The sequence below is a fragment of the Vanessa cardui genome, chromosome 6 (assembly GCF_905220365.1).
Source record: "Vanessa cardui chromosome 6, ilVanCard2.1, whole genome shotgun sequence".
Taxonomy (NCBI): Eukaryota; Metazoa; Arthropoda; class Insecta; order Lepidoptera; family Nymphalidae; genus Vanessa; species Vanessa cardui.
The window spans coordinates 11,966,398-12,029,717 of NC_061128.1; the positions used below are offsets into that span (position 1 = coordinate 11,966,398).

Genomic DNA, 63,320 nt, shown 5'->3' on the forward strand with positions numbered 1-63,320 from the left:
TATTATAAAATATATACTTCAAGAGTAATTTGGTGAAAGTTTGGTAAGGTTCTGAGCACAGGATCCATGACAAAGTAACGGAACGGAAGGGAACGGAACAATTCTGAGGAGCACGTTAGCGATACTCAGTCGAATCTTTTATTTATAGGTTATTTGGATATTTGAGTCACCTTCCGTAATGTGGTTTTTTGGCCAATAAAACCCTACAGTATATCTATCAAAAAACAATACGAGAATTCTTTAACAAATATGTTTTTTACAAATTACCTTTTACACAATAATATACTGGATCAATCAAGGGGCTCGTATCGCTTCTTTCTTTTGATTGTTGGCAAGGGCACCGTGGCTGACACCGGCTCCAAATATACCAATAATTATAACTACATGATATAATCGTTAATCGACTTTTAAGTAGTCTAATATTTTTCATTTCATTTAGCTTAGGAAGACTCTAAAAATTATGTTGAATACGCAATTATTTTTATTACTTTTTCGTGCATATTCATTTGTTTTAAAATAGTGTTTAGTTTGAAGTCGGTTTTTCTTTTTGTTAAAATTTTTATTTATTTACTCTAGCAACAAATTTTGGTCACAACCTAGCCGAGTAAATTATTTATTTTTTTAATTAATCAACTAATAGCAGATGTTTCTATTGGTAATTACCATATGACAGTGATTTTCTAATCTAATCACTAAATTAGACTACAAAGGCAACTGACGACATTGTTGATGTTTTTAAGAATTACATATTGTTAGACGAGTAAAAATTAATGCCTATTTTTAAAATCGCTAATTAAATAAGTTGTACCACCTACTTATCGCTAAAAGATCTTTATAATTTAAGATTTTCAATTAACGAACTTTAATTAACAAAGGATTTATTATCTTAAACCTATAAATATATTACTTCGGTAGAATTTGTTAATTTTTTATTATAACGTTAACCTAATACAACGGTAACGAGTTCCAACACACGCAGCTATTTCGTGAAAGCCGTTACCAAAAAGGGTTCGAGTATAATCTGGTGCTTTTTATTCTTTGTAGACAATATCAATTAATAACACATGCTTTGGATTTTAAGGTATATCGTACGAGTCATTACTATTAGTTATTACAAAACATACATACAGATACTAAAGACATTTGAAAATCGGAAATGTCTTTCGACAAATATAAAAAATAATTTTAATTAAATACAATAGTTCTTCATAAGGATTTCTGATAGGTTTGAATAAGGCGTGCCTTGTTTAGTCTGCTTGTTTTTAAAACACAGTATAGTTCATCTAACAACTCATTTTCATAATCAAATGACAGATTAGAGCATATAATTCTTATACCGTATTTCGTACAAAATGCACCGTATTGAAGTCATTATCATCACATTTTGTTACATTAACAAATGCATCCTTATGAATATAGCCGAAGTCCTCTTAATTCAAAGAAAATGCAGACCAATTTCAATATTTGATAACGGAAAATATTCCTTGACTTATCACTTCATTTCACTCTAGTTCCAAAAGTAACAGGTTAAAAGTGGCTTATTAAAGCGGTCTCTTTAAAATATGTCACGTTAGGGCGGTGAATAAATAATGTCGGTAGCCGCTGGGGCGCTATGAGCCCGGGCGGTCTCGGCATGGGCATACACAAAGAAAATAAAGTGGATAAGACTTAAGAAACTATCTTCCACAAAGACGATCTCAAAAGAGTAGAACATTATTATAACAGCGATCCTTTTAATTATGAAATAATAAAATCAGCGTTTATAGAAACTGAAGCAACAGTTGGAAAACTAAAAAAAATCTTAAAAAAGAATATTGTGCGGTGCAATGAAACGTTAGAATTAGTTATTAATTTATTTAAAAAAACTGTTATTTTTTCTAGAATACGCTAATTTAAGTGCAATACGCTTTTATTCAACTAATCATAACATAAGATAAAACAAAGTTAACTTCTCTGTCCCTATATCCCTATGTATGATAGATAGAGTAATTCGAGAGGAAGCTTTTTGTATATAATGCATGGACAATATAGTAAAGAAACACTGATTGTTTTATAAGTTAGTAATGTGATGTTGTAAATAAAAAAAAATTAGTATATTTAGTATCAGTATAGCACCAGTGCGAAGCAGGGGCGAGTTTCTAGTAATAAGTAAGATAGCAAGACTAATCATAGTTAAAAGGTAAAAACGGAGGAGAAAGCAAAAATTCATGAAGACCGCCTTTCCTCCATCCCCATAACCAAGCGAAATACCTGTAGCAAAAGTAATATTACGTGTATTCATCCAATCTTAACCCTGATCCTTTTTATCGCTTTATGAATATTTCAAAAGGTTCCAGACGCAGGTTTCCGAGGGAGCCTCTAATGATCGACTGCCTAAGCCTCTGATGTTAGTTTTGACTTATAAATATGTATGCGAATCTTCTCTACAAATATGATTTCCCGATAGACAGGAGAATAGAACAGACCAAGTGTTTTTGTAAATAATTGAAAAAATCCACAAGAATTTGTATGAAATGTTATATAAGTAATATATTTTTATTGCACCTTTTTTATATTATAAATTACTTTTATTTTCATCATTAATAGATCTCTTTATGGTTTTTTTTTTTTATATCATCTCTGTCACGAACTACCTTTTTATAATATGTACATACTTCGGGAATAACTTTTATCCATATGTAAACACCTAACAAATAACGAATTTTCATTTACTTCAAAATTGCCTCGTCCCATCTGCAAATTGGGGAATATTAGCAAAGTTTTGTAAAGGATCCACACTAAGCCATAGTCCCTTACTGGCACCAGTGCTAGCAATGGCCTCCATCGTCCACACTGTGGAATTTACATCGTGTCCCATATACTATACACGGTCGCACATTAAATTCGATCCCTCGAATTATGAGAATAGAGTCCTCAAACTTTATGTCCCACTAACCGTCGTCTGGTTTTCGCAGAATTTAAATAAGCTTTTTAAATTAAATTTTTAAAACTTCTGATAAAATAAATATATGCGTACTTAAAAATATATTCCAAACTTTTGTTTATCTAATTTAGAGTTTCCATATTTAAAATGAATATCATTAATCAGTGTCCTTCAAAGAGCGAATATGAAAAGTAAAATTTAATTACAATTACTATAACTACTGTTGTATTCTTTTTTTTTTTCTTTATATACATACAATAAAATAGTAAGTAATATTAAATATACTGAAGATAGTTTATTTGTTCTTTATATATATGTTTTTCATTTACGTGTTTAGGAGTATAGGAAAATGAGATAGGTAGTTTCTAATACCCCTCAAAAGCATGCGACACTACGAATAGAAACTAGTTTTTAATAAATTAAACCTGTTAGTCTTAGTCAAGCTGAAAAAGCAAGAATAAAAATAATTTGTTAATAATAATGTTAGCAATGATGATAATAACCAAACTATAAATTATAATTAGGATAAGATTTGAAATTTAGATAGATTGTGATAACGATGTACGAAGATACTTCAAAAACATCACAAAGTATCCAATTTAAAGAAGACATTCGGCAAAATGACTTGGATAATATAAACATTACAGGGAAGAGGTCCGGCGCTATTTCCTGCTCGTCCTTTGTGGCGAATTGTGCACACTAAAGAACTGTTTATGTGCTGAAGTAAAAAAGTTTAACTTTGTTGGTGGACAGCCGCACTGCTGTGTGCATCAGACTGAAATGTGGGACGACTGACTCTGTCCGCCGACTAACAGGGTTGCTCAATACCTTACCATACATAAACTCAACAATTTTGAACCTTTATACAGCAATACTGCAAATTCGAACAATGTAGTCAAAGCTTTTAAACTACATGGTTAACGATATAAGACAAGGAATAATATTTTTTAATAATTTTGTAGACTAGCCTGTGGCTTTGCCTGTGTGAAAGTTAGCTGTAAATTAACAGGCTAATTAAAAATAATACGTTAATTTCATTGTAAAACACATTTGTGGTTCAACTTTCGTGGACACTTGATAGAATTGATCAAAATCTTTTCTTAGTGGATGCCTACGTCAAAACAGCTACCTGCATGCCAAATTTCAGCCCGATCCATCCAGTGGTTTGGGCTGTATATATAGATCACTATGTCAGTCAGTCAGTTTGAGTTATATATATCCAGATAGACAGATAGAAGAAGATTAGGCTAGGAGACATTGATGCTATACTAAATATTGACCATTCCTAGCATCACCGTGTATGCTCCAGCCTTTATGTACAGTCGGGTAAGAAAACGTTCGTCACCTTAAGATCTTTTTCGTGAGCTAAGTATGAGCGATCATCTGCTTTACCGATCGAGAATGACATGTTGTGTCGCAATGATTTGATGTTTAGATTCAAAAGGTACTAAGAGGTTAAGAATTGATAAACGAATAAATTTGAAAACTGACGAAGGTTTTCTTACTCTGACTGTACATTAAAATTATTAAAAATAAAAATAAATTTATGTTTAATAAAATTTTAATGTTAGGAATAGACGATACAGATGTTTTTTAAATAACAAAAGAGTGATAAAAAACATACACACGCTAGAGAGGCAGGTATTGCTAAAAGAATGAACATTTTAGTTTCGTATCAACCCTATCTAAAAGGTGGTTTAAGTGTACAACAGCCGGCCGTATCTCCACGACGATTCACTAGACTGTCTTTCCCGACGAAAGAATACTGAAAACTAATACACAACAAAAATAAACCTTATTTTCCAGTAAAAAGAATCTACTTTACCATTAAATCCAAAAAACAAGGTGAGTCACACAAAACTTGAAGGTGTGAGATGCAAAAATAGATCTTAAAAACTGTAATGTTAAGAAAAAGAAGTTTAATTTCCTGTGTACATAAAGAGCGAGGCATCCAGTTGTTAATTGAAGGAGCCTGGTGGTTTGGATTATGTCGAGTTTTTGCCTCGTTCCGGTATAATTACTTTGAGTGTTTCGACTAAGTCTGGGAAGTTAAGGCCAGTATTTTATAGAGGGTCGTTAAAATTCTATAGAGTGGTATTTCTTATACGCGTGAAGTTTGTCTTTGAAATATAGTGAAAACTTCGCTGATATATAATTAGGTAGGTACGAATCGAGATTGACTTTTATAGATATAAAAATAAATAGACAGTACCTACTTTATGCGAATAAATGGACTGCATTTTTGGTGTTAATATTTATTATATTTCTAGAAACTGCCACGATAGTTATAATAATAAATTAGAGGAATTTCGAATAATACGTATATTTATTAAGAGCTTACATACAGCTACAATAGCTTACACAAAATAAAACATAATATTTTTATAACAAATTTAAGTCAATAAATTAATGCTATACAGTAAATGATTACTATTTTAATAATAAATAATATAAGTACAAGAAAGAACCTAAATTGTCGTTAAATTAAAATCATAAAAATGATATGCGATTACCAATATGAAGAAATTAACATTGTAATAAATATTGCATTATTTATATTAAACATTGAGCATTGATGATGAATCTGTTTAATGTATAACACTGCTAAAATTGGGAGTCACTCTTAGCGGTAGTACTTACATTGAGATGGCAACCTACCATCATTAGTTTGTTTCGTAACATACATTATTTGAATATTTTCAGTTAATGGTAGTGAAAAAGTATATTTTACAATTAATTATTAAAGTGAGTTTTTTAATTTCTCGTTCTTGTGAAAAATTACATTTATATCATGAACAAATTATAATGTATAAACATAAAATATTCTAAAGACATATTCTTAATTAAATTGTTAGCTTATTTCTTTTTTTTATTTGTCGTGACTTCAGGCACGACTACCACAGGCTCTTCCTCTGGTTCTGGAGTTGGTGGTAGCTTCCTATCTGGCCACAGTCGTTCGATCATTTCCACTACACCTATAATATAATATATAATATCAACATAAAGTTATAAGACAACTTTAGTTTGGTAAGCTACTTTATTTCACTGCGTAGTTTAGGATTTTTTCAGCTGGGTGTTATGGTGTTGGCAAATTAGCTCATAAAGTTCTTGACGCTGACAATTCATCGGATATCTCTATTCTTAGCGAAATATTTTATATTGATGAAATTGAATTTCAAGTGTTCTCTCCTTATTTTAATGCACATAATCATTCACTATTATGTCTCCTGAATTTACTCGTCTAAAATTGACGACAGTAGTTGAAACCATTACTGAATGATTTCAGCTACTGTCATCAAATTTAGACATAGTACTGACAACCACCAAAGATATTTTTATTATATTTATTGTTTATGGTCCAGTTTAATCTATGAACTACAAGAGACTAACATCTTAGTTTCCGAGAATTATAACAGATTGACGATGCAAGGAAAAGTTAATATTTCATAGAATACCAATATCTTTGGGCGTCTGCCTTCCTATTTCAAAAAGATGTTCTATATTTAAAAAAAATAACATTATTTTTAATGCATTTCTTGAGCCAGAAGTTGCAAGACTTCTCAGAGAAGGTACTTATAAAATAAACAAGCGTAAATTTTATTTTCTTCGAAACTATAATCACACGACATCGACATTATGCCTTTGTCATGAATGAATAAACCCGAAACCCGATAATAATTAACTATTAAAAGCGTACGATTAGCAGAAACCATAGAACAATGGTCATGAAATACCATATTGACGTACCGAACACAATAATGAAAATTAGTACCATTGAATGAGGATCGTTTAAACCTGAAATGTAATGGCAGATGAATTATAAAAATGCCCTCAGGGTATTATTGGCTTTGTAATATCATTCACGTCAATAGTGTACAAAATTTGGTGAAAAAAATGTATTGTGTTCCGGCTTGAAGGGTGAATGCGCAACAGCCTGTAAATTTCCCACTGCTGGGCTAAGGTCTCCTTTCCCGTTGAGGAGAAAATTTGGAACTGCAGACACGAGACACATAACATCTTAGTTCCCAAGGTTGGTGGCGCCTTTGTGATGTAAGGAATGGCTGTGTCTATGAGCGGTAGTGACCATATACCATCTGGTTTATATATATGTATATTAAATCAATTTCAAAAACAGCTGACAGTGTATAAATAAAAATTATATTTGAAAGAATATGAAGGAGCTAAAACGAATTATGTCACGATTTCATTATTTATTTGCTTCTGGAAACTTCTACCACATATCCTTGCAATATATTTATTAAGAGCTTACATTAATCTTAAATGTATACTTAATCTCAAATACCTTATTGTGAATTAAATAAGTAAATTAGTTCTACAAAATAATTATAAAATAACTCTAAGACTATAAAAGTGAAACTTTGACCTCATAAAATAAGATCATAAAATTTCTGTTTTTATTACCAAAACGAAAAAATTACAGTTGTGATAAAATTTACATTCTATTTATTAAGATATATAAACGTATAACTTCTAATTATATCGCTACCCTTTTTATTTTCATTTTTTGTTTACCCGTATTTTAAGACTCTTGTTTCTTCTTATTTCAGAGTAGTTGTGGAGTTTAGTTCAACTACGTATAAATATATATCATCATATAAAATGCTGAGCTGAAATGGCCCAGTGGTTAGAACGCGTGCATCTTAACCGAAAATTTCGGGTTCAAGCCCAGGCAAGCACCACTATATATATGTGCTAAAATTGTGTTTATAATTCATCTCGTACTCGGCAGTGAAGGAAAACATCGTGAGGAAACCTGCATGTTTCTAATTTCATAGAAATTATGCCACATGTGTATTCCACCGACGCGCATTGGAACAGCGTGGTGGAATATGTTCCAAAATCCTTAATGGAAGAGGAGGCTTTATCCCAGCAGTGGGAAATTTACAGGCTGTTACTTTACTTTTTTATATAATGCATATTATTGTGATTTAGTTTTTTCCTGCTGATTGCGGAACTCAATACAAAACTCAAGTACAAAGTCGAATAATTTTTAAGCAGCGAGTTAGGAAGTTGATGAACTTCGGTGGTCTTACACAAAGGACGTAAAGATTTTAGTGCAGACTCAAAATATCTTCAATTATGATTCTGACGTGTATGTGATTTAGTAAAACATCTTAATACTCACACTTAATATATCTTTATTATTCATATCCGTAAATATATCCTTTTTAGGTACAATATTTTTCATTCATACTTTCAATTACCACATATGTATGCATTGATTGATTCCCGATAAAAACTTCCAACACCCTTTTTTACCAGACACAAAATACTTCATACCAAGTTTCATAAGAGTTCAGCGGTTTAAGCATGAAGAAACAGGAGTTGTCATCAAAAAGAAACAACATACATGACAAATATAATACTTTATACACGTAACGATTTAAGAATCTGGTAGCTCAAGTTGAGCTTAGAGAAAAACATTTCTTACACATCTCTTAAGGGTATAGCAGTAAGTGGCTAGAACTTCTCATCCTGATCAAAATATTGCAATACAAGGCATTAGGCGAGGCGCCGTCTTCATATTTATAATTTTTTATGGAAGTGAGCGGGACAGCATGCTTATTTCGTTTAAGTGTGACGAGGATGCAAAACAAGGTGACTTGACGTAAATACTAATGTCAATACGCTGATGAATGTCAATTTCACGAATATAATAATTAGCCTAAGTGGTCTATGGTTTTATTCATTATGGTTCTTGGACTTTTGAATTATAGAATTATCAAGGTGTTCTCGGTCTAATTCGAAAACAGTTACGTTTAATTTATTAATTATTATCAAAAAAATATCAGCTATGACATTTTTGTCTAGAATGTATATGTTATACCAGGAGTACTATTATGATATTTTTAATAAAACTCCTACAAAACATTATCACTTAGTTAATGAGTAAACAAATGAAGACCAAATCTTTAAACGGCTTACCGGCTAGATTTAAAGTTTTGCCACCCTTATCTATTTTTGGTCCTGGGAAAATGTCCATGAGCCCATCGACAAGATCTTCATCTAACGGCCTGCCTGCTAATTTCATGTCTCGTAAAATTTCTCTAGGCTGTAGATTGTCGTAGTACTTTATCTTCTGGAGAAAATACAACCTGAACAAACAAATAAATGAAATTTTATCTCTGTAATTTAGTTCGGTTTTTGACAAATATTATTATTGTAAATTGTTCGTAAGAATTGTGAATACTTTTTTCTGTCATCATAAATATCAATACACAGCCAAAACAATGGTCTTCAAAAGTCAAATTTGAAACATGGATTTATTTTGTTTTGTAAAAATTTAGTTAGAAACATATTGCACGTAAGTAAACGAATTCATTTCCAAGGAATGTACTAAATATACCAATTAATGTAAAGTTACTATAACACATTGCATCATATGTCATGACAAATCAGAACATTCATGAAACAAAAGAATATCGTCATAACCATAACCAATCAGAGTGGAGCTTAGGCCTAGAGCGGACTTGAGGCGCCATCTTAACATTTTTGGCGGGAACACCGTAGTGGTTATAGTCTGTGACTGGAATTTTTGACAGTGATACAGGCGGAAAACTTCGTTGGATCGTTGTAAAAGTAAATATTAAATAATAATGTTATTGATTATAACGAACTCGCTTCTCTATTATAATTGTTTGATTAATTTTTTTAAATATAATAATGGTACTGTAAAACTTCAATTAAATTGTACAATACAGTTAATACTTTGTTATGTGCTCCCATTCAACCCCGATGACGCCCACGAGACTTATAACCACTTATGATGAAATCAAGGAGGATAACGCAATCTTTCTCCGACATATATTTATTTCTACTACAATAAAACTCGCATAAGGGTCCTTAAGTATACGTACTTTTTTTAAGTATAGGAATACCTTCGCTAAGAGGTCTCGCTCTTCATAACAAGTGCAAAATAAATGTTAGAGTAATTACTTTATACTCTTACATATGAATGGAACCAATTTGGAGTTTTGGGTATAATGTAAAAATTTAAATACGTGGGTACATATATACATATAACATGTGTGTTTGTGTGTTTTAACACTCACATGTTACTTTTGATTTGGTTTTCCTAAATGAAAAAAACTGAGTGATCGAGATTGTGGCACGGATACGCTTTTCAGATTAATTAATGATTTGTTTTTAGGTTTTTATAATAACTGCCCTTTTCGTCGTTCTTTTCGAGTCGTTCTCTTATATTTTTTTTTATAGGTTTTTATTTAAATGTTTATCTACACGTTATTTAAACGTTTATTAACATGATATTCTACCCGTTTTCAATAACTAATCTATCCCTTATTTCAGTAAGTAAAGATATCCAAATCTGAAACTCATACTTTCTTTTCAATAACCTATAGACGGTTAGCATTTCCTATCGGAACTAGACATCTGTCATCGGGAGGATGGATAGCTTAATAGAGATAGGAACGCTCATACAAAAACCTTTTAAAACACAACACATTTGACAAGGATACACCGCCACCGAAAAAGAACATAACCACCCCCCCCCCCCCCACACTCCTCCTTGCCTCTCAAATGCAGTCAATCCTCGGGCGGCAACTATTATAAACAATATAAATGTGGTAATATTTTAAACTAACGCTATATCAACTCTGTTCTTCTTGGAACCGCGGCCTGCAAGGTAATCCATCCTCTTCAATATAATCTCTCTGATATCCGCATCGGAGAGAGTGTAGTCGTGTTTGATTTCACCGTGCGTTATCTTGCAATCCTTACGAAAACTCAATTTTAATACCTCTTCGCGTTCCTAGAGCAAACTCATATCTACAATAAACTGGATAAAACTAGTTACAAAAAAAAAACAGTCAGACCTTTTAATATATAAAACTACTGTAAACACTCATAATATCATATTTTAAAGAAGAAAATTGTTTAATGTAAAACATGGACCGTATAATTAAAAGTCAGCAATAATAAATGTAAACGAATACAATGATAAAAAATATTACGAATGAATCTTATTAATTTAAAACTTTTCCATATATATGATATAATATCAAATAATCCTTTAAATATTTGATTGCATTTAAGATCTTTTCGACCTCGTGACTTTATGTTAAAAAAAAGAATACGTAATTTGTATTACTTATATACATTTTTCAAATAGTTTTTCTTGAAGCTTAAAACTTTAAGCAAATGACTCAATAATTCAATCTAAACATCAAAATCATTTTATTTAATTTCGAAATTCAAATGGGACAAAAGAATTGATATTGCAAACAATATAAACATTTCTTGTACTATCCGTGTGCTAGTCTAGGACTTGGGTTCCTTAAATTAAAACAACGAAATAAAAAACCCTGAGGCGACATAGTCTCTTCATAGAATTCCCTGAAATAAGATATTTCTAACAAAAAAACCATAACTATTAGACCACAGTAAATACAGAATTTATTGTAGTTTTTTATCAATCTTGAAACACCCGTTCTATTCCAAGGTTTGCCAACAACTAGATTTACTTGGGTTTTCATCTACCCCACCTAGGTACCACCAACATATCCAAAAACCACTACTTTATTAAAATGTTACACCTCTTGTTCCCATACACGAAACTGAACACAAAAATACTAAGTATTGCTATGATCAAGTATATGGTAGGTAATTGGTACCTACTCAGACGGACCTGCACTAAGCCCTACCACTAAGTGATACAAGTCATATTGTAGCCCTTTAAAATAACTATCATTATAATATTTCTCCATGAAATTGTTATCGTTAAATCAAATTTTCTAACGTTATTTACAACTTAAAGACTTCTCATACATCTGAAAGAGTGATAAATTTAAAAAGCACTTTTAATTGGAAACTTACCTTCATAAATTTCTTATTAACTTCAATATTATCCATAAAAAGATTAACGAGATTTATATTCTTATTCCTCAGCTTACTGACTACTAGAAAAGCATCATCTCCATAGAAAGGATTAAAAGACAAGTCCAGAGTATGAAGGCTCTTCGCCATTTTAAGGCTGTTCGCTATAGTTTTTACAGCTGTATTGTCTAATCTGAAGATTAACAAAAAAAATAACTGTTTTAAAATTTATTTTACATTTCTAACTTAAAATATACATTAAACTATTACAATAAATCACACAGTTCCAAAGAGGTGATGGAATAAAAGAGACGAATAAAAGTAATTTTTACCCGTCTCCGGTACCACCCACTCATCAGATATTCTACCGCCCAACAGCAGTAAGTACTCAGTACTGTTGAGTTCTGCTTTGAAGGGTGATTAGTGTAACTACATGCACTAGGGACATACCACCTTATTTACCGTTGTCTAAGGCCGTGGAGACCACTTACCATATTTGTATAGGTAGCCCATTTGCTCGTCCGTCTATTTTATAAAAGAAAATATAAACAGTGTGGATGGTCACCAGCTTAAATTATAAATGCCGAAATTCAAACTTAGATACCATATTTCTGTATAAAGATTCTATCGTTCCCTTATTAAATATCATATTATATTGCTTTAATAACAACATTTTTATAAATGGCAAATTCTAAATAGCTCTAAAAAACGAGAGCAAAATTCTTCTAAACGACAATGGCACCAGATGCTCATTAACAGAGAATAAAACCTTTTTTCACGTAAGGGAAATAGCTACAGTGCGCCATACGTTTCACCCTGTCACGTCACGCTGGCTCGTGACGCATATTATGTCCACTTTACATAATGGCGACTGTGGACGCCACTGTGGTCACAAACTTATAATTGTATAGACCAGATGCGTTGCACGGACGAACTTAACGTCCTAGTAGAAATTACGACACTATAAACTTGGTCACGGGAAGTTTAATTTTTATAAAACCTGTTGGAAGAATGTAAACAACGTCTAACTCGTTAATACTTCTTTTTGTCATCTCCTAACTTTTTCTAGTGCTTGTCAATTTGTTATGTCACTTGCACTTTTTTCAATAAACCGTTTTAATTGCTATACACCAATGATGTTGTAGTAAACAGATATGTCATTAACGCGCAAAAAGTGAAGACTAGAAAACGTCCTAATTGGAACGTTTGCCTTTAGTTGTTTTAATACGTTATAATACATCATAATTACGTAGTAATACGTTTTGCGTAATTAAAACATCTAGTTATCCCTTTTACTTATTGTTTTTGTCAAGCTATCCTTTTTACTTGTAACAAATGTAAAATAAACGGTCCCCGGCGCCGCACACTTTTTTCTGTTGTTAGTATGGGTATAACATATCTGTTTATTAGAATATCATTGCTATACTCTAAATCATATTATTTCTACAAAACCTAATGGCATTTCTTCTCTATATAGTCTAGCTATTATAGTATTATTCTTTAGACGTATTTATAATTTTTGGACACGCTAAAGACAGCCACAGGATCCTGTGCCCAGGCTTACCTACGAATGGCACAGAATATTAGGAATTGCTGGAGGAAGGTGGTGCGAAGCGTTCAAGAGAACCACACGCATGGTGGACACGACCACTGGAGTAATGAGAAAACGACTAAGAAGAAAGAATAATCCTAATTTCATGAAAAATATAATAAGTTGCTAGTAACCAAACGTTTGCATATATTTTCGTATCCGGATTTTGTTCAGCGATTGCGGAAAACATCAAAAATAAATGGAATGAAAAATGAAATAACCATTCTTATCCACTTTCCCTGATCAAGTAACAGGTGACAGGCGACACGATTTAACGTTTCAAATACATTTATTGTATGCTCTGAGCTAACTTAAAACCATATTTGACGGAGTAAGCACGTATCACCACAAATCGTAAATTGACAAACAAAAGCAGCATCAAATCTATTGGCATTTCAAGTAATGCCAATAGTTTTAGGCAGACCTATTAAATCAGAAACAAGAATCAGGCAGAAATCTAGCAGATACTAAGAAACGATCCATCGTTCATTGAATCAAAAATGTCTAAGCCGAATATAAAAATAAGGAGTATAATTCTCAAACTTTACCTATTATTACTTAGATTCAATACACGAAGTGTTTTAATGGATAACACCTTCTTGAGAATCTTGCTTATTACCAGATTGTTCCAGGACATATTCAGATTAACCAATACTTCACTTTCACTGAGATAGCTGAGAAATTCATTCACACCTAAAAATAAAAGTAAAGTTGTAGCCTGCGTATGTAACACGGATCAGTTAAAACCACCTCACTTCTCCTACATTTTAGGAGAAGTCTTAGGCTTATTCCATAACGTAGCTCTAACGCGATCTGTAAGAACGATCTTAAACGTCAAAGTCACATATCTTTATTCAATATGGAAGTGTTACACTTGCTTATTGGTAGTCAAAAACTTACCACTGTTTCGCAAAATAACACTTGGGACCTAAAAGAAAAATTTCATTTTCACAAGTACGAACATTATATATGTAGGTATCCTTACGAAGATCTTTATGGATTAAATGTGACACAGCTAGTTTATAAAATAATAATATAAAATACAAACAGCAATTTCTGTTTTAACATATTTTCGTACGTGAATATATTCATTTACCGAAATGCAATTATATGTAATATTTAAATACGCCAGAGAGCAAGGATTTTATAAACCACAGTATTGAATATTTTTGTGGTGTGAAATTAAGGATATTGAAATTAATGTTGTCTTAAATTTTCGCGATTACACATTGAAATAAAACTAGCTATAATGGATTTGAATCGCGTATATTAATTATTTTTAACATCCCGACGTTTCGAGCACTTTACAGCGTTCGTGGTCACGGGTAGACAGTCTACCCTGTCTAGTCTTAATATACGCGATTCAAATCCGTTATAGCTAGTTTTATTTCGATATTGAAATTGCTGATAATGTTCTTATATTCGTTTCAACGATTTTGAAACTTGTTGAACTAAATTAATGTCCGAACAAACATTTTTTTCTAGATTTTTTTGAGAATAGAAAAATACATGAAACTATAAACTAAATAATTGTTCTTTATTAAAAATGAGTAATTTTTATTTGTTCAAAATCTGCAGATTCCGTGGAATAACTCATCTCAAATCGTATGTCATAAAAAATGTATTGATAAATTTTTGTTCAGCGCACCGTCGATCGAGTACGAAAGCGCCTCATACACACATACCGGCACGGGGAACAATTCCAATCCATCAGCGAAAGGATTCCCATAGAGAATTTGAGTCAGGCAGATGGCCGGACATTCAAATCTGCTAAATCCATTTTTCGTGCAATAAACTCATTCCGTTGACCCGACACAATTGGGATAAAGGCAAACGAATAATAAAGGTGATTATGATTGAAAAATAGTAAGAATACGTAATCAAGAAAATAGATGTAGAAGATTCATTCATTTCTATCACAGCAGATTTGAAACATGATGCTTGAGTAAAAAGCGCTTGGTCGAAACCCTTCAGTAACAATCCAGAAATTGTATTTGTTCGTTTGTCGAGCCATTGTCAGCGCTGATCTGTGACCTGCCGGGTCGGTTTGACGTTCCATCCAAATACATTTTTTTTTATGTTATAGGGGGCAAACGAGCAGGAGGCTAATGGAAAGTGATTGCCACCGCCCATGGAGATCTGCATCACCGGGGGTTTGAAGGTGCATTGCCTTTAAGGAAGGAGTACGCTCTATTCTTGAAGATTCTCAAGTTGTATCGAATATATATCATCGTTTATAAATGAAAGTGAGGGAATATTAATTGTACCTAATACTAGCACACATAAGCATACACATAAATACACATCATCGTCACTACAACATTGTCTACGAAGTCAGCTGTATCTCTTAGGAATGTCTAACATCATATTACACTACAAAACGATGTGTATTGATAACGTTACTCTTATTTTTAGAACCGCGCCGATTTATATTCGAATCAATCGATATAAAACCATTGACAATTTATTTATACCTATTAAATAAACTTTATACGATGAAGAGCAAAACGGAATACCTTACAAATACTTTAAATTAAATGTCCTTTCGCAATGCGCCAAACTTTTATAACTAGCAAACTTCGTGCCCTATCTGAATCGCTCAGGAAGGTGGATAAACGCATTTAGTTTGTTAATGAGTTCCACTTGCCTTTGAGCGAGGACATTTTGTTCCACGAGAGGTCCAGGTGAGTTGTCGTGTTGTTGCCTTCAATAGCAGCCGCGAATGACGAAGCCGCCTCGGAACTCAAATCGTTGTAGCTCAGATTCAACCTTTTGTAAAGTTGATTCCCTTTCAATATACATCTATATACATACTAGTAGTCTCACGCGGTTTCGCTCGCTTTTAGGGTATTGATTGTCATTTGTCAGGCAAACAAATAAGCCAATATCCTTTCCTGGAGTTCAAGTTTCCTTAATACAAAATTTCATCAAATTCGGTTCAGCGGTTTGGTCGTGAAAAAGCGACAGACAGACAGACAGAACGACTTTCACATTTAATAATTAATATAGATCTAACCACAATTTTACTAAAACTGATACTTATTACTTATTTCATAGCAAAGACCGAGTGCCCATGTGAGCCAAATATCTATATTATAATAATAAAATGAACAATTGAAAGCTACTAGTGAATATGGGGATCTCTACAAAATAATATATGTTTTAGTGGATGCGATGTAATTAATTGCCTATATTAGGATATTGGATATATTCGCATCATGATGAAACAACGGCGAATAGGATTGGATCTAAATGGCTAACTTGATAATTTCGACGTTTCGACGGGAGTGCAGCCGATTTCCTAATAATTTTACGATAGGATGGAATTTCGATTACCATTGGAATGGGGCTGGCAGTAATTTCCTATTTTCAAGCAGCTTAACATAGCTCGGTTGTGTGTTGATAAATTTTCATAGGATTTGAAAGCGATAAGCTAATATTTATTTTCCTATTTATCAAATAAAAAACATATGTTTTCACCTTGCTGCTTATAAGGCGTTTTATTATATATTTTTTTTACTTAAATGTTTATGCCAGCTATATTATTTCACTTAAAATAATGCAAATATGAAATCTACTTGTTATAATTTTAGTAAAGCCTTATTAACGTTACGAGGGCTCATTTCAATTGAGATATATATAAAGTTTATTTTCTCTAAGTTGAGTACAGTAACAACGCACCTAAAGTTACGAAGAACCTTTAAATATATATCTATTTAATATTGTAGCTAATCATTTACCAACGATACCCTCATTTTTAAATATTAATGTAAGACTCAAGACATCAATAGCTGTAACGTACGTGTTAATATGTAACGTCTCACACATTCGCTAGACAAAAATGTGTTCGTTTAATGACAAAATAACAAAGAATTTAATCCGATAAACTCTCTGCGTCTACGTTATTCATTGTCATTTTCAAAAGTCTTCATTCCTGATATTTACCAAATATATTGGTTTGACAAAAAACAATTCTCTCAGCAATATGTAAGTCATAAATTGCTTTAGATTATTCTTATAACTACTTTTATTAGAAATATGTTCGCTTGATCATATAGTAATGATGCAGATATTTTTAACATATCTACCTTTTGATAACAGCTCCTTTAAAGATCTGCTGGGCGAGGTGTTCGAACCCGATGTCTCCTATTTCGTTGTAAGATAAATCCAGTTCTTCTAGAGGTCGAGAAGCAAAGAACACCACTAATCTTTTAATACCACCAGCTCTGATCCTGAAGAGTTATGTTATGTCTGATATATTATTTACATTTCCACTATAATGTTATGTATTATTTTGCAAGTTTTAATATGATACAAAAGTCATTTTGCTTCTCTGTCAGTTGTAGGCGAAGGGAAAGAGAACGACAAATGGGGCATCTATCTAGATCCACTACCATTTCCGCACAATTGTTTATATCCATAATAATTATCTTTACTAAAGTTGAATAATAAATTCTATATCAATGTTACAATTTTCGTTTTCAAAATATTACAGGAAAATTTTCAAATTTAGAATTGGAATCTTCTTTTTATTTCTACGTTATACACAAAGCCATACCTGCATCTTGATAAAATTAACTCTTGTAGGGTAGCATTATCCCCCAGTATTTGACCGAGATGATAACAAGCGTCTTCGCTTAGGTAATTAGACGTTAGATCTATGCGTCTAACATAACGATTATATGTGAGAGCTATGGACATAGCTCTGATACCATTAGGATTAACGCCATAGTACTGAAAAATAAATATTTTTTAATAAATAGGCATTAGGCTATTTGATTGGTTTTAAAATCCATTTTATACTATTTAGTAGAGGTTAAGGAGCTCAGTAAATGTTCATTTTTTTATTTCTAGTACATATTTGCCGAAAAATATCATATTAAAAATTCCATATTTAAATAGCGCGCAAAAACGTTACTTGGACAATATGGCGCTGCAATGGGGTCGGTGACGTCACTTTACTGTATTTTAATCTGTGGTACATATAAAAGAAAAGCTAGGTTTACAAGAAAGTGACTTCATTATAAGCCCGGCCAGTCAGGAGCGTTGTGTGTCACGTGACAAACATTTGAAAAAATGCATTTTTATTTATGGATTTTTGAACAAATTAAGTATTATTTTCGACTTTCGTTAGTAAATAACCATTTTAAACTCATAATATAAACTGATTACAATATTTCACAATTTATTTTTCGCATTGTCAAATAGCCTATTGTAACGTAAGATTCATATCATAATTAGTATAGAACTTATAACGTTTCTATTTTCTGATTTCAAAGACGACGTTGTATGATAATATATCTTTTCAGTTCTCCTTGACATCTTTAAAGGCATTATTCATTTTCTATGTACGAACCAGCGACCCGGTCAGGCTCCGTACGGATGCAATTTATTAATAAAGAAAATGTTACATAATATACAGTTCTGGGAGAATATACTTTTTAAACCGGTGGTAGCTTCACTTAAAATATATATTAAATGACGATTCAAAACTGCTTGTAAAAGCCTACTTGAATAAAGTATATTTTGATTTTGGGGATTACGACACCAAACAAATTTTACATCTTTATAATGCAAATATAGAGATATTTATTACTTATCCTAAAATGCTTTATTATAATGGGGCTCGGAGGAGAAGCCTCTACTCTAAAGAGTAAAAGTACTCTAAAGAGTAGAAAAAATGTCCCAAGCTATTCGATCAAAACATTCAAGTATTGGTGAGTAATCCTAACTATTTTTAGCTGAAGTAAAAAAGTTATTTTTTGTCCTATATTATAAATATTTTCGCCGACCATGATTTATCTTCTGAGGATATAAAATAGATATAAAACTTAGGAATTCGTCAGTTGTTTTCATCTAGTATCGTTGCTTTATCAGAATAACGGACGTAGAAGACCTATCAGTAGTAAGGTTTATTGTAGATGGTATAGTTTATCAGAGTCAAAAATAAAAAATACTATAAACAAAAGTTGATCTTATTGCTAAAACAGCGCATCTCTTCCAAGCATTCTTGACTGAAGTGTATGGGGCGTTGATACCGGTAAGGACATATATATAGAGACGTATATAGTATAGACGTATATAGTATAGTATATAGTTTGATGCATGCATATTTTCTCATTAAACACGCCTTAAGAAAGAAGACAGCTGTCGTATGCCGTCACGGCAAAACGGTAAGGTTAGCTAAGCCGTCACGGAACCCCTCCACAGCCGTTCTGTTATCTCTTGTGTATAAATGACGCATATATGTAGTATGCGTTATAAACTTCGTAAAAAATATTAAATGAAATATAACAGAAAGTTGAAAAGCGGGCTTGGATTAAAAGATCACAGAAGGATGTTGCCGGAAGCTCGCTATTTAGTCCTTTTAAAAGAAAACTACACAACTTGCATAGAAATTTTTAATAATCCACCAAAAATGACTAGTTACCTTTAAGGTTTAAAAAAACTAAACTTAAATTTGGACCAGTAAATAGATTTTTTTTCTTTAACAAGAATATTTCAAATAAAAAATAATGCAGATTTCTTTTTATAAACATTGAGATTACTTTTAAAAATTCTTTATAAATTAATTTTTTTTATTATTTAGATTGTATTAATTTTACACATAGTTTAAATAATAATGATGTTACGTTGTTAATATTTGATAATTGCAATATGATTGTTAATATAAATTTCAATTAACATGTTTGCATAGGCGATATTTATTAGATACATATTTTCTACCCAAATGTACCAAACGTCAATGCATGCAAATTATTCGTGATATAACCTCCTTTCTACAAAAACATCAGTAACGACGTAAACACTTTATTTCTCAGTTATGACTCCCTGGCTTATTTAAACAATATTTTGAATGTCTACTCTTACCATTTTTAACTATCTTACAACGTCGATTGTTGACTGTCAGCCGACAGCCACCCAAATTGCCGCCAATTTTAAATTTAGCGCCATATTTTTTTTTCTTAATTATCACAAAACTAGTAAGACGGTGGATATAATTTTAAATAATTATTGATATCAAATAAATAATCATAGATATTCTTTTAAATAGAAATTGGTTATATTTCGATATTCAAACATAATAATTGTTTTACATATATTATAAAAATAAGAACCAATTTTTTCAAGGAATTCTATTTTTTTATTCATTTTTTTCGTTATTTCACACCTGCCAGGGTTCCCGTGACGCCAACATTTTTTGTTTAAAATAATAAACAGTTCGGAGCATAAATGCAAATCGTACTATACTTTTCAGCCTGTATATTATAAAACAAAAAATGCTGTTTTTTCAGACAGTATATTCGTATGCAATTTTTACGGCAGAGTGTATCAGAAAGCAATAAAGATTTCTATCCTTTAAATGGTCTGACTGCTGCTTGAATTGTAAATAATGGTGCTTACTTTCAAATCAATGACTTCCCCAAGCAGCCCTCGGAGAAAACTCCTCACTGGAATCACTTTCATTTCTTCACATAAATCCAAATACAATTCTTGGCCATCGAGTGGAAAATGCTTGATGTCTTCTAAATTTTATTTTATAGAATGAAAAATGTTAATCCCTTGACTTTATTAATCTATTTTAAACTTAAAAAAAAATATTAACCTGCATTTTTTTTTTATTTAATAAAATAACTGACAATGGTCACCACCCGCCATTAGAACCTATACATTAGCATCATAAGAAATATTAACCATCCCATACATCGTCAACCAACCAGTCTATAGAACTAAGATGTTATGTCCTTGTGCCTGTAGTTAGTTACACTGGCTCACTCACCCTTCAAAATGGAACACAATAATACCGAATATCACTGTTTGATAGTATATGTGATTTGTAGTACCTAGTAAAGATAGGAGAAGAAGATAAGAAGGTACAGTATTTGGAAGTGGAGCCTCCACTACCAAATACTGTACCATTTACTCGTAATTTTATTTGTACTGTTGATTTAAAAATAAATACGAACCCGGTTCCAATAACGCATCCATTATACCAGGATCCTTAATACAAGGGTATGCGTAATAGAGATGCCTCTGTACTGTACTGTCAGACATTGGTATATACTTGGTACAAATTTCACCACTGCCCGGGTCATACAGACCCTCTTTGTACGCCGCCATTTTAGTGTTAACACTTGAAGGCATAGACATTAACGCCCAGTCTCCCATCTCATTATCGGATGATGATAATGAACGCATCGAATTTTTGTAACATACACTTATTTGTATATCTGGAGATCTTATTGAGTCGCATGACGACATTTTTAAGTTTTAAATCTTCTTAGTTTAAATTAAAAACTTATTCATATATTTATAGAATTATTTTATTTTAATTATAGTCTCGGTATGTAATGTACCGTAAAACGGTGCCTATTTTATTTTTGCAACGTTGTTTATTTTTCTTTTTATCAAAACGCCTAATTATTGACAGCATTCAAAGCTTTCAATTCTTTATTAAAAAAACTGCAAGGAGTATTTAATGCATTGCGTTAATTTATAAAATAATAATACTGAAAATTATCATAACTATTATATGCTACAATACATTTTATTCTTGAATTTTTATTTGTTTATTTATACACACATACTAACGTACACAAACGCAGAAGGTAAGTAAGTAATTAGGTAGATTTTTTTTTAATTAATCAAAAGAATCGAATTGATTATATCGAATTGTTATGGAAAATCCGAGTTCAAATGGCGCTTACTTAAAAGTAGATCCCGGAAATTATCATAATAAATCAAAAAAACTTAAACACGATAATAATAAAAAATAAACATTTTCATTGCTATAAATGTTTAGTGTTAAATCTATAGTAAACTTTAATCACAATATGTATACGATTGCAATTTAAAACGTTAGCTTTTACACGAACTCATAAATATAAGTGAAATACATAAACAAGTTGAAGCGTATAAAGGCATGGCATTTCTTTAAACGACTAGAAACGCTCTGAGCAAAAACCATCGTGCGGTGTGCAATATTGCGCCGTGTCAACATTTACTGAAGCCCGGTTTACCGATGCTATGACTTTTCAAATGGGTGTGACTAAAAAATACACGAGTAAAACTCTGACGCTTTATGAGAAATTATATGTGTTTAGCAAACTCGTATTAAAAGCACTTCGTTCACAGACATGAATTTTCTAATAAATTGACTAATTGATAAACATGAACGGTACTGCTTTTTAATATATGTTTTGTTGTAAATAAAGTATCATAAGTAGATGGATTGGATTGGAAGTAGTTTGTCTTTCGTACTTTGTTTGATGAAAACGTAAATACTATCAGTAACGAATAGACTTTATTTATTTTGATATTGGTATGACGTAAGCAATTTTTATACTATTTTTATTCATATCTATACTAAGAAGAACTGAGCGATTCTTATAGGATAGGTTCACGATTGCGTGAGTTCGACTACTAACACGACTACATATTCCAGACTATTAACATCATACTAATAGTCATGGTGTCTGTAGTTAATTTGTAATGTGAATACATATTATTATGAAATACTTATATTATTATTTTTACCAGCGAACTCCTTATATAATAACTTATATTCATTATTTATAATCGTAAGTAAACTACGCTTGCTTGGTGATAGGGCTTTGTGCAAGCCCGTCTGGGTAGGCACCACCCACTCATCAGTTATTCTACTGCTAAATAATAGTACTCAGTATTGTTGTTTTGAAGGGTGAGTGAGCCAGTGTAACTACAGGCACAAGGGACATAACACCTTAGTTGAAAGTTGAAGAATATATCTGGATTTCTTTCAATACCATATGAACTGACGATCAGGTACGGTAGGAAGTCGATTGATCAGTTCGGAACACGTCCAAGGCGGTTGGATTAGATGCACGTTTATTTCTTTCCTTATATGAGAATCCGATTAGCCGAAATAGGGACGATCCTCTTCTCTCCCCAGAGACAAAAAACTGTCCAATGCTAGTGGAACACCATATGGAGAGAGTTATGTTAAAATGATCCCGTAACCCTTTCGATCTGTAAAGAGGGCGGACATCGCGAAAGATTTTAGTGGGTAAGAATCCAAAATTACCCGCATTCTCTCCCAGGGACGTGGTACTTTTTGAAGGTTTCCCCGGCGTAATAAATAAAAAGGTTCAATTTACGGAATCCTTTCCTTGGACGCGGCTTTGACAAAATTTACATATTTAACATGTTATTATAATTTTAGTTATTTTTATTGAGAATAACGAAAACAGCCTTAGAGTAAACGGTTTATATTCTTTTAAGTTTCTTAAATTTATTGACAATGAATGAATGGCTTTATAAACTCTATCAAAGAATCACCATAGAATTGATGCCGATCGTTCTCGTTCTATTAAGATCTACCAAGCCAACTGATGGTAATTGGTCAGCACCGTCCATAGACGTTTGCGCTATAAATAATATTAACCATTTCGTCGATAGCTACCAACTTTGGAAGTCATTGGCGCTGTAAACTATATTAAGCATTCCCTAGAAAGCCAATGCGCCATCAACCATGCGAGCTAATATCCCTTGTATCTACAGTTACATTACCTTAAAATTAAATTGAATGAATGAAAAGTTTTGTTAGTAGTGGTCCATATGGGCTTAACTGTATAAATCAATACCGAAATAAAATAATATAAATGATAATTGGGGGTTCAAACCTAGGCTCAGTTTCAGTCAGCTCAGTGGTGCTTACTGAATATTTTTGTGCTTAATTTGTGTTTATAATTCATCTCATGCTCGGCGGTGAATGAAAACATCATGAGGAAACTTGTATGTGTATAATTTTTAATTCTGCCACATGTGTATTCCCCCAACCGCATTGGAACAGCGAGGTGGAATATGTTCCAAATCTCCTCAAAGGGAGAGGAGGTCTTAGCCCAGCTGTGTTGTATTAATTTAAATTATTGTATTTAACTAACTTGACTTTGTATCTTTAAAATGTTGAAAAAGAGTAACTACTGATTTTCTTGCCGGTTCTTCTCGGTAGAATCTACTTTCCGAAACGGTGGTAGCTTCACTTAATTCTAAAATGACGATTCAAAAGTGCTTGTAAATGCCTACTTGAATAAAGTTTATTTTGATTTTGTGGGAAATTTATAGGATGTTATTGTTGTTGTTATATAAAGATGCCAAAACGTAATATTTAGAATTATTTGTAAAAAAAACTCCATTATCAAAGATATGTAATGAATGATAAAGCTGTTAGCATGTTACCCAATATTCCCTAGCTGTTACGAAAATCGTTCGTTTAGGGCCACAATTATGCCTTAACAAATCTCTTTTTATCTGATATCATGGTTTTATTGCGTTTTATTAAATGTTCCTCGCTCCCTCGGTTTACAGAGGTAGGTAATAAACGTTTTTATAAGGAAATCGCTACGAAGTGATTGCTTTTTTTTCTGGTTGTAATCAAATATTACTAAATAAAACATATACACTTTTTTAAAATTGGAATGCAATCTATTTCATCACATTTTAACCAAATTTGAACACACTCAATAATGTTTAATAAATAATAACATTATCAATAACGCATATCCTAAAATTTCACGAGAGCAATTAATTTATAATAAATAATGTGATTTAAAATTAAAATTAATTATTGGCTATATATGTATCATCTTAGTCTATTATTTAAACTATAATTTCAATTTTTAATATCATTATTAGTTTCACAAATATGTACATAAATATACTCTTATTTTTTTACGATAAAAACAACTTCTAGTTGCTCTATGGCATAGAGTCTATGCAATAAAAAAATACATTTTACACGCTTAGTATTTATGACAAACTTCCAAAGGAAAGTTGAAACATATTTCATGCAAAGTTATTTTATTTATGAAAATTTTATACTCAAAAATTGTTGACTTATCATAATATATTAGATAATTAGAAGGTCAGAAAATCAAATAAAACAAAATCAGTAAATCGATTGCACCTCAAACCAATCTTTGAAACCTTATTTAGAATGTTTCAATTTATAGCTCCAAACATTCCGTCTGACTTACGCAAACCTTAGATTTATTTCAGCCCGTGAAATATATAATGACAGGGGCGTGAAAAAAATATCTTTAAAACACAGCGGCTGAATAACAAACCTTGCACAATGGAGCTCAGTTGATGGGGGCGAGAATCATAAAAACACCATTACAGTGCCGTTAACAGATCCCCTGTGTAAAGATAAATAAGCGAGAGAAATGCTAGAATACTTGGGACACCAGACAGGTGATACTTTATTTATGATTCGACTATCTACGTTTTTTTGATTTCTTTCAGTTTTTTTTAATATATAATTTTATTACTTGATAACAGGAAATTTTTTGCTTGGTGGTAGGGCTTTGTGCAAGCCCGCCTGGGTAGGTACCACCCACTCTTCAGCTATTCTACCGCCAAATAACAGTACTCAGTATTGTTGTGTTCCGGTTTTAAGGGTTCCCAAGGTTGGTGGCGCATTGACGATGTAAGGAATAGTTAATATTTGTTACAGCGTCATTGTCTATGGGTGATGGTGACCACTTACCATCAGGTGCGCCATATGCTCGTTCGCCAACCTATACCATAAAAAAAGAGCGTTTTGATTTTAGTAGTTCTACGTTTAAAAATATTTTCGGCTTTATCTGTTCCGTGTAACTCCTGAAGTACTCTCCATACTTTGACAGAATAAGTGCTAGTTTGTGATATGTCATTTTAAATCCAACATGGTGGATATATTTATGTGGCATAATGTTAACAAAAATTCGTTAAACTTAATACAAAATTAATTTTAGAGAATTCGAAAATGTGTAATTATGTTTGTATAAAAATTATAATATCAAATCAGTTTAGAGTATACAGACTAGTATTAAAAGCTATTTTGTGTAAAATATCTACATATTAAGTAAATAGTATATAAGCGAATTACTTAATCAAGTAGAGTGTAGGGGCGTACTAATTATATGAATGAAAATACATGGAGTTACAGAGGAGTATTTGTTGAATTTCAAGCAGAATGTATAAATGTAATCGTCATTTATGAACAGTAGGTAGTAGCTCTTATTTTAAAGATAAAAAAAAAATTTCATGCTTGTCATTTTACTTTTTTTTATTAAATTAATAATGCAACCGAAAACAATTGTTCATAGATAATATTTAATATTGAAGATTCAATACATCCATTTGTTATAAAAAGCAGGTTTATAGGTAAGATAACATGCATTGTTACCAGCTAATTTATCTGCTAAATCAAAAATACTCGGAAATAAAATATAAAATCTAAATAAATAGTTTATAGTAGGTATAAATCAATAATCACGGCGCAGATTTGCCCACCTGTTAACTAATCAAATATATCAGTGGTTCACAACGACACGGTTTTATAACCTATATAGTAATTAGTATGTTAATGAATTTGAAATGTCCATTTCTTACACATTAACACTTAGTTTATATAAACTGTGCGTGAGGCAGCTAATTGAGCAAATGTTCAAAAGTTCTTTAAAATAATTTAAATATAAACAGGATATTAACTTTATCAGTGTTATTTGATATACTGAAAAACCGCAGCCTGCACATGAGTGGCGAAATCATAAAATTTCATAATGTACTCGTTGTCTGTAAAACATTCGTTACCCAGCGAATGAAATTTCAAAAATAAATAACGCACGTACGTAAAACAAACAGTTACTCTTCGATGGAAAATAAATAACATAAATTCGTGCCAAATTGTCGCCTGAATCTGGCACAAACTGAATAAATAAATAATAAGGAATACGTATGTTCTGATTGCTTTTTTAATAAATAACTGTATTATCTTTATATGCCGCCGTTAAAATATGAATTTTATTTCAATAGTTCAATAAAATAATGAAATCGAATCATTTTTGTTTCAATCATAAATACATTTAAATTCAATGGTAAAAGACCGAACGAAACAATTTAAACTTTATGCCTTACTAATATAAGACATGAATGACCAAAATTATTCAGTTTCGAACCTAACTCTCATAAATATAAAACATTCTTAAATAAATATAGAAAAGTTACCCACAAAGAAAAGAGTACCTACTATACACAAAGTATCTTTACCCAAAGTTAGTGTTGGTTTACATTCTTTCAGCTCGAATAAAAACATAATATTCATAGAGCAGTATCAAAATATAGTTTTCTTGAGGTCGCCGGTGTTGGTAAAAGTTTTTTAATTTAAATTTGTATCCGTAGACAATAGCGAACCGTGCTGCCTTGCACTTGACAAGCTGCTTTTAAAGTCTTGTAGTATCAAATTGTTTTGATTAACAACAATTAAACTGTATTTAATATACATAAATTATTTTAATTATTTCATCAAGTCAATTCTCTTGACATTCCTCTGATATGGCGCCCTTGTCATTTTATAATTGTATAATTTAAGGGAGGTAAGGTATTTTACACGTTTAATATAACAAATTCTATTCATAAAAATCAATTTTAAGCGACTTCAAAAAAAGGAGTGATCTCAATTCGACCCGTATATATTTTTTTCTTTTTTTATGTTTGTTCGCCGATTACTTCGCCATTTATGAACTGATTTTAATGATATTTTTTTTAGTTTGAAAGAAGATACTCCTGGAATGGTACAATGATGAGGATATCAGAGACTGATGATGTGATCCTGGAGAAATCGAGGGGAACCCTCAAATTTTATAGGCACATGTACCGCGTTTTACATATTTTCTGAAGTTATATTAGCATTTGCTTCTGACAATCATAATGTTATACTGCTGAGCTGATGATGGAAGGTGTAATTCCTCAATTACTAGGAGTTAGGAAATAGTTCTTTCAACATTAATATATGGATTTATACTCCTCTTCGTAGCTTTTATGAAGAAAAGTACAGGTTCACGAAACATATCTTTTGTTACCTATATTCTTGTTTGGTATATCATGCTCCAGAAGTGGTCCCATATAAGGTTTATCGAAATAGGTTCAGCGCTTTTTGAAAAAATCAACAAATAACCATTTGTTACAGAAGGTCTTTCAATTTCTATTTTGAGAATAACACTAGAAACAGTAAAATAAAATATTTTTTCTAAAAAATAACATCGACTTCAAAGTGATCACTTAAAAGTAAAAAAATAATTTGATTTAAACACGTATTATTGAAGTCGGACGATTTTGAGTGAAAAACAAAATGTAGAAATATTTACATACGATCGGCCGATTTCAATGTTATTTAATCTTTATACTGGTATCAAGATAACAACATGTTTTTTACTTTTCAGAACGACATTTTATAGTTAACATTGACTTAACGTCAAATTGACAATATGACAATACACACAACTCATGAAGTCTCAATCGTGTAGAGTTTCATAAATTGCTTCATTTTTGCAGCATGCAAATCAATTTACTTTTTAAAAGAATCTTTTAAAGTATTCGGATTACTTAAAATTCTAAATTAATTGTTATATTTCACCAAAGTTCTACATTTATCTATTAAACGACGGATTAGGTTAGTATGCCTATGTTAATAATTTAGAATTTGTTGAATGGACGTCAACATTATTCGTAAAGTTTTTCAAATTTTAAGAATTAAAATGTCTTCTTCGTCGAATTCGTTGTTAGTACCAATTGGTGTTCGTGGCATGAAGTGTCTTGATCGTGAAAAATTCTTACGTAATATTAATGTACCAGTTTTAAAAGTGCCCGACGAGAAACTGTCCAATATTATCTCAATATGTAGGCCATATTTCTTAAAACTCCAAAATTTTAAGCCTGTTCAAAATTTATTAGTAAAAGAAAGTGAAAATTTATATAAGTGCATATATTTTGATCCTGAGAAAATAAATAAGTGGCACAACATTTCGGAAGATGACCGCAACAAACTGCTTAAATATGACATAGATGAGAAACATTTTGATTCACAAGAGATTCAACTGACGTATGACAATTTCAAGCATGAAACTATTTTCAAAGCAGTCCTACCAGAAAACGAGGAAATAGTTACTGGTTTTTCTCAAATTGGCCACATAATACACCTTAATTTGCGTGACCATCTTTTGGAATACCGATCCCTAGTCGGTGAAGTTCTGGTTGACAAGATCAAAACTTGTCGGACAGTTGTAAATAAAAGCAACATCATCGACAATACATATAGAAATTTCAGTATGGAAGTGATTGCCGGAGATGAAGATTTTATGGTTACGGTTAAAGAAAACATGTGCAACTTCCAGTTTGATTTCTCTCAAGTATATTGGAATCCACGCCTATGCAAAGAACACGAGAGAATATTAAAATTTCTAACTGCCGGGGATGTTTTATTTGATGTTTTCTGTGGTGTAGGTCCATTTGCTATTCCAGCTGCTAGACAAAAATGTAAAGTATTTGCTAATGATTTGAATCCGGAATCATATAAATGGCTTAATCATAATGCAAAGCTCAATAAAATCAACATGAACTTTTTCAAATCCTACAACATGGACGGCAAAGACTTTATTTGCACAACATTCAAAGCATTTGTAATAGATTATTGCAATGGAAAAGAGAAGTTGAATGATGGAGCTAAGATCCATATAACAATGAACTTGCCAGCTTTAGCTGTTGAATTTTTGAAATACTTTAAAGGATTAATAAAGGACCCAGAGCTGAAAGATAAATTTAATTGTGACATATCCATTTATGTGTACTGCTTTGCAGTTGGAGAAGATCCATCCACAGTTGCTAAACAAATGGTAATTGATAATATCGGTATAGATATATCATGCGATATTATAGACATTTTTGATGTCAGAAATGTGTCCCCTAAAAAACAAATGATGAGAGTTACATTTAAACTAACGAAAGAAATAATATTTGACAATGATTCGGAAAGTGATGAACCTCCTTGTAAAAAACAATGTAAAAATGACACAGATAAATAAGTTTTTTTTATTTAGTTCTATAAGTATACATTGTTCATTTTGTCTATAGACAATTGTTGGTGGATTTCAAGGGATAAATAGACAACTGACCAATGATGTCATGTATATAACATGACATCATTGGTCCAATTTAATAAGTGAATCAATGGCATTTTAACAGACAGTTTTTTTTAATAAAATCAAAGTGGATATTAAGTGGAATAAAGATATATTTGTAGTACATAATATTAAAAGTAAAAAGCAATACATTGAATATGTAAATTAAATGTTTGTTTATATTCATCGCTCTTGTCAATGGAGCGAACCTGATTGGATTATACAAAGTAAATAAAAAAAATATTTTTACTAATTGATATTTTTATTCATTAATGGTAGTCATATTAATAGAGACAGTTAACTATTTTCACAATTACTTATCTACCTATATGCAATATCCAATCGAAAATGAATATAACTAGATGAATGCAAAAAAAACCTTTACTTAATACTGAATAGAGTTTATATTGGAGAATGAGAAAGTTTAAAGTATGTAATATAAAAAAAAACATACTTTATTCAAATCTAAATGTGGATGGATATAGAGGAAGGGGACGATCAAAGAAACATGGAAGGATTGTGTGAAAGATGATATAGCTGAAAATAATGTTACTTGTGAGATAACATCCGATGGGAAAGTATGGAAGAAGACATGCTGTGCCGACCCCAAGTAGTTTGGGATAAAGGCAGGAGGATGAGATGAGATGACTTATTTATAATCTTTCATAAGAGCATGGACATTCATACGACTTTTTGTTATTTTCATGGGCATATGAAAACACAATCACATCTTCAAATGTTGAAAGTTTATTCAATATATACAATTAAAAAAATTATAGGCAAATAAAATACGTGATTAATATAGAGCTAAGTGTTCTGCGTGCATATATTTACAAGTATGTACATGTACTAACACCTCATCCTTTTTATACTTGTGTTACATCACATCACAGTTGAGGACATGTTCTTCGACTACAATGAAAAGTTACACAATAATTTCCAATGTGAATTTTTTAAGCATATCATTAAGCATAAAAGAGTTACAGTTTTGTTCACTTTTTGGAGGTCTATAACTCTTACATATAAGGTTTTCCAGCTATCAATTCGCCCTCACATTAGGCAAACCTACTCTATTACTTGGGTCATTCCTGAAACTACGATAATTTGGACCATGTAGTGCTGAAACGTTTCAATCAAATCGTAAAAGCTGAGGGTTATAACAAAAAATAATTATAAATCTTAGTAACTTTGAACAATATATCTGTTGGTAAGAAAATTCTACGCAGCACTTATATGACATTTACATTTAAAGGAGCCGGGATATTATACCATTAATTAGTACATGTGAATCTTAGTCAAAGATGACAGCTTCAAAAGTGAATCTCCTCTGAATTTTCAAGCTCGTCAGTAAAGAAAAACAATTTTATCAAATTTCCTATGGTATAAGATCTAAACCTTCTCTAGAAACGAGAGCATAGCTTAGCCCTGCTATTACTTTACTTCTTGTATATCAATGAGAGAAGTTTTGTATGCGTTTCTTGTGTTAATGTTTATTTATCTAATATCTAACATTCGATAGCGCTAAATCACCGCCACAAATAATTTACACATATTATCCAGACTATAATTGCGATTAAAGTATTCGTTTATAGTTTTTGGAGTTTTTTATAAATAATAAGAGATTCCTTAATGTTGCAAAACAGGCACTCCCCTAAAATATTCATTACAAGTAATACCAATGTTGAAAATATGACATTCTTGAAAAATACTTCATTGAAGATTTCATTATCCTAATTTTATTATTATTCTAATTCGTACGTTATCTTTTTGCGTCAGTTATATAGTTTTAAAGTTCATGGGTTTCAGAGGATTGATAGTGGAATATAATGGCATATTTAAAGAAAAAACAATGAATAATTGTTTAAATATAAAGTGGAAAATTAAAATTTCGTATACAGATGGCGTTTGTAAATAATACCGTCATATTATACTGAATGAAATGAATGTGTATTGGAAAAATCCTTCTGAAAAATATTTTCATGATTTTGGCGATTGAGACTTGATAGCTCACTGGCCAGAATGATTAAAAACATCGTAAGCAATGCAACCGAACGAAATGCAAATTCACATATCTATTTTTTATATCTCTGAATATATTACATATTCTTTGACTTACGTAGGTGTGTATGTAATTTTGCTTTCGTATAATAATAACAACGGTTTATAGTAATGACTTCTTTTATCACACTTTGAATAATACCAATACCTAAGTTAGTACATATTGTAATCCTCCTCGTAACTATTTACAAGTTAAAGTTTTTCTTCTTTTTCAGATTCATGTTTGAAAAGTGAAGGCATAATGGATTTTGAAAATACTGATACAGTTTTGGAAGAAACGGAGCAGGTAACTTACTATAATATTAACCTTTTCTAGTACGTTGCTTACAAGGGCATCCTCCGAAAGTTCCCAATGAGATTTCTGTCGAAAGTGATAGAAACTCGATTTTTTTTAATAACATTGTTCTACCAATGCACTTTCACCCATTGTTGCTGCAACTAGTTTTCTACCTTATCTTCAAAATTTCTTCAAAATATAATCTACAGAGTTATAACTCTCCAAAACTTTGATTTCAATACGGTTGGTGCTGTTCCAAAAGATCGAGCATTTTAATGAATTTAAAGAAAAATGTGTCTTAATGAGCTAATTGACAGAGAAGGCTATCTATACTTATATATAACCCATTTTTCTACTATATGTATAAATCTTCGTAAGGACATATAACTACTGATCTTTAATAAGACTTTTTTCCATTAAATGGGCATCATACATATACTCATCCATGCCAATCTTGAATGTGTGTATTTGTGTATACTTGGAATTGTCATTTAAGTACACAGTTCGATCACGATGCACGATAAGCAGTGTTAAACAAAGATCTCTTAGTAAGGATGTTCCCATAATGTTCTTTTTCTTATATTTTTGATGTTCGCAGTTGCTTTTCTGATTTAAACTTAATGCTGACCTAAAATTATTTATGTAGTCATTTATTCTCCTTATGCAATCCAATCCAACGACTTAAAGACGTCTTCCCAAGAATTTCTTCACAATTTCGGAAATATACGCAAATACTTCTTTCTGAAAAATTCTATTACCGTAGACCCTATATAAATCTAATCATGATGATCAGGTTTCGATACAATCAAAAGCTTCCTCGTAATCCAGAATAATGATATCAAAACAAGCGTTGTTTGTACTTGTATCACTTCCACAATGCTGTAGCATGATCAAAAATCTTCTGAAAACTGATATAAATCGCTTAAAGGTAATGACAGAATATTAATCTTGTTTCTTTTTATTTCTAAATAATTTCCTGTACGGGCATTGTATATGGACTTAAAAATCCAAATGACTCAAAACCTCTAATTATTTTTTGAGAAGGTTCCTCCCTGGAGGCTGTATTGTAAGAGTTCAGATTCGAGCATTACATAAGGAAGCTAGAATAACTGAGCATATTGCAGAGCGCAATCTGTATTTATTTGTTAACACGCCACAATTACTTGATGGTAGAGCTTTACATAAGCCCGCCTGGGTAGATACCACCCACACATCAGTATTCTGCCGCCAAACAACAGTAATCTGTATAGTTGTGTTTCGGTTTGAAAGATAAGTTAGCCAAATACAGGCACAAGTTCCCAAGGTTGGTGGCGCATTGGTGAAGTAAGGAATGGTTAATATTTGTTACAGCGTCATTATCTATGGGTGGTGATGACCACTTATGCCATACCAAAAAACCTTATTGTACACTAATGAATTAATTATCGTCAGTCCGTGTAATGTTCGAAATCTAATCTTAGATTGTTACATTTAAGGCGAGTGCTGCCGTTAAGGGGCTGCCCAATCTGTAGTTAGGTTACTGTATATTTTATTTTAAATTAATTTTAATACAATTGACAGGTTATACGAGAATGCTTCACTCAGTTTCAACTTGAGGAAGTGTTCCTATCATTCAATGGCGGGAAAGACTGCACTGTTTTACTAGACGTCACAATAAACATACTAAAAGATTTGTACAAAAGAGATGATATAGCAAAAGACTTAAAAATCGTATACATTAGAACCGTTGGTCCGTTTAAAGAAATCGAAAATTTTGTAAAAGAAATAGAGAAACATTACGGTGTTAGAATAATAGTGACCGAGGGAGAAATTAAGACGACACTCCAAAAGACAATGGACCAAGACAGCAAATTAAAAGCATGCTTACTGGGAACGAGAAGAACAGATCCATACAGCGAAGGGTTGAAATTTATGCAGGTATGTTTAATTGTTCAAACATATAGTAGTTACATTATTGTTGTCAGGTAAGTAGTCAATTTTGATTGATATATTTAATGTCTATAATTATTTCTTATTTTATAAAATTAACGGAATTAAATAACCTATTTTTCTACGGTACAAATGTCGTAAATGTGTAAACCAGTCGGAGTTTTTGGAGATTTGTCTGATCGTACACATGATATGTTATAGTTCTCAAATATGTGCGCAAACATAGAAGCATTATACAATCCCATAAGCGAATGGAATCGTATCCAATGAGATTGTTCTGGGAGGAACCATGAACAGTTCATGCATTTCAAGGCACGACAAAGTCAAAACTGCCTCAATCTAAACTTTAGAATGCTACTAAAAAATCTTAGCAGAAATTCTTAAATACTATTTATCAGCACGAACGTGTTTAAATCAGGACTGCGGTAACTGCTGACCTATAGGCTATAAAACCTACACTTGAACATTTTATCTATTTCCCAGAAAACAGATATCAACTGGCCACAGATTGTGAGAGTGTCGCCATTGTTAAATTGGAGCTATCATCAGATATGGAGTTACATTCTGCAGAGACAAGTGCCATATTGTAGCCTTTATAACATAGGGTAAGTGGGGCTAAACACTTATTTTTTTTAATAGAAATAACGAGCAACTGTATCACGTAAATATGACTAAGGTGGTCATATCTATAAATAATGTGTGACTCATAAGAAGCTAATTAACGGCTCTAATGTTTCACATACACCATAAATTATATATAATTCTTTAATAGTTTCACCTGTAAAAGTTACCAATTTTCAATTTTTAATTACAGTTCTAATTCTAATATTAATCATACACCTATTTTTTTATTCATAGTCTGTGTCAATCATGAACACAGACTATGTATAAAAAATATTATAATCTATTATAATAATAATATTTGTTACATAAAAAAAATATATTTAAATATTTATTCACAGATACACATCAATAGGGAGTATTCATAATACTTGGCCAAATCCATCACTCGCATGCAAAGATTCCTTAGGCCGAGTGACCCATCGACCTGCTTGGATGCTCGCTGACCCGACCCTCGAGAGAGCTGGGAGAGGAACAAATAATGTTCCCGTACCAGAACACGCAGTACAAAACCCAATAGATAAATGCCCCTGTATAGGCCAAGTAAAATCAGATGTCTCATGATATAAATGAAATCGAATCAACTTTCTGACTTTTCGATATAGCTGAATAATATCTAGATTTAATTATAGGCTAAAATTAATAACGATTGACTATAATTTGGGTACAAATACATTTTCATAGGTAGATTTGTCTATGACAGAATTATGACTAAAATGAAAATAAATTATTGCAGTAAAAAAATAATAATAACAAGTTTCTATATACAAACTTTGGTATTCATGCTGTCGAGTGTTGAAGATTTGTTCGTCTGGTGCCAACCCTGTGTGTAGGACTGTCATGCAAAACGTCAACGCCGTAGTATAAGTGTAAGTTGGCGTGTGGCAAAAACATGTACTATTTTTTTTGGTTCATTTATATCTTATTTGTTTTATTTACCCTTATTAAGAAAACTTACCCAAAATCTATTGAAAATGAGATGTAGAGAATTATTTTCTAGGGAGATATTGGTAAAATAAACAAAAAAGTCGCAAAACAAAGGCTATAGCAGGTGCTGCCACAGGAACGCCAACTTATACTTGACAGTCTATATCAATAGTGGAAGTGGGTGTAATACACTTTGAATGATATGATATGAACAAACTATCATTGCAAGTAAAAAAAAACTATTTCAATTAACCACAGATAAAAATTATTTATGTATCCAGTTCAAAAAGGTTAATAGGATTGAATTAGTTATGTAATAATATATGCATTTGTGTACAGAAAAATCGTAAAAGAATAATGTGATAATGTTTATAGTAAATTTAGTTCATTTGAAAATGTTATAGCCGTAACATCCTTTTACTGTTTTTTTTTTTTTTTAATATTAATGTATCACTACCTCGTTTAAAAACAATTTAAATGTATGTCTAATTTAAAGTATAATTTATATTTAAATTATATGAAACAGGTTCTTAATTTGAATGTTACTTAATTCATTATGTAATAGAAACTCAAATGTACTTAATACTCAAACTAAGTAAATAGTCTTTGAAAATTTTAATTTATCAATCAAATTGATGGTTTGAATGTTTCTCATTTCTCTTAGTATAATTAATTATTAAACGCCAAATTACAAATTTTGTACAGATTGAAAATTAACATCACTTAATGAGACATGAATAAATGATATGTAATTTGAAATGAATAATTCTGAATGTAAATTAGCAATGTCTAGACAACTTTATTTTATTTTACCGATTTTAAATTAAAAAATGTATATTTAATAATATTTATGTTCTTATATTAAAAACACATTGCTCCACTAAGTTTAGTATTATAATTGAAACCCTCTATAGTGTTATGTAAGCACTATGATAACAAAACACAAGTTATATTGTTTTTAATAGGAAGCCAAACTTGGAAAAGTACCTGACAATGAGTGACTATCGTATCACAAATATTTTGGTGCAATAAGAAGTATATACTATTAACATTGTCAACATATGTATCACACATGATGAATCCGAGATGTAAAGTTCCCTGTACCCATATTTACACTGGCTCATCCGTCTTTCCAATGGGAACAGCATTGCTGTTTGAAATGGTAGTTGAATAACTGTAGAGTGGATTGTGATTGTAAAGAACGTGGGTGACCTTATGGCATTGTTGTAATGATAGGGCATGAGTGAGGACACACAAATTTATGTATATCAATTATCACTATTGTAGATTAGCCGAACCAAAAACAATGTTAATTTAAATTTCGAATTTATTATTTATTTATTTTATTTTCATTTTACATAATAGACATTAGCTCAAATTTTATTTAAATTACTGAGGACTATGTGAATGGTAATATTTGCTTATGACTTTTTATAAAATTAGATAATTAATTCCAGTTTAAAAGTGAAATTTGCTAGCACGAGACATACAAAGGAAAGGACAACTTAATGAAAAAATATATAAACCATTTTTAAACCTCTCCATTGATTCCAACAGTGCGTAAAAATACAATGATAATTATACATTTTCCCGAGCCAGCAAATTATCAAACACTAACAATAATAAACTTATTTAAATTTAAATGTTAAAATTCAATAAAGAATTAAATTTAACCGTCCTGTTTTAATATGCAGCTCTGTGATAACTTATGTCTTAAATGTTAAATTGTTTGGAAATTGCTAATTAAAGTTTTATCAAAATAATTTCGATGTTTTAATTAATTACCCGTCCCGCCCGTGATATGGTATTGCAACAAAAACGGGGCTTTTGGAATAAAATTATGATTAGAAAATTAGATAATATTTATTTCAAGTTTTACTTTCATTGTTATGCTTAACATACTTCATGAAAAAATCTTGAAATGCGGCAACATCTTCGCTCTTGTCATCTGCAAACATTTTAAATACATATTAAACGTTAAATTACACACACGTCACACTTACAAGTTGTTACAATGTTATTGTAATTAAGATGTTAACGTTACTTGGGAAAAATTATAAAGTAAAAGTAGTAAACTGGTTTGGAACTACTTCTTAGAAAAACCGGCAACAAACTCAAGTGTTACCGTGTTACCAGAAGGTTGTAGTTAACTTATAGACATATTTTATGCATTTACTTGGTTTTTATATTTATTTTATTTAATCCAATGTATGCCTATCTCATAGTGTTATCGATATGAGTAAAAAATACTATTTATACTTTTATACATGACATTACAGAATGTATACAGAGGTACCAGTTACTATTTTATATTCTTTAAATTAAACCTCATGGATTCTTTAGCTATTAGGTTATAGATTATGATAATATCCACAGCATATATCATATGGATAACGGCTGCGATGAATCAAAGATATAATAAATTTTCTAATTCAAGCTATATTCTTGGAAATTTACATTACCTGTCTCCGGCTGCTGAGTTTCAATGCCCTCGTCGTCACTGGAACTGTCATTACCGGGATGCTTCAAATACATATCGCTTATCTCCCGACCAGCCGGCACTTCCTCTATTAGTTTATTTTTATCTATGATTGTGTCTGAATCATCTGTAAAAAGATACATTATAAAAATTAAATAAATAAACCATCCGAGTCACAGAGTAAGAAAGGTTCGGTAGTGTTATCTTACCTTTAACAGTTTTTTTTAATTTTTCCTCATTATTTTTCTGTTCTAATTTTTCTGCACGCATTTTTAACCAATCAGCTTTGTAATCTCTGAAAATTACATAATATTATTTAAAAATCTAGTGTACAATTTTCATCATAATGGGTGAATGTTATATGAACATATGAAAATTTAAATATTGATTAGAGCCACTCCATCTCTACCTATAAGTGTTGTATGAGTCTGTAAGTCAACCATGCGTTACCAAGGAGAGTTACAAATGTGTTTTATTATTAAAAATTAAAATTGTCTAGGCCTAAATCTTATTGTCTTTGAAAATAATTTGATTTTTGGGTATACAATTTAGTTTGTGTTTTCATTAAATTAGAATACATTTGCTTTAATCATATTCTCTTGTAAAATTTACATATTATGACAGAGTGACAGTGAACTCTGTCATAATATGTAAATTTTACAAGAAAACTATTTTAACTTAATTAGTATATGAATGTTTAATTTAAAAAAAAACATTGTCTAGTAATAGACTAGGAATTAATTTCAATATGATATCAATGACGCATATGTATTGTAGTATATATTCAATTACAAATAATACTTACTTTTCATATTCTTCTGCTGCATCATCAACTAATTTGAAAAATTCATCTATACCCTGAAAACCAAAGAAAAGAAAATATAATCAATGTTGAGATATTGGAGGCTATTCTATCGTTCACATTCTCTATTTGAAATCTAAAATAACACACTGTCTTTTCTATCAACCATTCAAGAGGGTAAATAAATAAATAAAAATATTCATTAAAAGTTGTCTTTTTTCTTTCGGATGTCAAAGGGAGCTTTCAAGTATTACGTAAAGCATTTTTTTTTTGACACCCCATCATAATGTTTTTCTGTAAACTGTACTACTGTTATTTGAATGCCCCAAATGTATATAGAAACAGAAAAGACCTATAAAAACCACTAAAAGTATGACTTTTTAATATTTATGACTAATAATTGCAAGACATGTTGTAATTAGATGATTTGAATTAAATGCAAAATTAAACTTACATCTCCTGTATGCGCACTAACTCCACAGCAGCGCAGATCTGTATAGAAAGCATCAAGAGCTAATGCCATGGACCTTGTGAGGTTGCCAATATATGTGCCCCCTTCTCCGTCACCATCAGCGTCTAATGCATCTTGAAATGTTTCAAAGTCTCTCATCCATTCTACTGCATAGCTGTTATCTACTACATCCGTCTGTTAGAATTTTTATTAATAAATTATTAACTTATTTTTCCACTCATTAAAGTTATGTACAATTTTTACAAGTTCCATTATTGCTTTAAAAATATTTAAATTTATTTTAAGTCAGTTGCGAGCCAGTTTCAAAATATTTTACTTTGCTTTTCGTGTCATCTAGACTTGAGAGATGCTTTCACTAACAAGCAAGAGATGAATGAATCTTAGTGAAGCCACATGTTGTGATTAATTGTTATAAAACCCTATCCTAACTTATTTTAAATTGCAAAAAAATTACATCAAATGATATTCATTGTTATGAGTCATCAACATCCACATCATTAAATCCAAAGAAGATACCGTTACATACCTTATTCATGACAACAATGAAAGGTAATCTTGTCTTATATAATATGGAGCAAGCATACAACATATTAGACATGAATGTCACTGGAGACACACTCCGCACAGTGTCCATGACATATACAACAACTGTAGGACAGGATGATGCCAATGTTTCTGTTACAATTGTGCCCGAAGCTGACCATGTGAATACTTCTATTTGACCTGACAAAGAAATTACAAACTTAATTACACAAGATTATTCAACTTACAATAGTAGTATGATATCATATAATGTCAGGAATGATTTCCAGCGAAGATCTGCTGATGTTTATTATAAAATATATTAAAAACTGCCTGTGTTTAATATAAAATGTAAAATGTTTAATATAAAATGTAAAAAAAGGCACGGGCATCTGCGAGCCCGTGGATGTAGTAAATTAAATAAAAAAAAAAAAGAAAAGGATATCTTAGAATAGTATTTTTTATTTCTTTTATCAAAAATAAAATTACTTTTTCTGCTAAAATGCTTATCACAGTGAAAAAGGTGATGTGTCATACAGAAGTGAAGAATCATATATATGCAGGTATAATTTTATTTTTTGTTTTATTAAGGCAAATAAATAAATGATTGATTATCTGTGAGAATGACATACTATAAATATTGAGTTACTGGAGAAATAACAAATAAACAATTATTGCTATATTTAGTAAATTTAAATACAAATTATTTTACATACCTGGTGTATCAATTATACAGTATTTGTGTTTTTTTCCAGCTTTTTCTATCAGATCAACAACCTGTCCAAACTTTGTTGAAAACAAATTAAGTGCAGTCACAATACCACCATTTGGTCCTAGACCATACTGTTTCATGACCTCTTTATAATTAACTGTGTCTCTTATATCTGGGACATAACATGAGTATTTTAATGTACAACTTATATATAACCTACACGGTATTATTTTTTTGTCAGGTACTTTTATGAGATATAACTTTTAAAATAGAACATGATTTAAAAAGGAGACGATCATAGTTACCTATGTTAGCAGGATATGGAACTTCTCGACAAGCTGGATCTAAATTGACTAAATACGGTCTTGAACCGTTTACAACTTTACCGGCTAGCCGTTTTGTAAAAGATGTTTTCCCCGCTCCGGCCATACCTAAATTATAGATTTATATTTAAAATCAACAACTAATGTATAAGAGTTATATTATTTTTTGTAAAATGTATTGTTCTAACCTAATATTATGAGACATACTGGCTTCGGAACTTCTTCCATATTTTAATATTAGTTAACTGGTGTAAGTACTTCGTTATATTCTCCTTATTTTTGTTTTCAAATGTTATATTATGTTATGAAACATAAGACTTTCTAAGTATAATATGAATTACGCTTTAGCCTTTATGTTTATGATGAAAACATTGCAATTTGACCATTTCAATAAAAATGACATTGACATCTTAACGGAGCTGCCAATCTTTAAAACTAAAAGTTAATACACATCGTAACACATTTACAATAAATATTTTTAACGATCATTCACGAAGCACTTTTCCGTCGTTGTTTCTACGATATATTTTTGCAATTACATATTTATTTTCAGTCTCTTTGCTTGGGTACACTTTTTTAAAGTGTCTGTAGTATCCCAAGTTTTCTTCAGATCTAACAAGTTTTTATGACTTGACCAAATCTACTACCATGTAAAAAATCTAGCAAATTTTTGAGTTAATAAATTTTGTAAATCCATTTGTAAGGTTAAACTGTTTGTAAATATGTACTCTGTGATGTGATGTGAGTGATGAAGTATGTTATTTTTTGTTAATTATTTATTTATAACTAGCGGTGCCAAAAAAATATATTATTGTAGCCTACTCCCTTTTTTATCAGTTAACTGCCAGTATAGTGAACGTTCCGTTGAAATCGGTCCAGCCGTTCCAGAGGTTAGCCGGAACAAACAGATAGACAGACATACAGACGGATAGACAGACAGACGAACAGACAGACCGTCAAAAATTAAAAAAAAATGTTATTTCGGTATATGTACCGTGTATAAATAAATACATATGCATTGAGTAAAAAAGGGCTACTTTAATATTACAAACAGACATTCCAATTTTATTATATGTATAGATATCGACAATTTTATTAGACGATAATAGAAGCGTTTTACCTGAAATAAAACGCATATTAAACTACTTACCTTATTAGAAGTTTAAATAATGAGATAGGCATATCCGATTCCCATCACATTTCACTAAAAAAAATGGTAAACAGGTAAAACGCTTCTATTAAACCACTTGACCGTTATTAGAAGCTTAAATAATGAGACTTGTTTGATATCGCCTGGTGAAAAGATGCCAATGTGACTTAATAAAAATAATGTATGAAAGAATAAGCTTTTTATTATTTTATTTATTTATTTTTAATTAGAAATGGAAATAATGTATAACAATTAATTAACAATTAAAATTCAACCGAAATGAAAATATTTGAAAACATATTCATTTTACAAGCTAGATATGAATAATTTAGTAATGAAAATGAATCATTTAAATCAGTTCAATTTATACAATCCCTTAAATTACTTCAATGTACAGGATTAAACAGTGAAGTCAAGGTGGAATTACTATTTGAAAAAGATAAAACTTCACGCCGATAACATTTTTGGAAAGTGTTAGCTGATCTCCAGTTTCCTCGAGCCAAAATATCATCAAGAGGAAAATTGTTAATCCAATTGCTCGAAGCTACAGCGGAACGTATGCTTCCAGGAGTTGTTTTAATGCCTGCATCTCTCAAAAGCGTTTTTATCCACCCTGCAATGACTGTACGGGAGGCTAGGGATGGTGATCCACGTAGGGTCATAAACAAATTAAAAGACCCTGACCGGCTCCGTCTTTCATTTAAAATCGTAATCGTTCTATTTATCCAATACACCGGATTTAATTTTTCATTTTCTTTGTTGGCCAACAATTTCCAGCCTGATTGTCTATAATCATTACAATCTGTTTTTGACCCAAAAAGAGGCCAAAAAATAACATAATTCTCATGAATCACACAATGATCGCTATCCACACATAATAAGGTCAAATCATGTATCCTGCGACCTGAACATAGAATAAGTAATGTGGCCGTGTGTCGGACCGTCTGAAATATATTATTATTATCTACAGAATAATTTTCCATGTAATTTGACAGAATACTAATATCCCAAATTGGAGGTTTCTGTACTTTAGGGTTTTTCAAAGATATGGATTTCAGAATATGTTTGACCAAAACATCTTCACTCAGTTTACCGGACAATTCTGCATTACATAGCGTAGAAATTACAGATTTATGGAGAAGAATTGTGTTATAATAGATTATGTTTTAAATATAAATCAGCTAAGAACTGTGCTAAATCAGAACCTTCTGGTTTGGTTGCGTCTCTTTTATGCTCTTTTGCCCATGTTATCCATCGAGACCACGCTACTTTATATGTTTTCCATGTGGATGGCCGCCAGGAACGTCTAAGCATTGATATCTGGGCGAAATCCCAAGATTTTAACTTCTCAGACCACCCCCACATTTCCAGATTTCCAGAGTCATGTCCTGGACTTTCGGAGGTGGAAGCCCTGTCGTTGTGTCGATCAAAAACCGCTTCAGGTTTGTCAATGTGAATGGAGGTGCGACGCTCCGTGATTTCAGGTCCGCTCTCCAAAATACCTTTTCCCAACGAGGGACCACTATGAGATATAGGCCTGTTGCTTGGTTCAGATGAATTAGCACTTTGGGTATTAGAAAGGGTGGAGGAAAAATCCATGCCAGCGGAAAATTCCATGGTATACTGAAAGCGTCGTGATACATTGCCTCGTGATCCTTGAGGTCTAAGGTTGCATAATTCGCCACCACTCGGGCGGTCTTCGACGCAAACAGTTCGATCACAGGCGTTCCCATTTTCACAAACACGATCTTCGTACAATTCGGCATTAAATGCCACTCCGGAGGACGGTGAAGCCTGGACAATGAATCCGCTTGTGGATTGAATAGACCCGGAATGTGATGGATTTTGAAGTGTATCCGATGATCGTCCATGATTTGAAGTATGCGGTGAGTTAGTTTCGTTAGAGGCTGAGATTTCGTTCCCCCCTCGTTGCGAAGATACGCTACCGCAGATCGGTTGTCGGATTGAATCATTATCGAGCTCCCTGCCATTTTCTCTGCGTGATTTTCCAGGACTTTCAAAATGGCAAGCAACTCTTTTTGATTGCTGTGCAGTTGTTGCTCCTTTACATTCCAGGTGCCTGATAATGTTCTGATGTCCAGTTGTGCGCCCCAGGCAAGGTCCGAGGCATCGGTGACAAGAAAATGTATTGGTGGAGGCACATGTATTCGTGTTGCCAGGTGGCAATTTTTGAGCCACCAGTGTAGTTCCCGTCTCACTTGATCGGGAAGAGAACGTTTCATCGAAACCATTTGATCTGGTAATGTATTTAGAAAGTTGAGCGTGGCTCGGTGATTTAACCTCCCCCGAGGGACAGCAAAACTGGCAAAATTGAATACACCCACCAAACTCTGCAAGTCTTTTAGAGTTTCCTTGCCGCTTTCTAAAACACGTGTGACTTTGGTGACTATGGCCGCCGATTTTTCCTGTGGTAGGTATTTGTGATTTGACCATGGATCCCAAACTATGCCTAGATAAGTTATGCATTTTCGTGGGACTATTATCGATTTTCCGTAATTTACTTGGAAACCCAGGAACTCTATTGTGTTCAATAGGAGATTTACGTGCTCGGACAATACGCTCGGGTCTTGATGTAACAATGAGGTAATCGTCGAGGTAAACCACAAGCCTTAAACCTTTTTCTCGAAGAATTTGCGCAACCCAATTCGTTAAACAAGCAAATATCTTCGGTGCTGTGCTGAGGCCGAAAGGGAGACATGTCATTTCTAGCAACTGTTCTTTGTATATCAACCGTAGGAAACGACGATGTGACCGGGCTACCGGCAGATTGAAATAGGCCTGCAACAAATCCACTTTGCACATCCAATCGCGAGGTTGGAGGAAGTCTGGTATGCGATGTACATTTATAAGTCGAAAATGGTCGGTTATCACATATTGATTTAGGAGTCGCAGGTTGAATATGGGACGGTATGACGCGTCCGTCTTTATAACAAGAAATAGGGGGGAAATAAAGCTCGGCGATAGGGCCACTGGTTTCAAAACCCCTTGTACCGTCATCTTTAAGACGACAGAAGTCATTTCGTCCGACTCTACGGTGTGAGGACGATCGCATACTAGGATTGGCATTCTCAGCGGAAGCTTCTGCGAAAAAGGTATGCGATACCCTGATATTATTTGTAACACAAAGTCTGGAGCTCCCATTTTCCTCCAGCGGCCGACGTATTGTGCTAGACGTCCGGCTCGGAAAGGTTTCACGTCATTGTTTTTGCCGCTTATTGCCTCTGTTGTCAGAGGGTGAAAACCTACGTTTTTGTCCTCTGAGAAAAGGCTGTCTGGTCGACCCGCGAGATCGAAAAGAGACACTCTTTTTGCTAGGATTATGATTATATTGCCCCTGGCTAATATTATTATGGCCAACGGAAAAGCAATTATGACAACTGCCCCGCGAGGGCTGGTCATGATGGCCACTGGCATTAGAGACAGTAGCATGGTCTCGACAATAACCTGTAAAAGTACCACGCGATGGTACAGTATGAGAGGCATAACCCTGCGAGGGTGGCCTTGTAGTACTTATGGGCTTAGATCGTGAACCATTGCCTTTATTAGGTTGGCTGACGGGCCAAAAAGCTTTTCTCACACCACCTGCACTCTCTAACGCAGTAGTGAGCCTTTCAGAATGAAAAATATGGGTATTAGAAGGAGGAATTTTATTCAATCTACATTTTATAAGAGGGTCACGAACACTCTTTAAAATGCTGTCCCTTCTCATTTCTATGGCTTCTGCTCTATGACCACAAGACATTTGCAATAGGTCTGCGGAGACCTTTTGAAAATCACCCTTTAAAAATATTTCCTCAATCTTTTCATTAAGATTGCTAAGCGAAGCATCTGATTTTCTAGCCCAGGCTAATAAATTTCGGCAACTATTTAAGAAAATCTCTTTTTGCTTTAGAATACAAAAAGTGAAAGCAGCATAAGATTTATCAGAGTGTACCAAATGACGTAAATTATCATACCCCTTTAGCTCATCATTAGTTTCAAGCTCTATAAATCCAGGGGAATGATTATATAATTTTTGTGTGTCACTATATCGTACGTCAGACCATGTTTCGCTGCCAAATCGTTGAACTTCGTTTAACATTTTAATAAATTCCAAAGGGGCGGTAGGTACAGCAGGGTCCTTAATTTTAGTTTCAATATCAAATGACAAATTAGGTACATCGGGATTAACATCACTACAGTATTGCATCGACTGGTTATTATAAAGTTCGCGACTTACGTCTGACAAAAATGATTTATTATCATTATCGCAGTAATTATTTTGCTCGTTATACAAAACATTTTGCTTTAATTCACAAACTTCTTTAGACAGTTTTTCTAAAAGACGGCGATGGCGTTTATGATTTTTGGAGTGACGATGCTTTTTCTTTCTCTTTGAGACTCGTTGAGATTCAGACGAGCTCGAAGATGAGGAAGAGCTATCACTGCTATCGCTACTAGAGGTTGACCGCCGCCTACCGTGTTGTGAATTAGTAGTACCCGATGTACCCGCCACAACTTGCTCAATAGGACTATTAACATCGTTATCCATTATAAAACAACTATTGAGCGTTTGCTATTCTAAAAACAACGAAAATAAGTCCTTATTATAGACAATATTCAAAATATATATGTAGGGTAGAAAAATAAAAAATTTAAACAATAGCGAACGGTACATGTAGAATTTTTCACAATTATCACTTTGTTCAATTTGAAAATTACTTCTAGTGCACAAGTTGACCGGACGGGAAACTTCAAGCCAATGATTACAAGGGAATTGCTGACTGCTACCAGCGCTTCCCACCAAGCCAGGTGAAAAGAGAGGGTAGTGCGAAAGAGACATACATACCAGGGTAGAAAGAGAGGTGAAATGTGACGGGAATCGGATATGCCTATCTCATTATTTAAGCTTCTAATAACGGTCAAGTGGTTTAATAAAACAATTATTATTATTAACGGAAACACTCTTCGAACCAAACGCCAACAGTCAACAGTCCCTTCGAAACCATACTATACCATGGAGTAATTGCCTACATCAGGAGACTGTACGGTTCGGTTAAGTTCGGTTCCACCAGCTTTTGGTCCTAGTGAACGATTCTACCCTATTGAAATCATGCAATAGGACTTAAACCCTCCAGAGCGAGGTATTTTTTTAAATATCAAAGTATTATAAGCTTAGAAGACGCACAAAATATTCGATGCAGTAAAAATATTCAAGTAAAAAGGGGAATATTATAAGTGAAGACTTAGATTTAGCCAAAAAAATCAAATTACTCTGCCACCTGCCCAACTAACCAGTCCAATTAAATAGTAATAATAGTTGCATCAGCCATTGCCAGGACATAATTGTCAACAAGCTATATATTTATTCAGCTATAGTTATTGCGTGTGTTGCTGTTTATTGCAGTTTAGAGGTTTATTGGTGTGATGACACTCACATATGAGGCTCAAGCGTCTTTAGGGCACATTCCTTTAAATTGTTAATGCAGCTAATAAAATAAACCGACTATTAACACATTTATTATTTTTATCTGGTAATATTACACATATAAAAATGACGTAATTCGAAAATATAATGAAAATTGATAATTACTTTTTAGTCAATAAGATTACACCAAATAATAAAAAATATACTTAAAATTTTTAGGCACTTTATTTCTTAATCAGTTTCGTAATATTTACAAAGTTTAGATTTAGTTTACATTATCAAAAAATAGATTCAACTATCTTTTTCAAGATTTAAAAACATTATTGGGTACATGTGGCCCAACTTTGATATTCTTTTCTGAATAATCATTCTCAAAGTATCTGTGTACGTTGGTGGTGGCTTGCAAGTAGACGGATCGCGCCAATGAAGACCTGCAAATAATGTGCAATAAGAAATATGATATAGTACTCAGTAATAATTATTTATTTAAGAACTAGTTAGGCAGGCAAATAGTTCATTTGATAGTAAGTGGTCACACTGGCCATAGACAAAGGCGCTGTAAATTTTTTTATCATTCCTTATGTATCCAACTTTGTCCTGTAATTACACTGGCTCAGTTAACCTTTAAGCCCAAAAGCAACAATAAAGTGTTGCTTCTTGGCGGTAGATTGAGTGGTATCCATCTAGATAGGCTTGCACAAAACCAAAATATGCTATTTACATATTTTAATATTATTGTTTTTTTTGCACAATATGAAACGTCATGTTATAATATACAAGTACCTGTTGAATCGCAGCTGAATAGCGCGGGTGAAGGCACGTGATCCCGAGTGTAATTCCAAATACAATCTCTTAGAACTTGAACAATCTGCAAAGGAAATATTTAATTATAGAAATGAAGACGGTTACTTGTTCCACATAGTGTTCAATGTTGCTTTTGCAACTTTTAAATAAACCAACCTTCTAAGCAAGCGTATTTTTTCATTTACATACATACACACTAAGGTACAATATGAATGGTATAAGATCAAATTAACGATTTTATTATGTTATAAAAATAGACAATAATTTAATCATTACACATACACACACACTAAGGCACTATAATCCTTGTAAAATAAGATGGTATGTCTTTGGTGCCTGTATTTCATTGGCTCACCTATCATCGAAAAAAGAACACAACAATATTAATTATTGATATTTGACGGAATATTTGATGAGAGGGCGGTGCTTACCCAGACGGGCTTTCAGATCAGTCAAACTATTTGACTTACCTCACTAGGCGTCAATTCCGGAGCCAACTCCAAAATGTGACTCAGAGGATGCGGTAAGAGCTGTCCCAACGTCATAACTGATAGTAATTCCACTAGTGCAGCTAATTCTCGAACCATTTCTGCTGATTGCGTGTGACGATCTGGATATTTGATTATTTTTTTAATAACTGTTTATTCTCATGTACTTATGGGTATATTAATAAAGCAATACGGATTTGTGTGAGTAAAAGTAATATAGGAAATAGTTCAATTGTTGAATTAAAAACGTATGATCAATTATATACTGTTGAATTTTCTCTAGTTTTTAATTGTTGTTGTTGTCGTTTAATGATGCGTCATTGAGTTTTTGCGCAATCTTATTTGTAGTTGACATTGCATTGTAAGTGAGAAGAATTATGAATTTATCATTACATGACTTAGGTACACAGTAGTAACAATAACACATGATTTACGCATGCGCATAATTCGTACGTTCCATTATAGCATACATCTAAAATATAGTACAGTTTTTAACAATCGTTGGTAATGATTAAAAAAAATTGCTTATTTTGTATAAATAAAAGAGTTGCGAGTCCAATGTAATTGTTATAGAGAAAAGAATAATTAAATCTTATTATGGGTCATAAATCACTACCATGTCTTTGTGTAATGATAGCGCTTTATGACTGACTGAATGTATATTGTTATAATTTGAATGGAGGTACAATAGGCTATTTGACTGGTTTTTAAAATCCATTTTATATTATTTAGTAGAGGTTAAGGGACCCAGTAAAAGTAGATTTTTTTATTTCTAGTACATATTTGCCGAAATATATCATATTAAAAATTCCATATTTAAATAACGCGCGAATACGATACTTGGACAATATGGCGCTTCAATGGGGCCGGTGACGTCACTTTGCTGTATTTTAATCTGTGGTTCGTATAGTAGAAAAGCAAGGTTTACAAGAAAGTGACATCATCATAAGCCCGGCCAATCAGGAGCGTTTGGTGTCACGTGACAAACGTCTGAAACAGTGCATTTTTATTTATTGTTTTATGAATAAATTACGTATTTTCAACTTTCGTTAGTAAATAACCATTTTTAAACTCATAATATACACTGATTACAATAATTCACGATTTATTTTTCGCATTGTCAAATAGCCTATTCTTTTTCTGATGAAATTACTTCAAAAACTTGCATATCCAATTTCCTTCATGAAAATTTCTTGCCACGAGGGTATTTCTACAATACGGGGAATAATTTTGCGTTGGACATTTATGTACTATTTCATTATGTTATGGAAGATTTTACACAATTATATTTTGACAAATAAAACAATAGATCTAAATTTATAAATTTATTTATGAATTTAGATCTATTGTTATTTTTTTTTGTCTATTAAATGTGATATGTATTTGAACATGAACGTCACGCATGCGTGTATAACGTTGTACGTACGCGCGCGGTGCAGCAGCGAGGCGGCGGCGGCGCGCAGCAGCGCGGAGGCGAGGCACAGCGCGGGCCGCGCGCGCGCCGTGCGCCGCAGCGCCGCGCGCGACACGCCGCAGCGCTCCACCGCGCTGCGCATGTACAGCTCGCGCTCGATGCTCACTTGCTGCGGACGGGTTGTTGCATACCGTATACAATCACACATAGCAACATCATAGCATCAATGCACGACGTTTGAAAGAGACAAGGAGGTTATTGCATACCGTATACAATCACACATAGCAACATCATAGCAACAATGCACGACGTTTGAAAGAGACAAGGAGGTTATTGCATACCGTATACAATCACACATAGCAACATCATAGCAACAATGCACGACGTTTGAAAGAGACAAGGAGGTTATTGCATACCGTATACAATCACACATAGCAACATCATAGCAACAATGCACGACGTTTGAAAGAGACAAGGAGGTTATTGCATACCGTATACAATCACACATAGCAACATCATAGCATCAATGCACGACGTTTGAAAGAGACAAGGAGGTTATTGCATACCGTATACAATCACACATAGCAACATCATAGCAACAATGCACAACGTTCGAATGTGACAAGGAGTCAAACTGTTATGAAAGCAATACAGGATGCTCGGCAGAAGTATTTACAAATATACACATAACATGTGCTAAAATTTTGTAAAATGTATATATCTCTTGTAGCTAAGCATCCTAAATAAAACGATACTGAAATGTTACAGCGATTCGTAACAATACTTTTTTTACTTTTATAAAAAATTAATCACTTACAATGGAAATCAATTTTAAATGATACAAAAGACTCGTTACCTTAGTAAAATCTTCATCCGGCCAAGGAAGTCCGTTGTACATGACATCGGGTGAGACCAGCTCCACTAACAGCAAAGATATCGACGTCGAGCCCTCTACTATGCCGCTGTTTCCATCCTTTATTAAAAATATCATATAATTAATTTTCTATTGTTAAATCGATAATATAACTAAATTCACTAATTATTACAAATTCTAGAACCATTTAACAATTGAGGGTAAAAAAATAAAATAAAGTAACAGCCTGTAAATTTCCCACTGCTGAGATAAGGCCTCCTCTTCCATTAAGGAGAGGGTTTTGGAACATATTCCACCACACTGTTCCAATGCATTTTGGTGGAATGCACATGTGTCAGAATTTCGATGAAATTAGATACATGCAGGTTTCCTCACGATGTTTTCCTTCACCGCCGAGCACGAGATGAATTATAAACACATATTAAGCACACATAATAATAACGTTTATTTTTTTTTTAATTTTAGGAATTAAAACCTGTCTCCTTGCACTATGATTAAAAATTAAAAAAAAAAAAACAGTTTTTTCATTATGAAAGCGCAGTCGTGCGCGGCGCGCTCACCATGCAGGACATGAGCGCGCCCATTAGAAGCTCGTTGTCGAGCGCGAGCACGCGCGGCGCCGCGCCGCCCGCGTCCCCGCGCCGCCGCACGCCCTTGCCGATGATGCCGGCGTGGAACACCGACGTGTGGCTCTGCGTCAGCTGCGTTATCGGGCCCTGCCGATCGACAACACAATTAAAAACAATATAAATATCGAAGCACCATGTAACGTAATTGTGGCGCACGTTACATGTTTCATTCATTTTTAAATAATTTCAACAAAAAATATTAAATTTCTAACATAGGTTATCGGATGTCATCTGTCATTTGACTTTGACAACCATTTCTAAGGTTATGTTCTATTTGTTTAATTTAAAAACCTTGTCCAGCTCTACCGAATTTTTAGTTTGCCTCGAAGAAAATTAGTATTTTTAAATTTAAATTTATTTTTAGTCAATTATATATTACAATTGGCCTCCCTTCAATTATTTTATTACAATCAAAAACTGTAATCACAATTTATTTTTATTTTTATCGAAAAAGAGAGTTTAAGAACGTGAACGACTAGACTTATACTTCGAAAAACATCATGCCTGATAACGATTTGATGCCTGACTCTTCGTTATAGATATATATACTGATGATCTATTATTTAGTATTTATAGACGCTAGATCTCTTGGAGTAATCTTCCATATAAAAACAAATCACAACATCCCATCAAATGAAGACTATCGCTTTGGTGTAGTACTGAACTACATATTACTATCTATCGATGGGTAGCGGTCAAATTGTGAACTGGCGTAGAACGGGTTCATGTCGCGCGCTGATTGGTTGAACGTTATGTGACCCCCCCCCCTGCCACACCGGAATTGCACCGGATTTCACCGTAAAATTGCAAATTCGATATTTCATAATATTTCGGTTAGGTTAAGTTACAGTTGTTATAATTTAACAGAAACTTACTTCGAAAGTATGTAATATGATTGGTCGCTCTTACACAAGACCAGCCAATCAGGAAGAGCTTTCGACAGTTGACAATTTGACGCGGGACACATTGTAATCTAACGGTTTAACTTCGACAGATTACAATATAGCGAAAAATAATACGTTAAATTGCAATCATATTTCACAGTTCACAATATTTCGACAGATTACAATCTCTCGTTAGATTGTAATCTAACGAATTTTGTTATCTTACGGTGACATATATACTATAATCGATACATAATAACATATTTAAATAATTAGTTGAATATACGCTACTCACGTGCTTTTGATTCATATATATGAGCAGCTCTTCACCGTTCCAGTCCTTGGGCGAGGGTACATTGCTAGCAGCATCAGAGCGACTGCCGAACACCTTGTCCTCTCTGAACATGGCTGTTTCTAACAGATCTCTCAACGCCACGGCCCTGGCCAGCTTACTGTGTAAACACAGCTTACGAAGGAGGCGGCTGGCTGTTTGGACACCTCGAATCTTAGCCATTATATCTGAAAGTGTGTAAGAGAGATAGATATATATATCTGTAATTAATAAATCAAGTGTAATAAAATATTGAGAACTTTTTATATTTTTTTTTTTATTGGTGGGAAATCAAAATCATTTTATTCTGTATTAGAGTATGCTCAGAAAAGTTACAGGATTATATTAAAGGTAAGGTTAGCGGGTCTGAATGTAAATGCCCAAAAAATCGGGTACAATTGAATTTTAACTGACTTTGACTGACTTTCACCAATTAAAACTTAGCTAATTTAACAATAATAAGCTACTTTAAAATATTTTATTTAATTATTCCGCATGAAAATCAACAAATACAAGTTAAACTTAAACCAAAAATCGATGATACCCATGAAACTTCTTGACTCACCTGTTTCATGTAAACATCTGAAGAAGTATTGAACTGTGGCTTGAATAACTTTTAAGATCACTTCCACACTTGGGGGAGCCGATTTCGTTCCCGTCAAGTCGACATTGTCCAGTACCTATAAAATAATAATTTAATTACTCAAGTATAGTACGACACAAATTAGATGTAGCGTCGGAAAATGCAATGGAATGAAAATAAAACCGATTACTGCCGATTTACTCAAGCAATAGAAACAGCTCCCTATCGCGTCATTCGACGCTATTCGTCGCTATAGGTTTTTGTGTCAGTGAAAGCAAGTGCATGTAAATCGACGTGTCAAAATGACGAATATATTAGGTCATATGATATTATAAGTTATTACGTTTGTGCAAAGATCATATTCGCATGAGAAATTAATATTGAAAATTTGGGAGAGCGTACTGAATTCGGATGTGATCGGTTTTACGAAATTTACCGAAGCTACATCTAAGTTGTGTCGTACTATAGTAGTTTTATCAATTCATCAGGTTATTACAATATGTATATTATGGATATGTATGTATATAACAAAAAATTGACTTCGCATCAGCAAAATTACTATTGAGAATATTATGACGTAGAAATTCAGTAAAGTTCTATCGATCCAAATCACCAAACCCCGGGTTATGTAGGTTAATAAGTTGTGGCGTTGTTCTGTGGGCTTGCAGGTTGCAAAACAATTTTAAATATTGCTCATTTTGCTCTGGTCGTCTGCAATAGAGCACAGAGCAATGGGTGTCAGCGGGTACCTGCGCGAGCGCATGGCAGGTGGGCATGTCGGCGAGCGCGGCGGGCGTGCCTGGCGGGCGCTCCCGCAGCAGCCCCGCGCGTGCCCGCAGAGCCGCGCCCACGCGCCCCACGCGCGATGACACCGCACGCGCCACCCACGCGCAACGCACACCACTTCGCTCCCACCTGTTAGCGACACCAGACTGTAACACGAGCCTTTACGCTTAAGCCTCTGATATAGTACAATATACCGCTCTATTGGTTAAATATATCAATTATTGAAACCAGTGGTGGAAAGCTTATTTAATTTCTATGTTTCTGTTTTATCTACAGATACGGTGCGATTCAATTTGTCTTTTAAGAAACAGCTTATAGGCAAAAGCATCCTCAAGCCTTACTACTGCTTCTCTAATATATTTTTAGATTGATTGACTTTTATATATTCAACATATATATGTCACCGTAAAATTACAAACATCGTTAGATTACAATCTATCTAGTGAGATTGTAAGCTGTTGAAAGATTGCGAACGTTTACACAATTGACAATAAAACATATACAATTTCGATAGTTCATAATATTTCGGTTAGGTTCGTTTTTCTAATTTAACTGAAATTTACTTCGATAGATTATAATCTACCGAAAAGTAATGCGTAAAATCGTAAACAGTATGTTACTCGCGCGAAAGATTGTAATCTAAAGATTACAATCTAACGGTATTTACAATGACATATACATTTTCATATCCAAATGCAGTCACAGTAACCTCAGCAACTTGACGATATTGAGACAAAAATGATGCAAGTAAGTCTTCTCGTCGCTGGTGGCCGTGCCCTCGACGAAGCACTTCTTGATCTGCGTGTCGGCCATCATGGCGTCGCGCAGCGCGTACTCGACGCCCGTGTTGATGAGGTTCTGGTAGCGTTCGGTGTCGGGGGCGTCGGGCGCGTCGGACGGCGCATGCATGGCCAGCGTGCCCCGCACAACACGCACCAGCAGCGCCAGTGACGTGTCGCTGCGCGAACACTGCAGCAAGTAGCTGATCGTGCTCACGAACTCCGATGGCAGGTTGTAACCTGAGATATTGTATGATGTCAATAATATATCTCTGTTTAAAGAAAACTTACAAGTAATATAATATGAGAGTTAAGATAAATTTAAAATAATGTACAAGTGAAATTATTTGTAGAAAAAAAAATATTGGCATTTAATTTAGATCTTGCTAAAGAAAGAAAGCACAAAAAAATTCTATAGTATATAGTATCTCTCATGAAATTCTAAAAAATCTGCTAACACTGAAACACACTAGAGCAGTACAAGATGCTCCAAATCATATCCATAAGAAAATTTTTGTAAAATGACTTGAATTTTATTTTAATAAGTTAAAAATATATGATAACTTTCTTTAGTCACTCTCACTTACAGACTAAAATAAGTATCCTGGCGATAGAATACTGCTCCAACTGGTTTCCGGTCAACAGTTTCTCTCTTACAATATTGATTTCTTCGGCAGCGCTCATTACCAGCGGTAGATTCGAATCCGGGAATAAACTCTCATATTCGACCTTTTGTAGAAGATATTCTGAAATGAAGATTTTCAATTATGATTTGTATACACTCCTTAACCATTTTGTAAATCTATATGTTATCGTAAGATTACAAAATTTTTAAAATTAATAATGTTCTAGAATTTTAATATCTAGCATTTTATAATCTAATAAAATTCATTAGATTACAATCTAATAAATAAAATTCACTAGATTACAATCTAATAAATAAAATTCATTAGATAAGATTGTAATCTAATGAATTTTATTTATTAATTTTATAATCTTCGGTGACATATATATCAGTGATAGTGAGATGATGGCTTTGGTATCATCATCATCATCATCAGCCCGTTTTTGTCCACTGCTGGACATAGCCCTCCTAAGTGCATGCCACTATGGTCTTTCTCTGGCTAAATGGTTTGGCTTATTTACAAACTGGCTTTCCAAGTTTAATCAGTCAATTACATATTAAACATTTGCCACAAACTGTGCTAATGCATCAGACGAGAATTAAATCAGTTGAAAGATCAAAAGACCATATCATACCTTCATAGACAATTACTATTCAGAACTATAATTAAATTAATTGCAACTATAGTGATCATTATTTTTCCCTATTTTAACTGAGATATCTATATGAATACTCACCCAACAATTGCCTGCAGAATACATTCCTCTGTGCATGTTTGAGTAGTAACAGGAAGCAGTGTACATCCGATCGGAGTAATAACGCCACCAGTGAAGCCGGGCCCACGCCCTCCCACGCGCCGCTGTGCCTGTGCGTAGCGCACACCACACACAGTCTATCCATAACTTCATCCGTCACTGGAAATTTATAATAAAGCTTTAAATTCATCTACTGATAGATCAATTATCTTTGTAGCAAGATACTTATTTAACACCAAACATCATGTACCACAGATATATTCATTGATTCTCAAACTTTTATCTACATAACTATAAAAAAATGTATATAAAAAAATTACAACTGTACTTCTACTAACTTTAGTCTAACTTATTCTGTTACAATTACTATGATAATATTATATTTTATAGACTATTCTATATATATTGTTTTGTAGAACTATGGTATTTTTTATGGGTACTAAAAGTTGTAAAGCTCAAAATTCAAAGAGACAATAACAATGAAGTTTTTTTTTTATATTATAATTAAATATGATTATAAGAGTAGGTAACTTATTTTAAAAACTAACTAGTTTTAAAAATACTATATTAGTAACTAGATAAATATAAAACTCACAAGTTAGAGCAATATCTTGAGTTAGTGCTTTCAAAACAATATCTGATTTGGAAGCAAGATTTAAAAGGTATGGAATTACATCTCTTTTCTTGTCTGCTTTACTATCCTCTTTGATTGCTTCCTGAAATTAAAATACATACGAACTGGTATTGAAAAACCATAGATTATAAAGTTACATAAAAATATTATCATAAAAAGATCACAGTAATTATCAATCCATTCTCCAAAAGTTGCTTTATAAAGTAAAAATTATACAATAACAACACATTATTATTACATTTATAATTTAAAATTTTAGTCTTAAGCCTTAAAAAATCAAAATTTTAACTCACTAAAATAAAAAAACAAATTTATGAATGTGAACTATAACTTTGTTAATGTCTTACTCACTTGAAATAAATCAACAAGCGCAGCCCGCACATGGTATAGTGCGGGCGGATGGTTAGCGAGGTGGGCCAGCACAGCTCGCGCTGCATCAGCACCAAGAGCGAGTGCTCGTGGAGCTACCAGGGCTGGCTCTGCACGACCGACCCATCCAACAGCCCACGAGCATGCACGACAATCTGAAAATTATATGATCACAGATAGCCGCATACATGAATTTGATACATTTCTTTTTTAAATTCAATTTCAACTTTTATTAAAGATTGTTTATTATTAGGCTCTACCCAAATTATCTTAATATTTCTTTTTAGACTATGCAAGTATTGTAAAACAATTATAGCAAGAAACAAAAAATACATGGATAGTATTATAAAAGCCACACTCACCAAGCATCATATCAATGCACTTAGCTCTTTCTTCAGCATTTAGAAGTGTCAAATTTTGTGTAGTAATGTCTAATAAAACTCTAACAGGTTCTGTATTTTGTAATGTAGCATCTGAAATTATAAAATATAATAAATTTTAGACTTTTTGAAAAATATACAAACTTATAAAACTGAGTAAGATTTTGTCTGAAAAATATCATCTTTATGATATCAAAGCATACCAATACCTACATATATATTTTGTTTAAAACATAAATTTCCTTAAATAAGTCATCTTAATGTATAAGTTATTTTTTATAGGTAAATCTTGCAAATGGAAACATAAACCAAAGTAATTTTACATAATATACTTTTAGTGCAGGTGAAAATACAAATGATCATATTAAATACCTAATCCTTCAAAGGAAATGATAGTTTACATTACTTTGTATACTTACTTGGTAAATTTGACTTTTCAGTGGCAATATCCATTATCAATGTGATGCACCAGGGTGCAATAAAAGGTGCCCAGGATTCACCCATGCTGCAAAGCTCTGGCCCAATCATGCTAACACTTTCAAGTGAACCATTTGCCGAAGGATCAGACTAAAAAAGATTTGTACTTTAATATAATTATATCACTATTATTGATGTAATACCTATATACTAGTTTTAGTTGCCAATTCAATTTAATATAATTGATTAATTGCTATAAGTAGTGCTTCTGATTTTAAATGGTAGTAGTGTAGGTGTCATTTTTGTGCAAAGTTTGTTTTGTGCAAAGTACATTACAATGTATATATGTAATAATGAGGGATTTACATTTTCAAAATTAAAGCATAGCCTCTTAAAAGAATATTGTCTAAATAATAATATAATAAAAAAATACGTTAAAATAAGCACCTCATAATCTGTTTGATTGATAGATACATTAACAGCATCGTGGAATACCATGGCAAAGTATTCCAGAACTGCATCTCTAGCAGCTGGGAAGTTTCTTAGCAATGATATTCCGATTTTAGTTAATTCAGGTGCATTTTGGAAATTCCGCCTCGATACCCCATAAATAAAGTTATTCAAGTCCGCAGATAGAGCGGTCTGTTTATTTTGGGTGTTCATTATAAGTTCATTACATTAGTAAACTTGATTTAAATTGACTGATTCATATATATTATTGATATTATTTGTTAAAAGTAAAGTTAAACACGCCGACGTAATAACAAGACAAAATGCAAATTGTCAACTCGTTTGGCGTATGCTATTTATTATCTTGTCAGTGTCAGAGCAACACATTCGTAATGTTACGTTCAGAAATTAAACTGAGAGCATAACTTTGTATTATAATTCAAAAAAACGAGCAAAATAATTATAGTAATAACCAAGTTTTAAGCTAAATAAATTATATTACACTTAGAGGACAAATTTTCGAAACCAATTTATTAGAATACTTATTCATTATTTTGTAATTAATGTAAAGAATAGCAATACTCAATAAGGTCACTGTACCTATGCACTTGTGTATAATATATTGTACCTACAGAATGATCGGCTAATCACACGAAACTGCAAGCATACAGAAAAAACTTTAGTTAAAAAGTCCATTAAAATGATTTATTATCGACTTTTTTATGTTTTACCCTATCGGCCTATCCTTTAATAAAATGAAAAAAAAAGTATGTTCATTGTACAAGGACCAAACCTGTGAGGGTATTTCTTATTGAACTGGTGATGATTTTAGTAGACCATAATTAACAGTAATTAGTACTAAAGCTTAATTTTGATTTCATGTATATTTTTTCTCATTCCTCTTGTTTTTCGTGAAGATGGGTGGAAATGTGAAACAGAAAGAAAGGAAGAAATGTGTATCACGCGCTTTCTGATTTGACCAACGAGAGAAGATAATTTTAATGTTATAAATATGAGATAAATATGAGATGTTACTCATCTTCTTATATGTTAATACCGGAAGCCGATTTCCCAGTGATAAAATAGAACTATAACTGCATGGAGAATTTCGGTTCGAAAGGTTCGGTTAAGAATCACGTGTTCAAACCACTGGGCCATCTCCGCTCTATAATTTTCATAACTGTCAAAAAGAGCAAGCTAACTTGAACTTGAACCGGGTACAATATATGTATAGACCTATATAAAACTGAAGCCCTGACACCGTCTTAGGCCAGTCAGTCAGACAGCTTAGAATACCATCTGGTATTAATGAACTCCAAATTACATATAACTGTAAGACTGTGATTCTCCTTAAGAGACATTTAATACCGAATATGAAAGATTATATTTTATAATTTAAAGCATTTTTTGGGTTCCTATCGTCAATTCAAAAAATCACTACAATATCTTCTATACATAGGTATAATAAAATTGAAGTTTCTGTTTATAATATTTAAATTACTGTATTTTACTACATGTATGTATGTTATATTATACGGTACATATTATACCAAATTAACATAAATAGACATCGACAAAAATTTTAAAAATTCAATTTGTCTAACGGTCTGTCTGTCTGTTCCGGCTAATCTCTGGAACGGCTAGATGGATTTTGACGGGACTTTTACTGACTGATAGCTGATGTAATAAAGAGTAACTTAGGCTACAACAATAACTTTTTTATTATATTCAAACTCGCACGAAGTAGAGCGCATAAACAGCTAGTTCAAAATATATTCAAAATTTCCTATAGCTACTTGTCCCGAAAAAGTAAGCAACAATAGTTCAGAGTTTCAGTGGTTTAGTTACTTTATTAAATAGTTCTTTTATGTTAAGTCTGAATTAATAAAATATTGACGGATATTAAAGCAATGTCCGATGAGATTGAAGTATAAAACGCTTCTTTGATTATAGTGCGAAACTTTCTAGGGAGTTTTTGATTTCTTTATAAATGCAGGTTAAATCGAATAAAATAAACGTGATCCAGTGAACCAATGTACCGTGTAAGCCGAAATAGTCCACCTCCTTTCCACATGGGCATCTGTTATTCCACGCGGGCATCATTCATTACCTAAAAGTGTCCCAAGATTTTTGGAGGGTAATGAATTCAACCAGTGACTTGACTCTTTTCTTTTCGGTGATAACGCTAGAAGCTTGGCACGGTCTTAGGCACTTGTTAAATTTTGTGTCATACTGTGTAGAATAGCGTGGGCCAATGACGAATCCCAAAGTTTTTGTTTTGTAATTTCCTTAGGGATATCATCATTAGGGCACTTTACCTTCCAGGTCTCTATCGCCTCAGTAACATTCATGATTTTAAAAAATAAAAACAATGATTATGTAATATATCTATCTATCTTTTTCGTCTTCTAATAATTTTATCCAATACTAAGTATTCTTTACGTCACAGAGCATGACTTCGTAATAGGAATATGTATGCTACTTCGGTGACTTTATCTACACATTTAAATAAGCTATACAAATGATATTTAAATACAGATCAATCTTCTGTACGCTTATATACGTTTGCAAGCATGCTCTTCATAAGCGGTTAGACCGAATTCGATGATTTTTTGTGTGTATTTCAGTGAATAATTCAGAATAGACCCATTGCGATCGTGACATAGGTCTATTTTTTAACGAAAATCATAATACATATAAAATTCTTATTTTTCCCGTCTGAAGTCGAGATTTATACCATAATAAATGTAATTATGTGCTAATTTCGTCGTAAAGTATCTTACTAGGAACTTGTATCGAACATAAATAATAACTGTTATACTCGTAAATACAAACTTGGTATTAGATATGATCATTTATAAAGAAGTTATAAATCTTAATTAACCTTATTAGTGCTAAATATATAGATACACAGGTACCTATGATAATTTTAAATGTAACATTTTTTTGTTTCGCAGGAGTTTTTAGTATTTGAAGTTTAGTGTAATGAATTATCCGTAAATCACCGTATGCACGCTTTGCGATTCAAACTATGACGTGCGCTGGTTAAAAGATCGATAACTACATCTAGGCATACATAGAGCGGGGGTTGAAACGCGTGGGCTAGGAGGGTCGCAGAAATCAATAACGACTGCGCACGCGATCCGCGGACCGCGACACTCTCCCCGCGCTCGGTATCCATCCATCTATATTATGTAATGTGTTTTTGTTTGCTTTATATGGCTACACAAATGGATTATAATAAAAGTTTAAAATTCGAATGTAATAATTACTCAATATAGATTTATATAATTATTTATCTGAATTTTCAAAAGTAATTTTAAGAACTGTTCTTAGTTATAAATAAACAAAAATATTTTTTTGTTATTATACATAGATATGTTATAAAATATAGTTAAGTAACTATGTATATTTTATTAAAACTATGAATTCGAGTATTTAAATTCAAAGTATTCATATATTGAATCATCATTGCATAGCATAAAACATATAGTCGCTCACCGCTGTCTGTCCTTATGTATGCTTAGATACTTATAATCACGGATTTTGATGTGGTTTCTGTATTATGTAGAGTGATTCAAGCGCAAGATTTTTGTATATGGACAATATAGTAAAGAATCACTAATAACGACTGACAAACTGAACGTTGTAAGACATTCTGTAGTATATTTACTGTCAGCATTGCACCCGTGCGAAGCCAGAACGGGTTGCTAGTTTTTTTTAAATAGGAAAAGGTATTTATGTAACACCTTACAGTAAAAGGTAGGTAATATATAATACGCCACAGACAAAGTTAAGCGGTTCTCAATTATTTTCAGCAGAAATAATACAGAATTAATTTTTGGCTGACATTTTTATTACGTATGTTTATATGTTTTCACAATATAAATTGTATGAATATCGTATAGATATTTTAGTGTAATCAATCTTAATAATTTATCTACTACGATGAGCGTTCCGATTTCGTCCAGGTGAAATAATAATTTTTTACCTTCTCCTCAAAGGGAGACCTTACCCCAGCTGTGGGAAATTAACAGGCTGTACATATAAATGTAATGTAAAGCTATCATTT

The 63,320-nt window shown here is 32.6% G+C and overlaps 6 protein-coding genes across 6 annotated transcripts; 2 read left to right on the plus strand and 4 right to left on the minus strand.

Annotated features, from left to right (window-relative positions):
* Window positions 1-5,537: 5,537 nt before the first annotated feature.
* Window positions 5,538-21,632, minus strand: LOC124530495 (leucine-rich repeat-containing protein 74B-like). The gene is made up of 10 exons (XM_047104680.1): window positions 21,338-21,632; window positions 20,775-20,896; window positions 17,929-18,104; window positions 17,459-17,602; window positions 16,018-16,139; window positions 13,919-14,063; window positions 11,780-11,972; window positions 10,549-10,715; window positions 8,870-9,039; window positions 5,538-5,898 (listed from the first exon to the last, which is right to left on the minus strand). The coding sequence occupies exons 1-10, from the start codon at window positions 21,630-21,632 to the stop codon at window positions 5,780-5,782; spliced, it is 1,653 nt and encodes a 550-aa protein (XP_046960636.1). The 3' UTR covers window positions 5,538-5,779.
* Window positions 21,633-28,647: 7,015 nt separating this feature from the next.
* LOC124530295 (FAD synthase-like) lies at window positions 28,648-36,103 on the plus strand. The gene is made up of 5 exons (XM_047104398.1): window positions 28,648-28,842; window positions 32,620-32,690; window positions 34,242-34,598; window positions 35,094-35,215; window positions 35,573-36,103. The coding sequence occupies exons 2-5, from the start codon at window positions 32,646-32,648 to the stop codon at window positions 35,793-35,795; spliced, it is 747 nt and encodes a 248-aa protein (XP_046960354.1). The 5' UTR covers window positions 28,648-28,842; window positions 32,620-32,645; the 3' UTR covers window positions 35,796-36,103.
* LOC124530294 (tRNA (guanine(37)-N1)-methyltransferase) lies at window positions 28,840-30,707 on the plus strand. Its single transcript, XM_047104397.1, has one exon. It carries the CDS (start codon window positions 28,880-28,882, stop codon window positions 30,248-30,250), a length of 1,371 nt encoding a protein of 456 aa, XP_046960353.1. The 5' UTR covers window positions 28,840-28,879; the 3' UTR covers window positions 30,251-30,707.
* A 1,899-nt stretch (window positions 36,104-38,002) lies between the features above and the next one.
* On the minus strand, window positions 38,003-41,875 carry LOC124530252 (GPN-loop GTPase 1). The gene is made up of 9 exons (XM_047104309.1): window positions 41,657-41,875; window positions 41,451-41,576; window positions 41,150-41,317; window positions 40,438-40,634; window positions 39,894-40,085; window positions 39,443-39,495; window positions 38,847-38,932; window positions 38,621-38,764; window positions 38,003-38,106 (listed from the first exon to the last, which is right to left on the minus strand). Exons 1-9 carry the CDS (start codon window positions 41,694-41,696, stop codon window positions 38,027-38,029), a joined length of 1,086 nt encoding a protein of 361 aa, XP_046960265.1. The 5' UTR covers window positions 41,697-41,875; the 3' UTR covers window positions 38,003-38,026.
* A 2,083-nt stretch (window positions 41,876-43,958) lies between these two features.
* LOC124530496 lies at window positions 43,959-45,342 on the minus strand. The gene is made up of 2 exons (XM_047104681.1): window positions 45,183-45,342; window positions 43,959-45,088 (listed from the first exon to the last, which is right to left on the minus strand). The coding sequence occupies exons 1-2, from the start codon at window positions 45,340-45,342 to the stop codon at window positions 43,959-43,961; spliced, it is 1,290 nt and encodes a 429-aa protein (XP_046960637.1).
* Window positions 45,343-48,252: 2,910 nt separating this feature from the next.
* On the minus strand, window positions 48,253-59,530 carry LOC124530544 (integrator complex subunit 5). The gene is made up of 17 exons (XM_047104743.1): window positions 59,246-59,530; window positions 58,801-58,948; window positions 58,364-58,474; window positions 57,984-58,156; window positions 57,594-57,714; window positions 56,981-57,157; window positions 56,206-56,364; window positions 55,549-55,858; window positions 54,803-54,968; window positions 54,036-54,150; window positions 53,435-53,658; window positions 52,187-52,342; window positions 51,609-51,725; window positions 50,765-50,921; window positions 49,321-49,460; window positions 48,830-48,914; window positions 48,253-48,477 (listed from the first exon to the last, which is right to left on the minus strand). The coding sequence occupies exons 1-17, from the start codon at window positions 59,459-59,461 to the stop codon at window positions 48,338-48,340; spliced, it is 2,715 nt and encodes a 904-aa protein (XP_046960699.1). The 5' UTR covers window positions 59,462-59,530; the 3' UTR covers window positions 48,253-48,337.
* Window positions 59,531-63,320: the final 3,790 nt, after the last annotated feature.

Excerpts from the sequence above, each read along its gene's own strand:
- LOC124530495 (XM_047104680.1), bottom strand. The coding sequence starts at position 21,632 with ATGTCGTCATGCGACTCAATAAGATCTCCAGATATACAAATAAGTGTA. Across the intron at positions 10,716-11,779 it reads TTAATAAGAAATTTATGAAG|GAACGCGAAGAGGTATTAAA; the intron begins GTAAGTTTCCAA and ends AGTTTGCTCTAG. Across the intron at positions 5,899-8,869 it reads CAAAACTTTAAATCTAGCCG|GTGTAGTGGAAATGATCGAA; the intron begins GTAAGCCGTTTA and ends ATTATATTATAG.
- LOC124530294 (XM_047104397.1), top strand. The coding sequence starts at position 28,880 with ATGGACGTCAACATTATTCGTAAAGTTTTTCAAATTTTAAGAATTAAA.
- LOC124530252 (XM_047104309.1), bottom strand. The coding sequence starts at position 41,696 with ATGGAAGAAGTTCCGAAGCCAGTATGTCTCATAATATTAG. Across the intron at positions 41,318-41,450 it reads TCCATATCCTGCTAACATAG|ATATAAGAGACACAGTTAAT; the intron begins GTAACTATGATC and ends GTTATGTCCCAG. Across the intron at positions 40,635-41,149 it reads CTGTATAATTGATACACCAG|GTCAAATAGAAGTATTCACA; the intron begins GTATGTAAAATA and ends TTTCTTTGTCAG.
- LOC124530295 (XM_047104398.1), top strand. The coding sequence starts at position 32,646 with ATGGATTTTGAAAATACTGATACAGTTTTGGAAGAAACGGAGCAG. Across the intron at positions 32,691-34,241 it reads TTTTGGAAGAAACGGAGCAG|GTTATACGAGAATGCTTCAC; the intron begins GTAACTTACTAT and ends TACAATTGACAG. Across the intron at positions 35,216-35,572 it reads TGTAGCCTTTATAACATAGG|ATACACATCAATAGGGAGTA; the intron begins GTAAGTGGGGCT and ends ATTTATTCACAG.
- LOC124530496 (XM_047104681.1), bottom strand. The coding sequence starts at position 45,342 with ATGACATGTCTCCCTTTCGGCCTCAGCACAGCACCGAAGATATTTGCT. Across the intron at positions 45,089-45,182 it reads CGAGCGTATTGTCCGAGCAC|GCATAGTTTGGGATCCATGG; the intron begins GTAAATCTCCTA and ends TAACTTATCTAG.
- LOC124530544 (XM_047104743.1), bottom strand. The coding sequence starts at position 59,461 with ATGAACACCCAAAATAAACAGACCGCTCTATCTGCGGACTTGAATAAC. Across the intron at positions 58,949-59,245 it reads TCAATCAAACAGATTATGAG|TCTGATCCTTCGGCAAATGG; the intron begins GTGCTTATTTTA and ends AATCTTTTTTAG. Across the intron at positions 54,151-54,802 it reads CCTGCCATGCGCTCGCGCAG|GTACTGGACAATGTCGACTT; the intron begins GTACCCGCTGAC and ends ATTATTTTATAG.